General features: G+C 43.6%; 5 protein-coding genes and 1 pseudogene across 5 annotated transcripts; 2 read left to right on the plus strand and 4 right to left on the minus strand.

Annotated features, from left to right (window-relative positions):
- The first annotated feature begins 3,806 nt into the window (after positions 1 to 3,806).
- Positions 3,807 to 5,387, plus strand: LOC149435774 (E3 ubiquitin/ISG15 ligase TRIM25-like). The gene has a single exon (XM_089662444.1). The coding sequence runs from the start codon at positions 3,807 to 3,809 to the stop codon at positions 5,385 to 5,387; it is 1,581 nt and encodes a 526-aa protein (XP_089518570.1).
- A 1,622-nt stretch (positions 5,388 to 7,009) lies between these two features.
- Positions 7,010 to 29,301, minus strand: LOC149435775 (ketosamine-3-kinase-like). The gene is made up of 7 exons (XM_089662450.1): positions 28,657 to 29,301; positions 24,277 to 24,488; positions 15,780 to 15,931; positions 14,410 to 14,495; positions 11,573 to 11,649; positions 10,249 to 10,371; positions 7,010 to 9,397 (listed from the first exon to the last, which is right to left on the minus strand). The coding sequence occupies exons 1-7, from the start codon at positions 28,691 to 28,693 to the stop codon at positions 9,053 to 9,055; spliced, it is 1,032 nt and encodes a 343-aa protein (XP_089518576.1). The 5' UTR covers positions 28,694 to 29,301; the 3' UTR covers positions 7,010 to 9,052.
- Positions 25,069 to 25,186, plus strand: LOC149435776 (U2 spliceosomal RNA; annotated as a pseudogene).
- Positions 29,302 to 31,530: 2,229 nt separating the features above from the next.
- Positions 31,531 to 48,915, minus strand: LOC149435777 (ketosamine-3-kinase-like). Its single transcript, XM_089662451.1, has 6 exons — positions 48,756 to 48,915; positions 45,459 to 45,610; positions 43,657 to 43,748; positions 39,720 to 39,802; positions 36,730 to 36,852; positions 31,531 to 34,881 (listed from the first exon to the last, which is right to left on the minus strand). The coding sequence occupies exons 1-6, from the start codon at positions 48,894 to 48,896 to the stop codon at positions 34,543 to 34,545; spliced, it is 930 nt and encodes a 309-aa protein (XP_089518577.1). The 5' UTR covers positions 48,897 to 48,915; the 3' UTR covers positions 31,531 to 34,542.
- Positions 48,916 to 51,769: 2,854 nt separating this feature from the next.
- LOC149435778 (uncharacterized) lies at positions 51,770 to 64,689 on the minus strand. The gene is made up of 3 exons (XM_089662445.1): positions 63,840 to 64,689; positions 61,534 to 62,216; positions 51,770 to 54,320 (listed from the first exon to the last, which is right to left on the minus strand). Exons 1-3 carry the CDS (start codon positions 64,687 to 64,689, stop codon positions 52,668 to 52,670), a joined length of 3,186 nt encoding a protein of 1,061 aa, XP_089518571.1. The 3' UTR covers positions 51,770 to 52,667.
- A 4,816-nt stretch (positions 64,690 to 69,505) lies between these two features.
- On the minus strand, positions 69,506 to 71,472 carry LOC149435779 (E3 ubiquitin/ISG15 ligase TRIM25-like). Its single transcript, XM_089662452.1, has one exon. The coding sequence runs from the start codon at positions 71,440 to 71,442 to the stop codon at positions 69,868 to 69,870; it is 1,575 nt and encodes a 524-aa protein (XP_089518578.1). The 5' UTR covers positions 71,443 to 71,472; the 3' UTR covers positions 69,506 to 69,867.
- Between the last annotated feature and the right edge of the window lie 426 nt (positions 71,473 to 71,898).

The following is a 71,898-nucleotide window of genomic DNA, read 5'->3' on the forward strand; positions in this document are numbered from 1 at the left end:
TGGTATTTAGGTCATTGCGGTGTCGGTGTTCTGTGTGAACAAATTTCGGTACAGGTAAAAAAATGCCGACCAACCACCTTACAAACATCTTTTTCTGCACACAAATGTCCTGGGTTATTAAGAAAATTCGACCTCTTTGAATCTGATTCATTATAATATTTAAAAATCTAATTCTAGAGTCAAACTACTGAATTCACATTTTAGCGTTTCATGAATGCCTGAAAAATTGTTGTGCGCACTTCTATGTGCCGCACGCATAGGGTAGCCCGTGCATTTCAATGGGGTGCCCTACCTGCGGCAAAGTAGCTCGTACCCCTTTTTGAGCGTCACAATTTTTCACCAGGCGACTTGCGTCTGGTTTGCTGCGTTTGGGGTGCCATTAAGAATGAATGGCAACGCCAGCCTGACAAGCTGCGTTCATGAAAAGGTATAGTGTGAACACAGTCTCACTCGGGGTTCCCACATTTTTCCCACTGAAAATGTGCAAAGGGTTCACAGCATAGACCCAGAAATCAATAAAACCCTCACAGGGGGTCTAACACTCCCTCCTTCCTCAAAAGTGCATTTCTTAAAATAACAGGATGGTCACCAAATTCTGGATCTGTTTGGCACAAACTGCAACTTTCTGAATAATACAGAAAAGGAGTCAATACACGAGTGCATTTTATGAACTACAAATGACATTCATTCAAAGCAGTAAATCTGACGTCCAGCCTTCCCTCCAAACTTGCTGCTTTTCTGTATTAAATGGCTTCATCTGATTTCACTGCACACTGTGAGCTTTTTCAAGTCAGATAGAGCCCATCTCAGTTTGCTGGCTGGGGGACCATCCACCATCATCTTGCCCTTTCCTCCTCAGTCCCTGCCTGGAGCGGACTGACCATTCAGGAACTCGGGCACTGCCTAAGGGCCCAGGGTCAGTAGGGCGCCCCATAAAATGCCCCTGGTACCTTTTATAGGCTTTTTTTGAGTGTGCTTTGAGTGTGGGCAAGGACACAGGGGCCCCATGATCCCCTATTGCCTGGGGGCCCCATGAATTGTCAGTCCGCTCTTGGTCCCCGCCCCTTTCATTCACTGGATTTCAGTTCTTTCAACCATGGAGGCTCAGCTCAGTGTTACCAGGGCTGCTGTTAGAAACCATGGGGCCTTATACAGCCATCCTGACAGCCCCCCACCCAAAAAAAAAACACAGTTACTATGCTTCAGTTATGAATGAACACAGTGAGTGATCAGTACTGATCACTCATTATATTCATTCAGGAAAGGAAGGGTCTGGTAAATTAATTCGTAATTGTATTGAAAACCAATTAATCCGTTCCGGAGGTCAGAAAAAAGTTTTTAAAAAGTCTTATTTCTGTTCAAAACTCTTTATAAAGTGCACTTTAAAGGCATAAATACTGTACAGGGACATGATTAAAAAAAAATTGTAAATGCATTGAAAACCAATTAATCCGTTCGTATTGCGAAAAAAATTGTAAACCGAGGTATTATATTCAATGGATTTTCATCGTAAACCGAAAATTACGTTAACCGAGGTGTTCATAAACTGAGGTACGCCATATACATGAAAATTGATTAGTCCTCATGTACTGACGGTCGATCTCATTTCTTGAAGGCCTAAAATGCCAGGACAGTACAAATATCCCCCCCCCCCCAAATGATCCTTTTTCTGAAAGTAGACAGTCCAAGCTACTTAGTAAGAGGATCAGCAAATTTTTTTGAAGTTGTACATTTTTTGTCACAATTTTTTGGAAAATGAAGGAATTAAAAAACAATGTTTTTTTTTTCACAACTTTTTTTTTTTTTTTTAACATACTGTCACCAGTGCTGTACAGCGTCACCGTATGACTGGTGTGGCTGTACTCCAGGGACACTGACTGGTGACAGTATGTAAAAAAAAATAAAATGAAAAAATAAAAAAACGGAAAAAAAGTAACACATTTTATTCCTTTTTTATATTTATTATATATGTTTTTATATTTTTTTACATTCAAATTCTTTTTAACATTTTTTTCTCTTTTTTTAAATCATATTTTTTTAGTACTGCTGTACTTTGTAAATTAAACTTTTAAGATAAATTAAACTTTTAAATTAAACTTTGTTAATTAAATTTTAAGGCTCCATGCACACTAGCAGCAATTTTTTTTATCTAAAAAAAAGCTGGAAAAAATGCTGGGTAAAAACACTGGTAATAGTGTTTTTAGTAGTGTTTTAGAAGCGTTTAGGAGTGTTAGCATTTTATTAGCATTTTTACAGTACATATAGAAAACAAAAGCTAGAAAAAACCTGTTAGGAGCATTTAGTAGCGTTTAGTAGCATTTAAGAGTATTTAGGAGCATTCACGTTTTTTCTACTGGAAAACTCTATAAAAACTATTTTTTTCTGCTCCTAGATGCTGAAGCTCAAAAAACACTGGAAAAAATGCTGGTAATAGCGTTTGTAGTAGCGTTTACGAACGTTCGCATTTTTACAGTACATGTAAAAAAAAATGAGAAAAAACCTGTTATGAACATTTTTAGCATTTAAGAACATTTAGGAGCATTTAGCGTTGTTTTCTGCTCGAAAAATGCTCCAAAAACTATAAAAACAATTTTTTTTCTGCTCCTAGATGCTGATGCTCATAAAAAGCTGGAAAAAATGCTGGTTAAAAACATTGGTAATAGTAGTGTTTTAGTAGCGTTTAGGAGCATTTAGGAGCGAAAATAAAACTTTTACATTAAACTTTGTAAACTCCAATTTTCAGGATAAAACTTTGAAAATAAAAATTTTACATTAAACTTTGTAAACTCCAATTTTTAGGATAAAACTTTGAAAACAAAAATGTTACATTAAACTTTGTAAACTCCAATTTTTAGGATAAAACTTTGAAAATAAAAATGTTCCATTAAACTTTGTAAACTCCAATTTTTAGGATAAAACTTTGAAAATAAAAATGTTCCATTAAACTTTGTAAACTCCAATTTTTAGGATAAAACTTTGAAAATAAATAGTTCCATTAAACTTTGTAAACTCCAATTTTTAGGATAAAACTTTGCAAATAAAACTTTTACATTAAACTTTGTAAACTCCAATTTTTAGGATAAAACTTTGCAAACAAAAATTTTACATTAAACTTTGTAAACTCCAATTTTTAGGATAAAACTTTGAAAATAAAACTTTTACATTAAACTTTGTAAACTCCAATTTTTAGGATAAAACTTTGAAAATAAAAATGTTACATTAAACTTTGTAAACTCCAATTTTTAGGATAAAACTTTGAAAATAAAAATTTTAAAGTAAACTTTGTAAACTCCAATTTTTAGGATAAAACTTTGAAAATAAAACTTTTACATTAAACTTTGTAAACTCCAATTTTTAGGATAAAACTTTGAAAATAAAAATTTTAAAGTAAACTTTGTAAACTCCAATTTTTAGGATAAAACTTTGAAAATAAAACTTTTACATTAAACTTTGTAAACTCCAATTTTTAGGATAAAACTTTGAAAATAAAAATTTTACATTAAACTTTGTAAACTCTAATTTTTAAGTTTAACATTGTAAATAAAACTTTTAAGTTAAACTTTGAAAATTATATTTTTATTTTGTAAATTAAACTTTTCAGATAAACTTTGTATGATAAACTTAGAAGTCAAACTTTGTAAATTAAACTTTTAAAAGAAATGATACAAATGTGTCAACAGATTCTTTTTTTTTAAGTGTGCATAGGTCACCTGGTTAGAAAAAAAAAAAACACAAACAAATCCAGCCCTCGCTGGTTTTCAAAGCAGCTTTTTAACTGTCGCTTCTTCCGCCTCCTCATCATAACAATGGAGATCACTGGCTTGAGAGACAGACTGAGCTGCTCGATCTGCCTGAACATCTTTAATGTCCCGGTGACACTGAGCTGTGGGCACAACTTCTGCCAGGCATGCATTGCTCAGGCACTGGGGGCACAGGTTGCATCTGGAGTGTATTCCTGTCCAGAGTGCCGAACGTGGTTCCAGGACTGTCCGGTGCTCCAAGCCAACAGTAACCTCCAAAACATAGTGGAGATGTTCTACTCCCAACAGCCAGAAACTGAGAGATTTGCTGTTCTATGCACGTATTGTATAGATTCTCCTGTACCTGCTGTGAAAACATGTCTGCACTGTGAATGCTCTTTGTGCCACGACCACCTGAAAGTTCACAGCAAAGCAAAAGAGCATATCTTAACCGATCCCACCGCCTCCCTGGAGGATCGGAAATGCTTCATCCACAAAAAAAAACTGATGTTTTATTGTTACGATGATGCAAAATGTATCTGTGTCAACTGCTGCCCTGCCAAGAATGTGAAACACAAGGTAGAGCTGATTGATGAGGCATCTGAAAAGAAGAAGGGAAAACTGAAAAAGCTTCTGGACGTACTGGCCTCCAAGGAAGAGACCATTGATGGTCAAATCTGGAATTTTAAGAAAAACGTTAGAGAAAGGGAAGAAAAGGTCAGTGACTTAGCAGACAAGGCAACCGCTCTGTTTAGAAACATCAGGAGGAAACTGGAAAATCTGGAGAAAAGAGTCTTGACTGAGATCTTCAGAGGGGGTGAGGAGTTTTCCCAGTATATCTCTGGTCTGACCAAGAATCTGGAAATCAAGAAGGACGAGCTGTCCATGAGGAGACAGCACATCGAGGAGATGTGCATCATGACCGACCCAATAGCGTTCTTGCAGGATCAGAAGTTGGACTTTTCCATCCCCGAGCAACGGGATAAAAGTTTCCTAAGTGGACACCATAGCCAGCTTCTTGCCACAGGAAACCTGGATGAAGGTCTGATCTTGGAGACCATCCACTTAGGACTTTGTGGCATTGTAAGAGAAATTTCCTCAAGGGTCTCCTTCTTTGAAGCTTCAGACATTTTTCTGGATGTAAACACAGCAGCGCCTAACATGGTCGTGTCACAGGACAGGAAAACCGTTTTGGTGTCCCATACAGACCAGTGTTATCCAGAATCACCACAGAGGTTTGAGGACGGTCAAGTTTTAAGCTGCAGGAGTTTCTCCTCAGGACGGCACTACTTGGTGGTGGAGACCAGTGAACTGGGAGACTGGATGATGGGGCTGGCATATGCCTCCATTGAGAGGCATGGGGACCATTCCTGGCTGGGAGAAAATGCCAAGTCCTGGTGTCTAACTAAATATCAGAATCAGTACTCTGTGATACATGAGGGAGAAGAGTTCCCCATACCCCACCAGAGCCTGGGCCAGAGATTCAGGATCTATCTGGATTACGAAGGTGGGTGGCTGTCCTTTTATGAGCTGGGGGATTCAATGAGACACTTGTACACATTTGCCACCACCTTTACAGAGCCCCTCCATGCTGCATTCGGTGTTCTAGAGGACAAAGATGACTGCTGGCTGAGAATCAGAAGTTAGGACGTTTTGGATGATGGCTACAAAACACAAAAATGACATAACCATAGACAGTACTGGCACTAGCACTTGCATAGACTGCACAGGGACCCTCTGGGACATAAGGACCTATCTGTACTAGATGGGAGTTGGGACCCCTCTCACAGTCACCTAGGCCTGGACACTGACTTCTATCTACCTGTTATTGGATAGACAGTAGTTAAAGGTGGTGGTGGGGCTGGTCTTGCACAGGGGCCCCGTGGGGAACACCTGTTCCAATGAACATTTTATATAATTTTTAGGCACTTGCACCAGCCAGGTGTGGACTGACATGGGGCCCCAGGCAATAGGGGATCATGGGGCCCCTGTGTCTTCGCCCACACTCAAACCACACCCAAAAAAGCCTATGAAAGGTACCAGGGGCATCTCATGGGGCCCCCTACTGACCCCGGGCCCTGGGGCAGTGCCCGAGTGCCCGAATGGTCAGTCCACCCCTGAGTCCAGCCAACGGTATTTCAAATATAAAATGTTAAGCATTTTCTAAATGGGTTCAAACATACTGTATTTGTAATGGCTGACAAAACTAAGATAAGACAAAATAGAGGCATATATAATTTGTATAGAATATAATATGTACTGTAGTAATATAATATTAAAATAATAATCTATATAATAAAATATATTATTTTATTATATATAATACTATATTACATTTACTGTGTATATAATATTTTTTTTGCTCCCTAAATTATACTGAATATACTATATTTATATATACTTTAGTTTCTTAAAATCTATCTTTATATATATATATATATATATATATATATATATATATATATATATAATTATTACAGATATGTAATTTAATATTCTATATATTAAAGTAATATTTGACTGTATTCAGTATATATATAATATAAATATATATATATATATATATATATATATATATATATTATTTTTTATTTTTTTTTATGTCTTCAAATTATATTATTTATATATATATATATATATAATATAATTTGAAGAAATATATATATACATATATATATATATATATATATATATATATATATATATAGTTTATATTATTATATATACAAACAAAAAATAAATAAATATTTATATTCTCTCTCTCTCTGTCTATCTATATATATATAGTTAGGGACTTTCTAATGACCTCATCTTGGAATGTAATGTGGCGGCTCCCTTGGCCTGGGGCTTACGGGTGTATCAAGTGGAAAATAAAGATTTATTTGCATAAATTTCTCGCTGGCAGGTTTGTGCGGTATTATGGTCATTATGGTGTCGGTATTCTGTGTATGCAGATTTCGGTGCAGGTAAAAAAATGCCGACCAACCACCTTACAAATGTCTTGCTTCTGGCATTGTATTCAGATGTTCCTCTTCTCAGTAAAATTTCCTGGGTTATTAAGAAAATTCTATCTCTTTGAATGTGATTCATTTTAATATTTAGAGGTCTACTTCTAGATTTAAGCCACTGCATTCAAGCATATATTTATATATATATTTCAAGCATTTCTTTCTTTTAATTTTGATGATTATGGCTTACAGCTAGTAAAAAGCCAAAATTTAGTATCTCAGAAAATTAGAATATTTCAGAAGACCAATAAATAGAAAACATTTTTTTTGTTTTTTGAAAATTCTCTTTATTGACTTATAAAGTGGAGAATACAAAACAAAGCCTAATGAGCATACCCAGGCTTAATCAAATCACAAATAATAATAAAAAAAAAAAAAAAAAATAGGAAAAATAAAAGAATTTTTAATACAGAAATGTTGGCTTACTGAAAAGTATGTCCATGTCCAGTATAATGTGCGCTCAACACTTGGTCGGGGCTCCTTTTGCACGAATTACTGCATCAGTGCGGTGTGACATGGAGGAGATCAGCCTGTGGCCCTGCTGAGGTGTTCTGGAAGCCCAGGTTGCTTTGATAGTGGCCTCCAGCTCTTCTGCATTGTTGGGTCTGGTGCAGGGGTGGACTGACAACTCATGGAACCCCTGGGCAATAGGGGATGATGGGGCCCCTGTTTCCTAGCCCACACTCAAACCACACCCAAAAAAGCCTATTAAAGGTACCAGGGGCATCTCATGGGGCCCCCTACTGACCCCGGGCCCTCGGGTCTCTCATCTTCCTCTTGACTATGCCCCTCAGATTCTCTATGGGGTTTAGGTCAGCCGAGTTTATTGAGATGCCCCTGTATTTACCATAGTTTATAGACTATACCAGGGGCAGACTGACAACTCATGGGGCCCCCGGGCAAAAGGGGATCATGGGGCCCCTGTGTCCTTGCCCAAACTCAAAAAAGCCTATGAAAAAGGTACCAGGGGCATCTCTTGGGGCCCCCTACTGACCCCGGGCCCTCGGGCAGTCCGCCCCTAGTCTATACCTTTCACACAGACTAAATAATATACACTTTTTTGGGTTATTTTTATCCAAAAAATATAGCAGAATAAATTTTGTCTAAAATTATGAAGAAAGATTAATTAAAATTTTATAACAAAAATTTTATATAGCAAAATTTTCTATCAAAATATACGCAAATAATGTTTTTTTAATTTTCAGTCTTTTTTTTCATTTATATATAAAAAAAAATAAAATAAAACTCAGTGGTAATCAAATACCACCAAATGAAATCTCTATTTGTGTAAAAAAAAAAAAAGATACAAATTTCATCTGCGTACAGTGTTGCATGACTGCGCAATTGTCATTCAAAGTGCAACAGAGCTGAAAATTAGTCTGGACTGGAAGGTGTTGAAAGTTTCCGGACCTCAAGTGGTGAAACTTCAGAATTCATCTCCTGGTCCCTCCAATAATGGATTCATAGCATTGTCATAACGATACAAAGCAAACCTGGCCCAAAACATTCCCAAGGTACCCCGAGTGCTAAAGTGTTGGACCTTGCGGTGCCTGCAGGTACCTGTTTTAGTCTTCAAATCAATCCCTCTATCCCTATGGCTCCCCTTTGGATCTTGGTTTCAGGCTCTATATAAGCCCTTGAATTCTGCCCAAGTCAAGATTAAGCTCCACCCCTGCTTATGTTAAGCTCATGAAGTATGTTCTGCTGGATTGGCCCACATTAAAAGTGGAGCTATGGGCAAACTTTTAAAAAATGGCCTACTGCCTGTAACATTTTATTACCTGTTGGTCCTGCCAGTAGGTCCGGCCTTTTACCACTTCCTTTAATGGGGTGACAATGCTATCTGCTGTAGTGAAATTGCTCAGCACTGTTGTCACCCTGTGGACTGGTTGGTCTTAGATGGACATGTATTTTTGGCCCACTGATTTAACCATCTCCCAAAAGAGTTTCAATCAAAGCATGCCGCTGCTGGAGCTGCCGTTGTGCTTATATCCGCTCTCAAGTTTTCAGTTTTCAAGTCCTCGGTTGGTTTGGTGTCATAGCTGGTCGCATTTGAAGCACCAGAATCCAGATCTACATGGAGGCTTGGATAAAGTCCATTGGGCGAAACGCGTCTTTTTTTAAAAAAAATGCAATCGGTGATGAAACGTGGGGCCGGTGATGAAACGTGGGGCCGGTGATGAAACGTGGGGCCGGTGATGAAACGTGGGGCAGGTGATGAAACGTGGGGCCGGTGATGAAATGTGGGGCAGGTAAGGAAATGTTTTTCTTATTATTTATTGTACAATATTTGTGACGTTGTTTTTACAAAACCTGGAGGAGGCATCTCATGAGGTTCTCAGTGACTCCTCTGAATGCCAATCCAAAGTGGTTCCAATTATTCAAGGAGTGGAAGAGTTGGTACAGCCGATGCCGGACCTCGAAGCCAGGAGCCTGGGGAACTCTCCTGTGATAGGCTGAGTAAAAGTCGTCACACTGAGCCCCAAATATCTCCCCAATAGACAAGTCGCATTCGGAATGACCGTAAAAGGAACCTGGGTCAAAGAGAACCGGTCCATCCTCATCTTCTGCAGTATTGCCTTCCCATAGATCTCCGTGTAGGAGGGACGGGATGATTACCGTGTCTTTAAAGGCATTCTGAACTTTCACCTGAAGAGAGAGAAAATGTTATAGGACAGGAGAGTTATAGAGGAAGGAGCGGAGTCCTCCAGCAGAGCAGAGTATTTCAGGAGAGGAGAGTTATAGAGGAAGGAGCGGAGTCCTCCAGCAGAGCAGAGTATTTCAGGAGAGGAGTTATAGAGGAAGGAGCGGAGTCCTCCAGCAGAGCAGAGTATTTCAGGAGAGGAGAGTTATAGAGGAAGGAGCGGAGTCCTCCAGCAGAGCAGAGTATTTCAGGAGAGGAGTTATAGAGGAAGGAGCGGAGTCCTCCAGCAGAGCAGAGTATTAGAGTATTTCAGGAGAGAAGAGTTATAGAGGAAGGAGCGGAGTCCTCCAGCAGCGCAGAGTATTTCAGGAGAGGAGAGTTATAGAGGAAGGAGCGGAGTCCTCCAGCAGAGCAGAGTATTTCAGGAGAGGAGTTATAGAGGAAGGAGCGGAGTCCTCCAGCAGAGCAGAGTATTTCAGGAGAGGAGAGTTATAGAGGAAGGAGCGGAGTCCTCCAGCAGAGCAGAGTATTTCAGGAGAGGAGAGTTATGGAGGAAGGAGCGGAGTCCTCCAGCAGTGCAGAGTATTAGAATATTTCAGGAGAGGAGAGTTATAGAGGAAGGAGCGGAGTCCTCCAGCAGAGCAGAGTATTTCAGGAGAGGAGAGTTATAGAGGAAGGAGCGGAGTCCTCCAGCAGTGCAGAGTATTTCAGGAGAGGAGTTATAGAGGAAGGAGCGGAGTCCTCCAGCAGAGCAGAGTATTTCAGGAGAGGAGAGTTATGGAGGAAGGAGAGGAGTCCTCCAGCAGCGCAGGGTATTTCAGGAGAGGAGAGTTATTTATCTTTCCTATAAACTGACCTGTAGCTCTGACCAGAGCCCCAGCACTGTTCGGTCACCGTAGTCCTTCTCAATTAAGCTGAGCTGAGGCTGCAGACGTTGAGATGCGAAGAAAGTCGCCCAGTCCTCCTGCCACTCATTGACCTGAGAAGACAACAACGATACAAACAGGAGAGCAATGTGAGGATTTGCATATTTTAGGTACTTGTTTAGGTCTCACTTTGAAGGTTTACAACATCCGTTAGATTTTAAAGCTGAATTCCGGATACACAAATCATTCATTGAATTCTATTCCTCACCGGCCACGAGGGATATAAATCCACTGCCTGCTGACCTGTCAGAAATCCAGTGAGCTCCTAACTTGTTGAGGTGAACTGACTACAGAACACCCCCACCTTTCTTCATACTAGTGATGGGTCGAACACTATTCGGTTCACGGTCGAACATTCAAACCTACTGAAAGTTCGACCGCGAACTTCAAACCGGGACAATTCAGTATGTGGTCAGATCCCGCTCAGCTACTGAAATTCAGCATGAGTTCTATGATGACATCATGCGGTATTGTAGTAGTGATTCTTTAATGTTCCAGCTGTCAGTTGGGTTCCCCGCTGACAGCTGAATGTAAAAACAATTGCCGGCAATTCAAAGATTTAAAAAAAAACCACGTGGGGTCTCTCCCCCCCCCCCCCAATCATACCAAGCCCTTCGGGTCTGGTATGGATTTTGAGGGGAACCCCCCACGCCAAAAATGTAAAAAAAAATGGCGTGTGGGTCCCCCCAAAATCCATACCGGACCCTTATCAGAGCATGCTGGCAGGTCAGGAAAGGGGGGGACGAGCAATCACCGTTCCGTTGATGTCGTTGTCTCCCGTCGTCTGACAGCTGCATCAGGATGACGGTTCCTAAATAGTGTGATGATGTCACAAGGGGGCGGGGCCACCCTGACATCGTCATGCATTGTGATTGGCCAAAGCATTGCACTTGACTTGTGATGATGTCAGGACGCAGTGCATTGTGGGGCGTGGCTAACACACGAATGGCCAATGTTTGACTCAAACATAAAGCCCAACACTACTTCATCCCTACACAATAAGAGGGAGGTGTTCTGTAGTCTAGCTGAGGAGAACTGGGCAGAGCTGACATTACTGATGGAGATTTCAGAGCAAACAGAGGCAAGCCAAATCAACAAGTAAGGACCCGGATTTTTGTCCAAATACATTTTTTGTGCTTTCGGAAAAAGGGTCATGTGATACAAACCGCACCCCTCCCCCAGATCTATATCAGTTCTTTACAGTATATGTAACAAACGTTCCCACGTGTTCTTTGGTATAGTAAAGCCTCTGACCTGCGGAATATATCCACAACAGGTGGTGGTATGGAAGCCGAACCTCTCCACCGGCTGCAGGTCTGCAGAACATTTCCCTGATGGAGAAAAATACAAAAAAAGAAATCAAGATGGAGGAGGGCTCAACGTTGGAGTTTAATCTGCTCAAATGTTGTATTTACCTGCTTCCTCCTTTTCCTCCTCATCAACCAGCTAAACAAAATGAGAAATAAAACCCATTTTCAATACATGCCTTATTTTAGTGACATTAGCACTGGGTCCCTGTGTGTCTCTATGCAATGGAGGCAGATCATGACTAGTGGGAGGGTCTGGCAGAGTGCTGTACATAGCTTCCTAACATCACAGCACCCTGTCTCAGCACTCCTGTTGAGAATCCTCAGCCCCCTTGCAGGCTGTGGGCTGGTTTTGGGAGGAGTTGTGACAATATTAAAATGTCTTGATGGTTTGGTGTCAGTCGGGAAGAGTGGGCGTTCCAAGGCAAGCTGTATTTGCATGGTACCGCCCACATGTGATGCTGGGCATCCATGATTTAAAGAGCTAAAATCCAGTGAAAGAAAGGGGCGGGGCCAGAGACAGTCAGGTTGTGGAGGAAAGGGCTAGATCAGTGGTCGCCAAACTGTGGCCTGGGGGCCAAATTTTGCTCTTGGCTTGCCTTTGTCTGGCCCTTGGAGCACATCCACCAACTGACACCTTTGACGGGGCACTATTCCTCCCACTGACACCATCAATGGGGCATTATTCCTCCCACTGATACCAACGATGGGGCACTATTCCTCCCACTGACACCAATGATGGGGCACTATTCCTCCCACTGACACCAATGATGGGGCACTATTCCTCCCACTGACACCAATGATGGGGCATTATTCCTCCCACTGACACCAATGATGGGGCACTATTCCTCCCACTGACACCAATGATGGGGCACTATTCCTCCCACTGACACCAATGATGGGACGCTATTCCTCCCACTGATACCAATGATTGGGCACTATTCCTCCCACTGACACCAATGATGAGGCACTATTCCTCCCACTGACACCAATGATGAGGCACTATTCCTCCCACTGATACCAATGATGGGGCTGCAGCACTATTCCTCCCACTCACACCATCGATGGGGCATTATTCCTCCCACTGACACCAATGATGGGGCACTATTCCTCCCCATGATACCAATGATGGGGCTGCGGCACTATTCCTCCCATGGACACCAATGATGGGGCATTATTTTTCCCACTGACACCATCAATGGGGCATTATTCCTCCCACTGACACCATCAATGGAGCATTATTCCTTCCATTGACACCAATGATGGGGCACTATGTACTATTCTTCCCACTGACACCAATGATGGGACACTATTCCTCCCACTGACACCATCAATGGAGCATAATTCCTTCCATTGACACCAATGATGGGGCACTATGTACTATTCTTCCCAATGGCACCAATGATGGGGCACTATTCTTCCCACTGACACCAACGATGGGGCACTATTCCTCCCACTGACACCAATAATGGGGCACAATTCTTCCCACTGACACCAACGATGGGGCACTATTCCTCCCACTGACACCAACAATGGGACACTATTCCTCCCACTGACACCAATGATGGGGCACTATTCCTCCCACTGACACCAATGATGGGGCATTATTCCTCCCACTGACACCATCGATGGGGCATTATTCCTCCCACTGAAAGCATCGATGGGGCATTATTCCTCCCACTGACACCAATGATGGGGCACTATTCCTCCCCATGATACCAATGATGGGGCTGCGGCACTATTCCTCCCACGGACACCAATGATGGGGCATTATTCTTCCCACTGACACCATCGATGGGGCATTATTCCTCCCACTGACACCATCAATGGAGCATTATTCCTTCCACTGACACCAATGATGGGGCACTATGTACTATTCCTCCCACGGACACCAATGAAGGGGCACAATTCTTCCCAATGGCACCAATGATGGGGCACTATTCTTCCCACTGACACCAATGATGGGGCACTATTCCTCCTACTGACACCAATGATGGGGCACTATTCCTCCCACTGATACCAATGATGGGGCACTATTCCTCCCACTGACACCAATGATGGGGCATTATTCCTCCCACTGGTACCAATGATGGGACACTATTCCTCCCATTGACACCAATGATGGGGCACTATTCTTCCAATTGATACAAACAATGGGAATGCCTTCCATTCAAACAAATGATGATGCCCATTGATGCCAAAGCATTTTCTACTGCCACTGGTCACAGTCCAGCTCTCCTACCGACAGTAAACTGGCCCTTTGCTTAGAAAGAACCCTGGGCTATATGATGCTGGATGTCTTCCAGCCAGGAAATGAGGTGGAGTCTATCTGTCCTGGGAACACTACCCCTGCTGACTATTTATGGGCTTTCCCTCCACCTACTGGGCACACCTCCCCAGGGATTGGATGGAGTACCATACATTTTCAGGCTTCCTCCCACTATACTTCTAGGATCCTCTAGAAGACAGGGGGAAGCAGCAGGGCAGCAGCCCTAAATAATCAACCCCCAATCCACTGATTACAGAGGGGCCAAACTGATTACAGAGGGGCCAAACTGATTACAGAGGAGCCAAACTGATTACAGAGGGGCCAGACTGATTACAGAGGAGCCAAACTGATTACAGAGGGGCCAGACTGATTACAGAGGGGCCAGACTGATTACAGAGGAGCCAAACTAAATGTAGCCAACAGCCTGCCCCAAACTAGGAGGGGGTTACAATACGGGAAACTCAGATTTGGCAGGAGTAGAAAAGGAAATTGATGCTTTGATGAAACCTTCTTACCGATTGTCCCCCGCTGCGCCGTCTTCAGCAATCTCTGGTTGTGAAGGTGCAAATCTGCCAACTGCTCCCCCAGCTTCTCAGCAAATCTAAGACAGGGAAAAAGGAAAAAAAATCAGCAATTTACATCATCCTTAAGATTCCATTTACACTTGTGGGACAAGTCGCATCCCATGTTTCCCAATGAGTACCATTCGAATCCGTGCCACTTCAGCGGCTTGAAAATTGTTCCTGCACTACTTTGGTATGACTTTCAATGCTACTTTAGTCCAGTGAATGGAACGTCGGATCAAAGTCGCATCACTATATCCCCTCGCCCCAAAGTCGCACCACAAGTCTCCCCAAAGTCACACCACAAGTCACCCCAAAGTCACACCACAAGTCTCCGCAAAGTCGCACCACAAGTCGCCCCAAAGTCGCACCACAAGTCGCCCCAAAGTCGCATAGAACTTTGGAGACCCACTAATGTGAATAATAAATGGTTTCTGAGGCTCATGCATGTGGTCACCAGCAGCACACTTCTTGTTTAAGCACTTCCCGTCTGGACGCTGTATAAAAACGGCCAGACGGCGGAAGTGCAGGGACGGGTTGCCGTTCATAAACAATGCCCGCCATTTTGGATTGGGCGCGCTCCCTGGGAGCGCATGGCACTGCGACATATATATACTGCATGTTGAAATGCGTTTTGAAATATTTTTCAATCATTTTTCAATCATTTCAAATATACTGTATGTCTTAAAAAACTACAAATCTACATTTTTGGAATGCATTTACACATATATGTAAAAATAGATGTTAAAATGACTTTTTTATATGTTAAAAAAAATCTGAAGATTATATTTAAAAAATATATATTTTTAAAAATAGTTTTCATATATTTTGTAATATATAAAAAAAAGAATTTCATCATGTGTGTATATGTATGTATGTATATATATACATATATATATATATATATATACTGTATATACATATACACACATGATGAAATTCTTTTTTTTATATATTACAAAATATAGGAAAACTATTTTTAAAAATATATATTTTTTAAATATAATCTTCAGATTTTTTTTAACATATAAAAAAGTCATTTTAACATCTATTTTTACATATATGTGTAACTGCATTCCAAAAATGTAGATTTGTATTTTTAAAGACATACAGTATATTTGAAATGTATTTTTAATAATATTCTTCATATATTTTGTAATAAAAACACATTTCAACATGCAGTATATATATATTTCAAAATATATATTTTTATATATATATATATATATATATTTTGAAATATATTGAATATGGCCAAAATTATAGTATTTCAAATATATTTTTCTTCCATGTGGGTCATCATTAGACGATGCAATGCTTACTGGCTTATCGGTTTCATCTCCATGTGTTTCATAACGAGGAGAGCGCCCCCTGCTGGGAGCTCTGTTAAAGCCACGGGTTCAGGCACTCGCACAGTGCATGTTTTCCGGATCTCCTCCAAGCTTGCCACTTCCCCGCTGAACATAGTTTTGGCCTGAAAAAGTAAAAACAGAGAAAATAACAGTGTGTCTATAAAGAACCTCTGCTATTTGAAACATAAAAACTGCAGCTTACTAAAAAAAAGTGCTCTATCCGCCCTTTCTAATAAATCCCTATGAACAGGGGCAGCAAAACGGCTAAGTGGTTAGCACTTCTACCCTTGAGGAGTATCTCACCAAAACTGAAATTTCTATTGCAAGGGGGGGGGTGCCTGAAATTTGACTTTTACCTTCTGGTTAAATCACATAAGCAGGAAAGGACACTTGTGGGTGCGTTCTGTTCCCCCCATGGTTCCTCCGGGTTGTCATAATGCATTGAGTTTTGCCGAAAATTACAGCTGCTGCAGCCTGAAGAGGTGATTTTTAGTTGCATCAAATATGCTATATTATTATTTCTGTATTTCATTTTGTTATTTATTTTTCTACAGAAGTGGAGCCGCCCTTTAACCTCCTCCCACCCCACCATATAAGGAAATGACGGGAGGGCGGCGGTTCTCTCGTTCTGGGAGGACGTCATATGACGTCCTCCTATTCCAGCTGCGCATGCGCGCCCCTGAGTTGCGCACATCACAGCGATTGGTGGTGCACTGTGTCCCTGGGACACAGCGGATTACTGATCGCAGTAAAGAACCAATGGCGTAGGCTCTGTCATGTGATCAGTAGGCTCTGTGATGTGTCCAATCACAGCTGATCACATATAAATTAGAAATGCTGGTTATCAGCAGTCCTCTCCTCTCGCTGACAGCTCGTGAATAGAGGAGAGCCGGTAAGCGGCATTCCTCAGAGGGGACATCTACACTGATCATCAGGGCACTGATCATCAGTGTAGTCCCATCTGTGCCACCTGTCATTGCCCATCAATGCCATCTGTCAGTGCCCATTAATGCCAGATATCAGTGCCCATCAGTGCCCATCAATGCCACCTGTCAGTGCCCATTAATGTCAGATATCAGTGCCCATCAGTGCCCATCAATGCCACCTGTCAATGCCCATTAATGCCAGATATCAGTGTCCATCAGTGCCTATCAATGCCACCTGTCAGTGCCCATTAATGCCAGATATCAGTTCCCATCAGTGCCCATCAATGCCACCTGTCAGTGCCCATTATTGCCAGATATCAGTGCCCATCAGTGCACACCAATGCCACATATCAGTGTCCATCAGAGCTGCCTTTCAATGCCAACCATCAGTGCCAGTCAGTACCACCTATCAGTGCCCATCAGTGCTGCCTAACAGTTCCAATCAGTGCTGCCTAACAGTTCCAATTAGTGCCGCCTATCAGTGCCATATATTTGTGCTGCCTTTTGGTGCCCATCAGTGATGCCTGTCAATGCCCATCAGTACCTCTTCATCAGTGACGCCTATCAGTGCCATATATGAGTGCTGCATTTCGGTGCCCATCAGTGATGCCTGTCAATGCCCATCAGTACCTCCTCAACAGTGCCGCCTCTCAGTGCCTATCAGTGCAGCCTATCAGTGCCCATCACTGCAGCCTCATCAGCGCACATCAGTGAAAATTACTTATTTACAACATTTTATAACAGAAACTAATAAAAAAAAGGTTTTTTTTCAAAATTTTCAGTCTTTTTTAGTTTGTTTAGCAAACAATAAAAACCCCAAGGTGATTAAATACCACCAAAGGAAAGCTCTATCTGTCTCAAAAAAATGCTAAAAATGTTGTTTGGGTACAGTGTTGCATGACTGCTCAATTGTCATTCAAAGTGCAACAGCGCTGAAAGCTGGAGATTGGATTGGGCAGGAAGGGGGTGAAAGCACCTGGAAGGCAAGGGGGTTAAATAAAGGGCTGTAAAAATCACTAAATATAACCAGTTAGCATTTTTATTTTCTTTCTTAGCAACAGGAGAGACAGATTATTATCCAGTAGTGAACATCCTCATCAAATATGCGGTACCATGCAAACGTTTTAGGCAGGTGTGAAGAAATGCTGTGAAGTAAGAGTGCTTTCAAAAATATATCGTTTTATTGTTTATTTTTATCAATTTACAAAATTTACAGAATTCAAAGAGAGCAAACAGAAGAAAAATCTAAATCAAATCAATATTTGGTGTGATCACCCTCTGGCTTCAAACCGGCATCAATTCTAAAGGTGGGAACACACGATTAGAAAATCGACCGATCGGTCATCCGATGACCGGGAGGCATTCATTCGTTGGAATCGAGGCCCACATTAACCACTTCCATACCGGGCACTTTTACCCCCTTCCTGCCCAGGCCAATTTTCAGGTTTCAGCGCTCTCACACTTTGAATGACAATTGCGCGGTCATGCAACATTGTACCCAAACTAAAATTTTATCATTTTCTTCACACAACTAGTGTTTTCTTTTGGTGGTATTTAATCACCGCCGGGGTTTTTATTGTTTGCTAAATTAACAAAAAAAGACAGAAAATTTTGAAAAAAAACAAATTTTTTTTGTTTCTGTTATAAAAGTTTACAAATAAATAATTGTTCTTCATAAATTTAGGCCAAAATGTATTCTGCTACATGTCTTTGGTGAAAATAACCTAAATTAGGATGTATTATTTAGACTGTAGGGAAGTTATAGAGTTCACAAACTATGGGATATATCTGAAAATCGATTAATCCTGAAGTACTGACAGCCAATCTCATTTCTTGAGGTCCAAGAATGTCAGGACAGTACAGATATCCCCCAAATGTCAGAACAGTACAGATATCCCCCAAATGTCAGAACAGTACAGATATCCCCCAAATGTCAGGACAGGACAGATATCCCCCAAATGTCAGAACAGGACAGATATCCCCCAAATGTCAGAACAGTACAGATATCCCCCAAATGTCAGAACAGTACAGATATCCCCCAAATGTCAGGACAGGACAGATATCCCCCAAATGTCAGAACAGGACAGATATCCCCCAAATGTCAGAACAGTACAGATATCCCCCAAATGTCAGAACAGTACAAATATCCCCCAAATGTCAGAACAGTACAGATATCCCCCAAATGTCAGGACAGTACAGATATCACCCAAATGTCAGGACAGTACAGATATCCCTCCAAACGTCAGGACAGGACAGATATCCCCCGAATGTCAGAACAGTACAGATATCCCCCCAAATGTCAGGACAGTACAGATATCCCCCAAATGTCAGGACAGTACAGATATCCCTCCAAACGTCAGGACATGACAGATATCCCCCAAATGTCAGAACAGTACAGATATCCCCCCAAATGTCAGGACAGTACAGATATCCCCCAAATGTCAGGACAGTACAGATATCCCTCCAAACGTCAGGACAGGACAGATATCCCCCGAATGTCAGAACAGGACAGATATCCCCCAAATGTCAGGACAGGACAGATATCCCCCAAATGTCAGGACAGGACAGATATCCCCCAAATGTCAGAACAGGACAGATATCCCCCAAATGTCAGGACAGGACAGATATCCCCCAAATGTCAGAACAGGACAGATATCCCCCAAATGTCAGAAAAGGACAAATATCCCCCAAATGTCAGGACAGTACAGATATCCCCCAAATGTCAGGACAGTATAGATATCCTCCAAACGTCAGGACAGGACAGATATCCCCCAAATGTCAGGACAGTACAGATATCCTCCAAATGTCAGAACAGGACAGATATCCCCCAAATGTCAGAACAGGACAGATATCCTCCAAATGTCAGAACAGGACAGATATCCTCCAAATGTCAGGACAGGACAGATATCCCCCAAATGTCAGAACAGTACAGATATCCTCCAAATTTCAGGACAGTACAGATATCCCCCCAAATGTCAGAACAGTACAGATATCCCCCCAAATGTCAGAACAGGACAGGTATCCCCCCAAATGTCAGAACAGTACAGATATCCCCCAAATGTCAGGACAGTACAGATATCCCCCAAATGTCAGGACAGTACAGATATCCCCCAAATGTCAGAACAGGACAGATATCCCCCCCAAATGTCAGAACGGTACAGATATCCCGCCAAATGTCAGAACGGTACAGATATCCCCCAAATGTCAGTTTACAGCTGCATTTCTGAAATTGGAGTTGTAGATTTGGTCAGGATCAATGGTGTCCTCAATGCTGAGAAATACAGGCAGATACTTATACATCATGTCATACCATCAAAGAGGGGTGTGATTGGCCCCAAACATATTCTGCAGAACAACGACCCCAAACAGACAGCCAATGCCATTAAGAACTATCTTCAGTGTAAACAAGGTGACCTGAAAGTGATGGTTTGGCCCCCACAGAGTCCATGGAGTCTGTCTGGGATGACATGAAGATACAGAAGGATGTGAGGCAGTCTACATCCACAGGAGATCTGGGCTTAGTTATCCAAGATGTTTGGAACAACCTACCTGCCGAGTTCCTTCAAAACTCAAAGGGCAGTCAAAAGGCAAAGGGCAGTCACGATAAATATTAATTTGATTTGAATTTTTATTCTGTTCATTTACTTTCCATTTTGCTAATTGATAAAATTAAACTATGAACACTATGAGCATTCTTCATTTATAGCATTTTGCACACCTGTCTAAAACATTTGCATATGTCAGTGTATGTCAGAAGCCATCTCTTCTACCAGAACAGGAGCAGTGCAGGGAACCTCAATTTGCCTGATGGAAGTTATATTGTTTCTTCTCAAATCTATTCAGCTATGACAGACTAAGAAGAATTACATAGTTACATAGTTAGTCTGGCTGAAAAAACACAAAAGTCCATCCAGTTCAACCATTTAAAAAAAAAAAGGTTATAATCCTACACCCACAGTTGACCCAGAGGAAGGCAAAAAAACCCCAGCAAAGCATGATCCAATTTGCTCCTGCAGGGAAAAAAATTCCTTCCTGATCCCCCGAGAGGCAATCGGATATTCCCTGGATTAACTTTACCTATAAATGTTATATCCAGTTATATTCTGTGTATCCAAGAAAGAATCCAGGACTTTTTTTGAACCAATCCACTGAGCTGGCCACAACCAACTCTTGAGGGAGTCTATTCCACATTTTCACAGCTCTTACTGTGAAGAAACCTTTCCATGTTTGGAGATTAAATTTCTTTTCCTCCAGACGTAAAGAGCGCCCCCTTGTCCCCTGTGATGACCTCAGGGGGAATAACTCTACACCGAGTTCACTATATGAACCACTGATGTATTTATACATGGAGATCATATCCCCCCTTATGTATTATACATGGAGATCATATCCCCCTTATGTATTATACATGGAGATCATATCCCCCCTTATGTATTATACATGGAGATCATACCCCCCCTTGTGTATTATACATGGAGATCATATCCCCCCTTATGTATTATACATGGAGATCATATCCCCCTTATGTATTATACATGGAGATCATATCCCCCCTTATGTATTATACATGGAGATCATATCCCCCCTTATGTATTATACATGAAGATCATATCCCCCTTATGTATTATACATGGAGATCATATCCCCCCTTGTGTATTATACATGGAGATCATATCCCCCCTTATGTATTATACATGGTGATCATATCCTCCCTTATGTATTATACATGGTGATCATATCCCCCCTTATGTATTATACATGGAGATCATATCCCCCCCTTATGTATTATACATGGAGATCATATCCCCCCCTTATGTATTATACATGGTGATCATATCCCCCCTTATGTATTATACATGGAGATCATATCCCCCCCTTATGTATTATACATGGTGATCATATCCCCCCTTATTTATTATACATGGTGATCATATCCCCCCCTTATGTATTATACATGGAGATCATATCCCCCCCCCCCTTATGTATTATACATGGTGATCATATCCCCCCTTATGTATTATACATGGTGATCATATCCCCCCTTATGTATTATACATGGAGATCATATCCCCCCTTATGTATTATACATGGAGATCATATCCCCCCTTATGTATTATACATGAAGATCATATCCCCCCTTATGTATTATACATGGAGACCATACCCCCCCTTATGTATTATACATGGAGATCATATCCCCCCTTATGTATTATACATGGAGATCATATCCCCCCTCATGTATTATACATGGAGATCGCATCCCCCCTTATGTATTATACATGGAGATCATATCCCCCCCTTATGTATTATACATGGAGATCATATCCCCCCTTATGTATTATACATGGAGATCATATCCCCACCCCCTTATGTATTATACATGGAGATCATATCCCCCCTTATGTATTATACATGGAGATCATATCCCCCCTTATGTATTATACATGGTGATCATATCCCCCCCTTATGTATTATACATGGAGATCATATCCCCCCCTTATGTATTATACATGGAGATCATATCCCCCCTTATGTGTTATACATGGAGATCATATCCCCCCCTTATGTATTATACATGGAGATCATATCCCCCCTTATGTATTATACATGGAGACCATACCCCCCCCCCCCCCCCCCTTATGTACTATACATGTAGATCATATCCCCCCTTATGTATTATACATGTAGATCATATCCCCCCTTATGTGTTATACATGTAGATCATATCCCCCCTTATGTATTATACATGTAGATCATATCCCCCCCTTACGTATTGTACATGGAGATCATATCCCCCCTTATGTATTATACATGGAGATCATATCCCCCCTTATGTATTATACATGGAGATCATATCCCCCTTATGTATTATACATGGTGATCATATCCCCTCTTATGTATTATACATGGAGATCATATCCCCCTTATGTATTATACATGGAGATCATATCCCCCCTTATGTATTATACATGGAGATCATATCCCCCCTTATGTATTATACATGGAGATCATATCCCCCCTTATGTATTATACATGGAGATCATATTCCCCCCCCCCTTATGTGTTATACATGGAGATCATATCCCCCCTTATGTATTATACATGGAGATCATATCCCCCCTTATGTATTACACATGGAGATCATATCCCCCCTTATGTGTTATACATGGAGATCATATCCCCCCTTATGTGTTATACATGTAGATCATATCCCCCCTTATGTATTATACATGGAGATTATATCCCCCCTTATGTATTATACATGGAGATCATATCCCCCCTTATGTGTTATACATGGTGATCATATCCCCCTTATGTATTATACATGGTGATCATATCCCCCCTTATGTATTATACATGGAGATCATATCCCCCCTTATGTATTATACATGGTGATCATATTCCCCCTTATGTGTTATACATGTAGAGCATATCCCCTCTTATGTATTATACATGGAGATCATATCCCCCTTATGTATTATACATGTAGATCATATCCCCCCTTATGTATTATACATGTAGATCATATCCCCCCTTATGTATTATACACGGTGATCATATCCCCCCTTATGTATTATACATGGAGATCATATCCCCCTTATGTATTATACATGGAGATCATATCCCCCCCTTATGTATTATACATGGAGATCATACCCCCCTTATGTATTATACATGGAGATCATATCCCCCCTTATGTATTATACATGGAGATCATATCCCCCCCTTATGTATTATACATGGAGATCATATCCCCCTTATGTATTGTACATGGAGATCATATCCCCCCTTATGTATTACACATGGAGATCATATCCCCCCCTTATGTATTATACATGGAGATCATATCCCCCTTATGTATTATACATGGAGATCATATCCCCCCTTATGTATTATACATGGAGATCATATCCCCCCTTATGTATTATACATGGATATCATATCCCCCCTTATGTATTTATACATGGTGATCATATCCCCCCCTTATGTATTATACATGGAGATCATATCCCCCTTATGTATTGTACATGGAGATCATATCCCCCCTTATGTATTACACATGGAGATCATATCCCCCCCTTATGTATTATACATGGAGATCATATCCCCCTTATGTATTATACATGGAGATCATATCCCCCCTTATGTATTATACATGGAGATCATATCCCCCCTTATGTATTATACATGGATATCATATCCCCCTTATGTATTATACATGGAGATCATATCCCCCCTTATGTATTATACATGGAGATCATATCCCCCCTTATGTATTATACATGGAGATCATACCCCCCTTAATCTCCTCTTCTCAGTAGAGAATAAATTCAGTCCCTCTAATCTTTCCTCATAGCTGATCTCCTCTATGCCTCTTATCAGTTTGGTTGCCCTTCTCTGTACTTTCTCCAGTTCCCCAATGTTCTTTTTGTGAATTGGTGCCCAAAACTGAACTGCAGAATTGAACTGGTATGCTCATATATATAAGCACAAATCACCAAAGAGGAATGAATTAAAATATATAGAGACAAAATTATAACCTGCGTTCCACAGTTTATCTTCACAAATATCCTCCCGTGATCCGTATCGAAGTTCTGGGTTTGGCTTATACACCCTCCTAGGACGTGTCCCCGGGGGCTGACCTCCGAGGTTCTCAGAACCTTCTTCAGCTGTTCCTCTACTTCTTTGAACCTCTCAGCCCCTCCATTCAGTATAAACATTTCTGGAGATGGCGTCTGGTCATTCTGGCATCCTGTAGCAAACAGATCCATTTCTCACTCCAAAAATACATTCAAGACTTACTGGCACAACTCTTAGTGCAATGTAGTTTGTGTCTAGCAACCTGGAGACTGACAGGGGAAATACATGGAGGTTCATTGTTACGTCCATTGTGTTTGCCTACCAATGATAAGGTAGTGTTGAGCTTACAGAAAGAGAAACTGAAGGCAGAGAGGTTCATATATTGGAAGATGGATGGAAAGCTGATAAATAACAGAAGAGGAATAGAAAAAGATTGGAATTGTTTTGAGGGATACCAGGCATCCAACACTGCTGGTACTATGTACTTACTTATTGACTTGGGGGGGAGCACCCCCTCATTGTTATTAGAGGTATCTAGATTCCGATATGCCCCTTGTCCACAGACCCTCACAACCACTGGGACAAGGTTGTGGGAAAGAGGACCTTGCCCTCATCAACACAGGTACAAGATTCCCCCCATGTTGAGAGAAGGTGGCCAGATATACTGTACAGTACTTGAGGAGGTGGCCACTTTCTTAGCAACCACTGGCAGCAAGGAAGAACTTGTGTGTAGTAGTGATTTGGAAACATTGATTGCTTCTCGGCCTTTTGTCTAAGATCAAGTGTAGTATCTGTTCTTATCAGTGTCCAGCAGGGGTGCTCCACGGCCATTCTAGCTTTGCGGGGATGGCTGGTTGTATAGTACCCCTGCTGGAATGATGGGGGTCTGGATGGCTAGTACTGGCTGGAACAGAAAGCGTGGCGCCAAAGAGTAGTAGCTGGGGCCCGTGAGTAATTCTCCCGGGAAGACCAGAAGGACCCAGTTCCTCCTGATTTGAGTGGATCTACCTTGTCTGGCCAGGGGTCGGGAAGGCAGAAAGTCCGCAAACCAGTGCCCCCTGAGTAGTCACCTCAGGGGTGCCCTTAGTAACACCTGGGTGTGGGACCCCACAGTGTGAAAATGGCACATGGTCACTGCGTTTACCACTTTTCCTGCACAGTGCCCTCAGGACCAGGCCTTCTGGCTAAGTTCAGGGCAATTTTTGCTACAGGCCTCAGGGCCTGGTCTGTGCACTATTTGGCACGACCACTTTTTTATTTTTTATTTATTTAATTTATTCACCTCCCACGTTTTGTCACTTTTTCTTACTTATGTGTGTGTTTTCTCACAGGATGGAGGGTGTGGGTCCTCGGGCCTGCTCTGAAGTCTAGGGGGAGGATGTGTGGCCTTTTGGTTCCTTCCTCCCCTGTCCCTAGGGGGTTTTCTCTTCGGGAGAGCCCCCTGACCAAGTACTGGGTGGCTGGCTTCGGCTGGCCACAAGGAACGGTGGTCCGCCAGGCCTTTTGGCCAGGAGGACCAAATGGGAACCTCGTCCCTGTCAAGAGCTTCATGCCCCGGGGGATCAGGGTAGTGGCCCATCCCCTTCGGGGGAAGGACAAAGCAAACCCCTAAGTGCACTTTTTCGTGTGGTATTTTACACTTGCACTTTTTTTGTGATTCACTTACGGGTTTTTCGTTATCTGCACGTTTGCGGACTTAAAAAAAAAAAAGTGGTGGAAACATTGCAACTATACATGGTGTTTGGCTCCCAATGAAGAAGTAAAAAATTTGATGTTCACCAGAACAGCCGAAGTTCAGTTCAAACTTGTGTTTGGACCAAACTTTAAACTCATTCCTGATTTAAAAGTGTATTCAAAGCCCACTTTTTTTTTTAATACTGAAGGAGATGGACAGAAAGGTATGGAGAAGTCTGGGGCCTTAATAGACTAGGAGCATCTCTGGGCACAGAGTTTAAAATGCTGAAGAGGCTGATAGGACACCATGATGACCACTTCGGATCAAATCTAAGACTTATACAATCTTTTTTTTAACTGAGCTTGATTTAAGAATTTGAACAAAGAATGAATTGGTCTAAAAACTGCAATGTCACATTATAATGGCTAAATAATTATTAGATGGATTGAAAAATGGTATAATGCAAAGAATGTATCATCTCCATATCTCAACAGAGACCCAGAAGACTCAATAGAAGACCAGGGACTCTTAGTAGAAGACCCGGAACACTCAGTAGAAGACTCAGGTCACTTGGTAGAAGTCCCTGGACACTCAGTTGAAGAACCTAGTCACTAGGTAGAAGATCCTGGGATAACCTGGATGCTCAATAGAAGAACCTGGACGCTCGGTAGAAGACCCATGATCCTTGGTAGAAGACCATTGTCACTCAGTAAGAGAACTCGATAGGAGACCTAGGACACTTGGTAAAAGACCCAGGTAACTTAGTAGAAGACCTTAATAACTCAGTAGAAGACCCCGGAGACTGAGTAGAACACTCAGGGATACAACAGAGGACACTTGGTAGGTAACCCAGGTCACTCAGTAGAAGACAATGGGACTCAGTAGGAGACACAGGACACTCAGTAGAAGACCCAAGACAGTCAGTAGAAGATCCTGTTCACTTAGTAGAATACCTGCAGCATTCAGTTGAAGAAATGCGGTACATTCCCTAGGTGCTAGAGTCTAGAGAAGCCTCTGGGGGAAAGGAGCGAGAGAAAGGAGGCAAGGGAAAGAGAGGCAGAAGAGAGAGACACAGAGATGGAGAAATAAAGGAAGGAGAGAGAAAAAGAAAGAAGGAGAATAGAGGGAAAGACAGGAAGTGGGACAGAGAGAAGGAAGGAGAGAGGGATTAAGAGATGAATTCTTTGGTGTAGAAAGCATTGAGAAGGTCAGAGGAAAACCTGTCTGGCCAGAAGGATTACTGACCTGTCACCACAATAGGACTGTGAGAACTAGGCTGGCCATATACGCGTAGATTTTTGGACGAGAATATTCATAAGAAAAGTCATATGAAAATTCTTTGCACATTCGATGAATGCACGAATGCAGTTCGAAAATTGTCTTTTGCTTTTAAAATGAATGTAATTTTTGAATGATAACTACAGACACTGGCCGAAACTTGGTTTGATTGAGAGAGGTTTTCCTTCCTCCCTTTTCGAATTTTCCTGTCACTGCTGTTGAAAAGCGAACATCGATTTGACCCCACTAACGATTAGAAAATCAAACAAATATCCTCGAAACGAAAATTCTCGAACAAAAATGTATACGTGTATGGACAGCTTTAGGACGGGTTTGTCTTTTCTGAACTCCTAAGAAAGCTGCCTTGTGGTCTGTATCTTCAAATCTTTGAGAAATTAGGTTTCATCTAAGGATTAAAGTATTAGAACTGTTGTCAGGTTTTTATTGCTGTCCGTGTCCCCACTGGGGAGATTTACCCTCTCTCTATGATGGGAAATCTTAAATTTATATTTGTCACCAGGACCAGTGGTGTATTTAGGTTTTGTACTGCCCTAGGCAACACAAAAATTGTCTGCCTCCACGGACACCAACCAACACCATCCCCCCTTCCATGGAGAGAGCCTGACATTGACCAACAACAACCCTTCCCCCCACCTGGGAGAGCCGTCCACTACCCCCCGCGATAGAGAGGCACCCATCTTCACAGCTCCGGACATCCCCAAGAACAGGGGCGGACTGACCATTTGGAAACTCGGGCACTACCCGAGGGCCCGGGGTCAGTAGGGGGCCCCATGAGATGCCCCTGGTACGTTTTTCATAGGCTTTTTTGGGTTTGGGCAAGGATAAAGGGGCCCCATGATCCCCTATTGCCCAGGGGCCCCATGAGTTGTCAGTCCGCCCCTGCCCAAGAATGAAAGTCAGGCTCTAAATACACCATCAAGCAGCCTGCAGATGCCACCTGCTTCCCATGGCACGCATGTCCCTTCTTCCATCTCTTCTTCTGGGGGGAGGTGCTGCCCCCCTGAAAAATGCCACCCTGGGCAAGTGCCTTGTTTGCCTTGTGGTAAATACACCCCTGACCAGGACAGGAGGTGAGGGTAGCCTTCCAATGGGGACACCGTGTTCCAGAGGCAGCTAAGATTGGAGTTCCCTCTCACTTTGGAGAGATCGCCTGTTATGAATACAAGACAGGAAATGAGGGGGAAATCCTCTATAATGGGACGCACACAAGAAGAAAAAGTTGTGACCGGGTTCTAGCCCTTCCCATCTTTATTCAAAGCAACAAAGAAGGATTGGGCTATTGATATATTTTAATTAGAGGAACGCTGGAACATGCAACCTGCAAAAAACCTCCAAAGCAGTGAAAACTTTTTAAAGCACACCTTACCCGGTATCCACTGAACAAGGAACTGTCTGCTGTCCATCACCAGGTCCCTTGTATGTTGTAGTTGCTCTTATCTTCTCCTTTCATACTTTTTCCTCCACTGCCCAAAGGCGTAATTGTCTTTCTGGATTGGTGTCCTCATGATAAACAATACAGGAGGAGATATCAGTTTACAAATCTAGTACAGATTAACAGGGCAAATGATTATGTGCTAACCGAGTCTGAATGTCCTACAAAGCACATGAAGGAACTTGTCCTGAAACACAATGGAAGGCTGGACTGGGCGGAAAATGGGTCAAGCATGTGATTGCGTCATAGTAATGCACTTTGTGTGTGTTTTTCTTCCAGGTACTCATAGACATGAAGAATGCTAATGAGTCAAAGTTATAAGTCCTGCAGGGCAAATGGTAAAGATCTGTTTTACTTCTGCTGCAAGTTATGTTCAGGCTTTCCATAGACATAAGAGGGCAGTTGGGTATGGAGTCATTATCCAGCCTGTGTCAAAGATAACATAAATGTTCTACGCGGCCCAATCTATGTATTTATATGTATGACAAGTGGTGGGAAAGTAGCTGTCAAATGCTGTGAAAGCTGCTTTACTTGGGGGAAAGAACATGGACTGGATCAAGTTTTCTTAGGTATTCAATCAAAAACGGATCTACCTTGGTCTGGCCTGGGGCTGGGGACGCAAAAAGTCCGCAAACTCAGTGCCCCCTGGGGAAGACGCTCTCAGGGGTGTCACTAGTAACACTTGGGTGTGGGACCCCACGGTGTGAAAATGACACATGGCCACTGTTTTTCACTTCTTTTTGCACAGCGCCCTAAGAACCAGGCCTTTTGGCTAAGTTCAGGGCAATTTTTGCTACGGGCCTCAGGGCCTGGTCTGTGCACATTTCGGCACGGTACCATTTTTTTTATTTTACTTACTTTCCTTATTTAATTTATTACACTCCCACGTTTGTCACTTTTTGCTTTCTTATGTGTGTGCTTTCACGGATGGAGGGTGTGGGTCCTCGGGCCTACCCTGAAGTCTAGGGGGAGGATGTGTGGCCATACGGTTCCTTCCTCCCCTGATCCCTAGAGGGCTCTTCTTCGGGAGAGCCCCCTTGCCTAGTACTGAATGTCCGGCTTCGGCTTGGCATAGGGAACGGTGGTCCACCCGGCCTTTTGGTCAGGAGGACCAAGTGGGAACCTAGTCCCCGTCAGGAGCTTCGTGCCCCGGGGGATCAGGGACAGCGGTCCAAGCCCCTTTAGGGGTAGGACACAGCACACCCCTAAGTGCACGTTTTTCGTGTGGTGTGTTTGCACTTGCACTTTTTTGCGGACACTTACGGGTTTTTTCGATATAGTTGCACGTTTGCGGACTTAAAAAAAAAAATTCAATCAAAAACTCAGCCAGCAGTTATCAGCATGAACTAGAAATCCAAATGAGCCTTTCTCAGCCTTTCCAACACAGAGGAACCCTTGAAATAACTTTCTATTGTCAGGGAACCCCTGCTAAAAATTGTTATATCTACATTAGTGATGATCGGTGGAAAGTATACTCCTTACATTGGTGGTCAGTGGGAAGAATGTCCCTTACATTGGTGGTCAGTGGGAAGAATGTCCCTTACATTGGTGGTCAGTGGGAAGAATGTCCCTTACATTGGAGGTCAGTGGGAAGAATGCTCCTTACATTGGTGATCCGTGGGAATAATTTCCTTTACATTGGTGGTCAGTGGGAAAATTGTCCCTTACATTGGAGGTCAGTGGGAAGAATGTCCCTTACATTGGAGGTCAGTGGGAAGAATGCTCCTTACATTGGCGATCAGTGGGAAGAATGTCCCTTACATTGGTGGTCAGTGGGAAGAATGTCCCTTACATTGGGATCAGTGGAAAGAATGTCCCTTACATTGGTGATCAATGGGAAGAATGTCCCTTACATTGGAGGTCAGTGGGAAGAATGCTCCTTACATTGGTGATCAGTGGAAAGAATTTCCCTTACATTGGAGGTCAGTGGGAAGAATGCCCCTTACATTGGCGATCAGTGGGAAGAATGCTCCTTACATTGGTGGTCAGTGGGAAGAATGTCCCTTACATTGGTGGTCAGCGGGAAGAATGCTCCTTACATTGGTGTTCAGTGGAAAGAATGCTCCTTACATTGGTGGTCAGTGGGAAGAATGCCCCTTACATTGGTGATCAGCGGGAAGAATGCCCCTTACATTGGTGATCAGTGGGAAGAATGCTCCTTAAATTGGTGGTCAATAGGGAAAATCCTTCTTAAATTAGTGGTCAATGGTAAGAATGCTCCTTTCATTGGTGATCAGTGGGAAGAATGCCTCTAAATTGGTGGTCAGTGGGAAGAATGCTCCTTACATTGGCGGGCAGTGGGAAGAATGTCCCTTACATTGGTGGTCAGCGGGAAGAATGCTCCTGACATTGGTGATCAGTGGGAAGAATTTCCCTTACATTGGTGGTCAGTGGGAAAATTGTCCCTTACATTGGAGGTCAGTGGGAAGAATGTCCCTTACATTGGTGATCAGTGGGAAGAATGACACCCTTGCAGACATACAGCTGGTTCTGCCCAGTGGTGTTGGACCTGGAACTAAGCAGGCACCATCAGATGGGAGGATGGTTAGCCACAGCTCAAGGAACCCCTAGCCACCCCTGGAGGAAGCCTAGGGTTCCATGGAACCCTGGTTAAGAATGGCTGTTCTAGAGGGATCCCACACATATGGTACATGCATAGCTACATTGGTCCTAGCTTGATATCCATACCTGGGAAAAAACTGAAATAAGTGTCTTTATTGCCCACGGCTCCCAATCAGATCCCGGCTATCTTGTATGGTAATGATATCTGGACCCATAAAAGGAATAAAACAAAGGAAACTATTTGCATTCATTATAAGTGCTGTATAATTACAGGCAGTGAAGGTAAAACACTCATTGTGATCAGGATCCCCCCATACACTCTGCATTTTATAAAACAGTGGCTTCTGCTGTCATGGAAAGCTCTTCAGTCCACCATTTTATTCAGAGTCCGAAAATATTCTCTTTGTATTCCATACCTTTTATTATTTATTCTTCCATAGGAACTGGAACAGGAATCAAAAGTAACATTGTAACTGGTATAACTGATCCAGAAATCTTTAAACAATGTAGTACTACTAAGCGGCATCTCCATTTTCGGTCTGCAGGTACAATTCATCTCTACAATGGTGGACAGAGTTCAGTTATCCTCTGCAAACATAGAATGGCATGTTGTTGGTAGACAGGTTGTTCTAGATTCCTCATCCCCCTGCTCCTATTGCCCAGAATTTTCACAAGACCTTGAGGTCAATCCACATTCTGCATTAAAAAAATTGTCATCCCGAGCAACATTTGTAGGTTTACTGGACTGGAAACTTCATCTTCGGTAAGAAATTTAAAGGAAACCTTTTGCGCCAGGAGATGGGATTCAGGGGAGAGACTTTGTTAGGAGAGGAGACAAAGGGGGATTTTTTTTGGGGGGGGGGGGGTTAGTCAGGAAGGGGAAATCATAGAAAGGGATTTGAGCTGGGAGGGAGGCCTATAATAGTGCTGGGGGGGAGGGGGGGGGCTTTTGTGTTTTCTTTGGGGAGAATGTTGGATTGCAGAGGGAATATATACTTGGGGGGGGGGGTTGCTGACACGTGATGCTTACTTTGTCCCGGCACTGCTAATGACATTTTGTAATGAGGGGCGGACTGACCATTTGGAAACTCAGGCACTGCCCGAGGGCCCGGGGTCAGTAGGGGGCCCCATCAGATGCCCCTGGTGCCTTTTTCATAGGCTTTTTTGAGTTTGGGCAAGGACACAGGGTCCCCATGATCCCCTATTGCCCGGGGGCCCCATGAGTTGTCAGTCCGCCCCTGTTTGTAATAAAACCTTTCCAATTTCTTTACACACCTTATTTTAGACCCAGTGATGCCATTACTGGGCCTCTGTGCTCCTCTACACAATGCAGGCATATCGTGGCTGGTTGGAGGAGCTGGCAGGGAGCTATACATATCTTCCTGAAAACATCACAACACCTCACCTCAGTCCTCCTCTCAAGAGCCCTCAGCTCTGATGCAAGTATAATGTACAGCGCTGAGCAAACCTTTTAGCGCTATATAAATACTGTATAATAATAATAAAGTGTATTATAGTAGTGGCCGGGACTTTTTCAGCAGGAGCGTCGGAAAACGCAGTTCTGGCACCTCCAGCACCGGATGTGTGTAATGGCAAGGGGTGCTGGGGTGTGCTGGAGGGTCTATAGATGTTTGCCAGGAAGGAACATTAGGGGAGAGAGGATTTGTGCTAGGGGGTATTGATGGGGTAGACCGATGTTTGCTAGGAGGGGACATTAGGGGGTGGAGGATTTGTGCTAGGAGGGGAGGTGGGGGAGGGGGTTCTAGAAGTGGAAATTTGGCAGCTGAGATTTGCGCTAGAAAAGGAGATTTTCTATTTTATTGGGGGGGGGGCAAAGATTAGTGCTAGAAGATGGGATTTGCATTGAAAGGAGGGGGAATTTTTGCATTTTTGTTTGGAGAGAATTTTGGCTTTCAGAGGGAATTTATATTTGGGGGGGTGTATTTTTCATGGCACACAATGCCCACACATTGAGTTAGAGGTTGGCGCTCCAATAACTAATTTCAGACACAGTGGTGTAATCGCTGAGCCTCTGTATTTCTCTACGCAATGCAAGCAGATCATGGCTGTTGGGAGGGGCTGGCAGGGTACTGTACATAGCTTCATGAAAACATCTCAGCACCCTGCCTTAGTACTCCTCTCAACAGCCCTCAGCCCTGATGCAAGCAGAGGGCTGGCTCTTGGGAGGAGCTATGCAAATATAAAAAAAATCCCTTAAAGGGTGCAGGTAAGTCTGGAGTCATGGATGCCCCTAGACAGGGTACATTTGAATACTAATTGCCCTGGGTAATGCTTGTGATGCTGAGCCTCCATAATTAAAGGAACTGAAATTCATTGACTGAAAGGGGTGGAGCCTGGGACAATCAGGGTGAGGAGGAAAGACCTAGATAATACTGAAAGGAAATGAGGCGGAGCTCTATCTGATTTGCTGCAGCTTCTAATGTACATTGTGAGACTGCAGGGAAGGTTGGAGGTCAGATGCAGGGGCGGACTGACAACTCATGGGGCCCCCGGGCAATAGGGGATCATGGAGTTCCTGTGTCCTTGCCCAAACTCAAAAAAGCCTATGAAAAAGGTACCAGGGGCATCTCATGAGGCCCCCTACCAGGGGTGGACTGACAACTCATGGGGCCGCCGGGCAATAGGGGATCATGGGGCTCCTGTGTCCTTGCCCACACTCAAAGCACACCCAAAAAAGCATATAAAAAGGTACCAGGGGCATTTCATTGGGCCCCCTACTGACCCGGGGCCCTCGGGCAGTGCCCGAGTGCTCGAATGGTCAGTCCGCCCCTGCTCCCTACTGACCCCGGGTCCTCGGGCAGTGCCTGAGTTTCCAAATGGTCAGTCCGCCCCTGGTCAGCTGTAATGTGCCCTCATGATAAGATTTGGCTTGCTATCATGGAGAAATTGAAGATGAAATGCAAGGACCTCAAGGTAGCTGTTGATAGCTGTGGAAGAGCGCCCAACGATGGGTGAAATTTGACAACCAATACTTAGCAGAAGACAAGTGTCCCAATCAATGTCCTTACACTGCAGATGGGAAAAAGTCCAACAAATTTTAGCAGCCAATTAATATGTGAGGAACAATTAATTTTTTGTTCATCTTCAAGTATCTTCACACTGCAGGCCATTCCACATGGTGCCTTACGTTGGTCACTGGAAGCACAGTATGCATGAGTGATTCAAGGAAGGAGTGTTTCTCAAGCTATGGACCCTCGTTGTATCCTTCATGGACCTCCAAAGTCCCAAGCTGACGGCTCACTTCAGAAGACTCCTCATGGTGCTCAGGGACGATCCTCTGTAGCCGCTGCCAAAGTGGTTCCAGTGGTTCAGGTAGTGGAAGAGCTGGTACAGCTTCAGCCTCTTGTCGAAGCCCGGGCCTTTGGGCATCTTGGCATGGTAGGCCGAGTAGAAGGAAGACCCAAAACCCCCGAACATGCCCGCGATCGCCAGCTCAAATTCAGAATGGCCGTAGAATGAAGCGGGGTCAAATATCACAGGGCCACTGTCTATTTCCGCCACGTTTCCTCCCCAGAGATCCCCGTGAAGGAGAGATGGCACGATCTCAATGCCGGCAAATAGCTGAGGGATCTTCAACTGTAACGAGAAGACAAAGAAAATTAAAAAATATAGGAACATTCTCAATGGAGGAAATTCCTGTAGCTCATTCTAGACATACAGAAGCATTGCCATTGCTTATCCCCAAACTCATGGATCCTGCTCATAAGCAAGCATTGTGGGCAGGACAAAAACAGGCCTGGGCATTTTAGACTGAGCAGCCCATTTTTTTTTTAAACCAAATGACAAATAATGACAACTACCGGTTACTTAAGGTTACTGCACATTACCGCGCACTGACTGGTTGCTAGAGGTTACTGCACATCATTACCGCTCACTGACTGGTTGCTAGAGGTTACTGCACATCATTACCACTCACTGATTGGTTGCCAGAGGTTACTGCACATCATTACTGCTCACCGATTGGTTGCCAGAGGTTACTGCACATCATTACCACTCACTGACTGGTTGCCAGAGGGTACTGCACATCATTATTGCTCACTGAGTGGTTGCAAGAGGTTACTGCACATCAATACAGCTCACTCGTTGATAGAGGTTACTACACATCATTACTGCTCACTGGTTGCTACAGGTTACTGTTCATCACTACAGCTCACTGACTGGTTGCTAGAGGTTACTGCACATACAGAGGATAACAGAGGGTAAAGTGAAGGCAGCATGACAGCATCGAACATAAAGCTCTATATCAGCACACCAAAGAGAAACTCACAAATTGTCTTTTTTTCTAACATCAGTCTTGCACTCACTTTCTGTCCCAGGCTCGTGGTGTCTGCGGCAGGTGGTAGCAGTGACATCTATCCCTGACATCAGTCCATTGGGTCTCCTCCAGCTTCTCTGCCTTTATGGTAATGAGTCAGCTGACCTTTAGTTGCCACCCCCGGGCCCACAACTGCCGAACTGAATGGGAGGCTGCGGAAAAGCCGGATGAGCGGCGAGGGCTCAAGGAGCAACCCAGCTGCCACAACCACTTTGAGCCCCAAAGACATGCAGGCTGGCCTCCCCAGCCCATCGGGCAAGTGCCCAGAGTGCTCTATTGCCAGCTGAGAAGCAATGTACTGCAATGCGGTCTCCATTGCAATACATTGACTGGAGCCCAGAGGAGACATCAGGGGTCTTTTAGACCATGCATGTCTCAACAAAGAGAACCGGTCAGCTAAAAATCATCACATGGGGACAAATTTTTATTTCAGAAAAAAGTTTTACCCAAGAACATAACACCCCACCAAAAAAAATTTTGAACCCCCTTCACCTCCACATTTATGCACGTACGAACATAAACGCACACGTCAGGGCGCCTACACGTGAAAACGTCGATTGCGATACACGTTACATATCACCGTGCACACCAGAGTGGGAGCAATAACTCCAGCACCAACTCCTCCGTAGCACTAAACTGATGACCTGTAGGGGCTTTTGAAGTGTCACCTATAGAAAATATGGGGTACTAAAGTTTGTCGCCATTTCACAAGAGCACACAAATTTAGGGTTTGACATGTTACGTTCCTATTTACTCGGTACAACCTCATCTTTTATATGTTGCCAAAAAGTTGGGTAATTTATTGCGTTTGTTTGCCCTAAAATTCACTTTAGTGTGTTTTTTAATGAAAGTTTGCATTTCCTAGACATTTACGATAATATTGTGTGACTACCACTATTCTATTCTCTTTCTGCTTTCAGAAAATATCTAAAGTTTTGGGGGGTTTTGTGTAATCTTCAGGTCTAAAACTATTTTTTTTAAACGTGTGCAAAAAAAAAAAAATGCAAAAACGGCTCTGGCAGCAAAAGCGTTAAAAGAAAATCCCATCATAATCCACTTTACAAATCAAACAAAGATTGCTCACTAATGTTCTGTAATACATGACCTACCTGGAGCTGAGACCAGAGCTCCCTCGCCTCCCTGTCCCCAGAGGATTCCTCCAGGAGCTCCAGTTGAAGCTGCAGACGTTGCCGAGTATAGAATGTCACCCAATCGTCCTGCCAATCATTATTCTGTAAGAGAATAAATTAGGGTTCTAGTATAGAGGATAAAACGTGAGCACAGAAAACTCTGTGGGTTTTTGTCTTTAAAAGGGAAAATATCGAAGATAGATAGATATGGATCAATTGATAAATAGGTAGATTGATAGATGTGGACAGACAGACAGATAGATAGAAAGACAGACAGATGGACAAATGAATAGATGGATAGACAGATAGAATAGATATAAGAATCAATAGATAGATAGATATGGATCAATTGATAAATAGGTAGATTGAGATAATTTCTTCAGTGTTGTCACATGAAAAGATAGAATAAAATATTTACAGAAATGTGAGAGGTGTACTCACTTCTGGGAGATACTGTAGATAGATATGGATAGACAGACGGACAGACAGATAGATATGGATTAATTGATAAATAAGGATAGATAGATAGATAGATAGATAGATAGATGATAGATAGATAGATAGATAGATAGATAGATAGATAGATAGATAGATAGATAGATCCTCCTTCTCCTGGACCTCTCTGCGGCCTTCGACACAGTTGACCACCCCCTCCTTCTTAATAAACTACTCTCCCTTGGCATCGGAGATGCTGCTCTCTCCTGGTTCTCATCCTACCTATCCCGACGCTCCTTCAGTGTCACCTACAATGGTGCCACCTCCCCCTCCCTCCCCCTCTCTGTTGGGGTCCCCCAAGGCTCTGTCCTTGGACCCCTTCTCTTCTCCATCTACACCTCCTCCCTGGGCAAACTCATACAATCTCACGGCTTCAACTATCACCTCTATGCTGACGACACCCAAATCTACCTCTCCACCCCTCACCTCACCCCCACTATCTCCGCCCGCATCACTCACCTCCTAAATGACATCTCAGACTGGATGTCGCTACATTTCCTCAAGATTAACCTCTCCAAAACCGAGCTTCTCGTCTTTCCCCCTGCCCACACCCCCCCCCCCATCCTATCCATCATCACCAACAACTCCACTATCACTTCCGCCCCGCAAGCCAAAGTCCTTGGCGTCATTCTTGACGCGAACCTCTCCCTCCAACCGCATGTCAAATCACTCACAAACACATGCAGGCTCCATCTTCGCAACATTGCCAAGATCCGCTCCTTCCTCACCCCAGACACCACCAAACTTCTAGTACACTCCCTCATCATCTCACGCCTTGACTACTGCAACTCCCTCCTCACTGGCCTACCCAAGTGCAGGCTCTCCCCGCTCCAGACCATCCTGAACTCAGCTGCCAGACTCATCCACCTTACCACCCGCTCCACCTCTGCCACCCCCCTCTGCCTCTCCCTCCACTGGCTCCCGATTGCCCAACGTATCAAATTTAAACTCCTTACCCTGACCTACAAAGCCGTTCACAACACTGCCCCTGACTACCTCACCAATCTGATCACCAGGTACCACCCTACCCGTACCCTTCGCTCCTCACAGGACCTCCTTCTATCCTGCTCCCTGGTCTCCTCCTCCCATGCACGACTGCAGGACTTCTCCAGGTCCTCCCCCATCCTCTGGAACTCACTGCCCCAATCCATCAGACTGTCGCCTTCTCTATTCACATTCAGGCGCTCCCTCAAAACCCATCTCTTCAGGGAAGCCTACCCCACCCTCACCTAACGGCCATCCTCCCTCATTCCTCCTACCACTTCATCCCCCCCAGCCACTTCCTACTGTACCTTTACCCCCTCCCTCCTAGATTGTAAGCTCGTAAGAGTAGGGCCCTCTTACCCCTCGTACGCTGTCTGTCTTTGTTGTACTGTGCCATGTATTGTCCCCCCCTATTGTACAGCGCTGAGCAAACCCTTTGGCGCTATATAAACTCGTAGTAATAATAATAATAATAATAATAATAGATAGATAATAGATAGAGAGATAGATAATAGATAGATAGATAATAGATAGATAGATAGATAGATAGATAGATAGATAGATAGATAGATAGATAGATAGATAGATTAGATAATAAGAGAGGGAGACGAATAGGTAATTGATAGACAGAAAAAGTGAGGATAGAAAGAGAGGGAGAAATAAAGATTAATAGATAGAAAGAGAGTGAGATGAAGAAAGAGAAGGCGAGAGAGATATAAAGGGATATAAACAAATAGATAGCTAGAGATAGATAGATAATGAAAAAGGCAGAGAGCTTTGTACAAAAAAGCTAATAAATTGATAGACAACGAAAGAAAGAATGAGAGAGACATAGATAGATAGATAGATAGATAGATAGATAGATAGATAGATAGATAGATAGATAGATGATAGATAGATAGATAGATAGATAATAGATAGATAGATAATAGATAGATAGATATGGATCGATAGATAGATAGATAGATAGATAGATAGATAGATAGATAGATAGATAGAGAGAGAGAGAGAGAGAATCTCCCAGAAGTGAGTCCACCCCTCACATTTGTGTAAATATTTGATTCTATCTTTTCATGTGACAACACTGAAGAAATGACACTTTGCTACAATGTGACGTAGTCAGTGTACAGCTTGTATAACATGGAAATTTGCTGTCCCCTCAAAATAACTCAACACACCGCCATTAATGTATAACCCGCTGGCAATAAAAGTGAGTCCGCCCCTAAGTGACAAGGTCCAAAAATGCATTTCAAATATACTGTATGTCTGTTTTTTAAATATATTCTTCAGATTTTTTTTAACATATAAAATATGTAATTTTAACATATATTTTTACTTATATTTGTAAATGCATTCCAAAAATGGAGATTTGTATTTTTAAAGACATACAGTATATATAAATACATATATTTTGAAATATATTGCATATGGCCAAAATTGTAGTATTTCAAATATATTTTTCTTCCATGGTTCTCATATATCACTCTTACCGTAGGAATGTATCCACAGCATGTCGCGATATGGAAACCAAACTTGTCCACATACTGGAGCTCTGACTGTCCGGACCCTTTGCCTTAAGCAGAAAAAAAAAACCTCATATTCTGGATGAAGCAGTAGAGCAGAACTTCACCTTTAGGTTACTTTAACACTGATCCGTAGGAAAAACACTGAAAAAATTAGTTTGCAGTTTTGACACATTTTTACCATGTTTGCCGTGATTTTTTTTTTACAGGATATGTCTCAAAAACCGCACCAAAAACCCAATGCAGGTGCGTTTTTGCTGCATTTTCAATTGATTTTAATGAGGAGATGCATTTTTGGTGTGGTTTTTTTTGTTACCGCACCAAACCGGCACCAAAAATGCAGCAAGTAGGATTTAACCACTTGAGCCCCAGAGGATTTACCCCCCTTAATGACCAGGCCTTTTCTTGCTGTTTGGCGCTGCCCTAATTCAAATGATAATTGCGCGGTCATGCAATGCTGTACCCAAACAAAATTTACGTCCTTTTTTCACACAAATAGAGCTTTCTTTTGGTGGTATTTGATCACCTGTGCGCTTTTTATTTTTTGCGCTATAAACAAAAAAACCACAAAGAATTTGAAAAAAAACAATATTTTCTACTTTCAGCTATAAAAAATATATCGTAAACTCAAAGTTAGTCATAAATTTAAGCCAAAATGTATTCTGCTCCATGTTTTTGGTAAAAAAATCCCAATAAGTGTATATTGATTGCTTTGTGTGAAAGTTATAGCGTCTACAAACTATGGTATAGATACTGTAATTTATGCCTTTTTTTGCTATACAGCGCTGCACTAACTCAAATGATAATTGCGCGGTCATGCAATGCTGCACCCAAACGAAAATTACGTCCTTTTTTCACACAGATAGAGCTTTCTTTTGGTGGTATTTGTTCACCTGTGCGCTTTTTATTTTTTGCGCTATAAACAAAAAAACCACAAAAATTTTGAAAAAAAACAATATTTTCTACTTTCAGCTATAAAAAATATATTGTAAACTCAAAGTTAGTCATAAATTTAAGCCAAAATGTATTCTGCTACATGTTTTTGGTAAAAAACATCCCGTGCATTAGCGGGCAAACTGGCGCTATCTAGGAGGGGCGCTAACACTATCGGAAGTCACTAGTGACACTAATACAGTGATCAGTAAAAATCTGTTCACTGTAATCAATGACACTGGTGACAGGGCAGTGAAGGGGTTAACTGGGGGGGGGAGGGGGGCGATCAAAGGGTTAAATGGGATTTCTGGTGCACTAGCGGGCAAACTGGCGCTATCTGGGAGGGGCGCTAACACTATCGGAAGTCGCCAGCGACACTGATACAGTGATCAGTAAAAATTGGTTCACTGATCAGTGACACTGGTGACAGGGCAGTGAAGGGGTTAACTGGAGGGGGGGGTGATCAAGGGGTTAAACGGGATTACTGGTGTACTGGCGGGCAATCTGACGCTATCTGGGAGGGGTGCTAATACTATCGGAAGTCGCCAGCGACACTGATACAGTGATCAGTAAAAATCGGTTCACTGATCAGTGACACTGGTGAAAGGGCAGTGAAGGGTTAACTGGAGGGGGGGGGCGATCAGGGGGTTAAATGTGTCCTAGAGTGTTCTAACTGTAGTGTAGTGCTTGTGTACTCACTTTTTGGATGTCTTCTTCTCTGTCTGGAACGGAATGAGTCCAGGCAGAGAAGAATGACATCATATCCTGCCCTGTGTGTATGTCAACACAGGACAGGATAGGACAGGGAACGATCATGTGATTTCAGCCAGAAATCACTGGCTGAAATCTAATGATTGATCCCTCCTGGATCAAATAGTGTCACCCGCGGGTCGGCGGGAGCGCGCGCGCGCGCGCGCCCCCTGCCGGCGAAAGTGTCGGGAGCGCGGAACCCGTTTTTAAACGTGGTTTTGCGCTCCACTGCCGCCCTGCACACGTATATACACAGTGGCAGGGCGGCAAGCGGTTAACCTCCGTGGAGGTATTCCTGAGTGTAGCTCGGGGTAAAGTTTCAGCACCACAAGCGGTAACCCCGAGCTACACTCGGGAATACACTGCAGTGTTGCTCCGGGATCTCTTCTTCACTTACTGAAGGGGAAGAGCCTGTACACCTGTGCAAGACTGAAGAGGTGGAGCCGGTACACCTGTGCAAGACTGAAGAGGTGGAGCCGGTACACCTGTGCAAGACTGAAGGGGAGGAGCCAGTACACCTGTGCAAGACTGAAGAGGTGGAGCCGGTACACCCGTGCAAGACTGAAGAGGTGGAGCCGGTACACCTGTGCAAGACTGAAGGGGAGGAGCCAGTACACCTGTGCAAGACTGAAGAGGAGGAGCCGGTACACCTGTGCAAGACTGAAGAGGAGGAGCCGGTACACCTGTGCAAGACTGAAGGGGAGGAGCCTGTACACCTGTGCAAGACTGAAGAGGTGGAGCCGGTACACCTGTGCAAGACTGAAGGGGAGGAGCCAGTACACCTGTGCAAGACTGAAGAGGAGGAGCCGGTACACCTGTGCAAGACTGGAGGGGAGGAGCCGGTACACCTGCGCAAGACTGAAGGGGAGGAGCCGGTACACCTGTGCAAGACTGAAGGGGAGGAGCAGGTACACTTGTGCAAGACTGAAGGGGAGGAGCCGGTACACCTGTGCAAGACTGGAGGGGAGGAGCCGGTACACCTGTGCAAGACTGAAGAGGAGGAGCCGGTACACCTGTGCAAGACTGAAGAGGAGGAGCCGGTACACCTGTGCAAGACTGAAGGGGAGGAGCCGGTACACCTGTGCAAGACTGAAGAGGTGGAGCCGGTACACCTGTGCAAGACTGAAGGGGAGGAGCCAGTACACCTGTGCAAGACTGAAGAGGTGGAGCCGGTACACCTGTGCAAGACTGAAGAGGTGGAGCCGGTACACCTGTGCAAGACTGAAGGGGAGGAGCCAGTACACCTGTGCAAGACTGAAGAGGAGGAGCCGGTACACCTGTGCAAGACTGAAGAGGAGGAGCCGGTACACCTGTGCAAGACTGAAGGGGAGGAGCCTGTACACCTGTGCAAGACTGAAGAGGTGGAGCCGGTACACCTGTGCAAGACTGAAGGGGAGGAGCCAGTACACCTGTGCAAGACTGAAGAGGAGGAGCCGGTACACCTGTGCAAGACTGGAGGGGAGGAGCCGGTACACCTGCGCAAGACTGGAGGGGAGGAGCCGGTACACCTGTGCAAGACTGAAGGGGAGGAGCAGGTACACTTGTGCAAGACTGAAGGGGAGGAGCCGGTACACCTGTGCAGGACTGGAGGGGAGGAGCCGGTACACCTGTGCAAGACTGAAGGGGAGGAGCCGGTACACCTGTGCAAGACTGAAGGGGAGGAGCAGGTACACCTGTGCAAGACTGAAGGGGAGGAGCCAGTACACCTGTGCAAGACTGAAGGGGAGGAGCTGGAACACCTGTGCCAGACTGAAGGGGAGGAGCCGGCACACCTGTGCAAGAGTGGAGGGAGGATTTTTTAGGGTCTAATATGGGCCCAACGTGTGTTATCTCCCCCATCGCAGAACACTGTAGCTACTGAAAAACATGGGGGGGGTTTTGGAAGGGCCCTTACAGGGACAACAAGATGAAAAATGAGGAAAGCTGAAACAATTTTACAGTTGGACCAGATCCCGGGATTGCAGAAAAAAAGACATAAAAGTAGCAAAAAAAACCAGAAGGGATTTGACCCTCCTTCTGGGTTTTCTTTGCTCTCTTCCCATTTTTTCAGATTTTGCTTCACTTCCTGTCTCAGTGACACCCTGTCATTCCCTATCACGCCGGGTGTCACCAGAACAGGAAGTGAGTGGAGTGCGACGGGAACCAGGCTGCAATGTAATCCTTGTGTGGCAGAGTGCATGCAGGCAGACGAAGCCTCAGTTTGGACTGAACCTATAGTTACCCACAGTCCCGCTGTCTTGGGTCAGCTTGGCCCGCAGCCGCTGGTTATGGAGGTGGAGATCTGCCAGCTGCTCTCCCAGCTTTGCTGAATGTCTGAAAAAAAAAAATCATAGAGATGACCTCAAAGCAGATATAAAAGACACAAATGAATGCAGCTCTGTAATGAACGATCTGTCATCAGCCCGGGTTCACATACGTGTGGTGCTGTATATCGCATGTGATTCACACAGGAACCGCGCCGCATTCCTCTGCAGATCACATGCGATTTGTGTGCGGTGCGATCGGAGCCGTACATTTTGTATGGCTCAAATCGCACCGCGCCCGCACCAAAAACGTGCAGGACCCTTTTTTAGGTCTGCACTAGAATCGGATCGCATGGGTATTCCCACCTATGAGATCTGATTCTGCACATCGCACTGATTTCGGGGTGTTAATTTAACCACTTCCAGTCCGGACACTTTCACCCCCTTCCAGGCCAATTTTCAGCTTTCTGTGCCGTCGCACTTTGAATGACAATTGTGCGGTCATGCAACACTGTACCCATATGAATTTTTTTAGCATTTTTTTTGAGACAGATAAAACTCTATTTTGGTGGTATTTATTCACCACTGGGATTTTTATAAATGAAAATGTCCAAAAATTTTTGAAAAAAAGTGTTTTTCTTATAAAATTTTGCAAATAAATAATCTTTCTTCATAAATCTTGGCCAAAATTTATTCCGTTATCTTTTTAGTAAAAAAAATAAATAACCCAAATTAGTTTATAACCAAAAATTATAAATTTTTTTATATTATCATTTGTTGTGTTTTTTTTATTAACATACTGTCACCCTAGCAGTACAGTGTCACCATGGTGACACTGCACTACCTGTGGGGGGTGATGAAGATTTTTTTTTTTTTTACACTGATCGATTTTACAGCCTTTGTGAGTGTAAAAGCAATAATTTCTCCTTCTCTCTGGCTGCATTCTTGCAGCCATTGAGAAATACTGTGAGAGCTGTGATTGGTCACAGCTTGTCACATGGTACAAGGCTGTTGTGAATAGCCCTGTACCATGTGATCTCTGTGATCATTCACAGATTTCACACGTAGTAAGCAATGATGTCAGAAATGACATCTTGCTTACTACTGTTCATGTGATCAGTGATTGGTCCCATACAGTGACCGGATCGCAGTGCCGCGCGCTCCCAGGGAGCGTGCACAATCCAAAATGGCGGGCGCCGTTTATGAACGGCAACCCGCCCCTGCACTGCCACCGTCCAGCAATTTATATACAGCGGCCGGACGGCAAGTGGTTAACATACCCGCAGCGGTTCGCACGAACAGGGTGTGAATCTGATGCGGTTCGGAGTGTGAACCCGGGATAAAAGTTTTTTTAAATTAAAAAAAAACTGAATTTGATCCGGTATCTGTCTCTGTACAGCACAGCTGACGTAGAGATGAGCTCATCACTGTACTGCTTCTCCTTACACTGTCCAGTCACAGGATGGAGCTGGGCCCAGGAAGACCTGGGCTCAAAGGAAGTGGGTGGAATGTTGCTGGACAACCAACTGAGGACATCTTGTGGCATAAAAAATGTACTGCGGGGGATTTCTCTGAACTGAATATTGAAGCAGAAATTGTTTTATTTTCTTTTTTTGGGGCTATTGTTTTTTATCTTGTTATAGTCATAGTTACAATGTATGTATTCAAATACTTTTTGTTACAGGGAGTGATATTATGTATCAGAATGAAATGTAATATAACTTATAGCTTTTGCAACATCTTCCTGTAGCAAAAAAAAAAAAAAAGCATCTGGTTTTACCTGTTCAGACTTTTGAAGTCCATATGTTCCATCACTAGCAGAGCGCCCCCTGATGGCTGGTCTATAACTTTAATGGGTTTGGGGACCCGGATGGTTCCTGTCTGCAGGATAGCTTGCAGGCTCGCCATCTCTCCCTCGAACATCTTCCTTGCCTATGAGAAGACGTATGGGGGGGGGGTCTCCAGTCATTCACAAATAGGACCGTTTTCAATACAAAACAAGTTTAGAAAGTCTGGAAAGAATTTCAGTACCAAGAGGGTCCCCAGCACACTGCCAAGCTGGCCAGCAATCTGCGGCTGAGCCGTCCCCAAGAGCTTACAGTCCACTGCCAGTGATTGGGAGCCAGTAGGCCAAACTTCCGATGACATCAGCACTGTGCAGGCAATAGTATGCCGCGGGATCAGGGGCCCCTACCACTAGGATCAGGGCCCCCGACTACTGGCCTTGTAATGTAATGTACTCTGTCCCATGTAATGTGCTCTGTTCCATGTAATGTGCTCTGTCCCATGTAATGTGCTCTGTCCCATGTAATGTGCTCTGTGTTCTGTCCCATGTCATGTGCCCTGTCTCATGTCATGTGCTCTGTGCCATGTAATGTGCTCTGTTCCATGTAATGTGCTCTGTCCCATGTAATGTGCTCTGTCCCATGTAATGTGCCCGGCCCCATGTAATGTGCTCTGTGTTCTGTCCCATGTCATGTGCCCTGTCTCATGTCATGTGCTCTGTGCCATGTAATGTGCTCTGTTCCATGTAATGTGCTCTGTTCCATGTAATGTGCTCTGTCCCATGTAATGTGCCCGGCCCCATGTAATGTGCTCTGTGTTCTGTCCCATGTCATGTGCCCTGTCTCATGTCATGTGCTCTGTGCCATGTAATGTGCTCTGTGCCATGTAATGTGCTCTGTGCCATGTAATGTGCCCAACAGTCTGTACCATGTGATGTGCTCTGTCCCATTTAATGTGCTCTGTGTTCTGTTATATGTAACGTGCCCTGTCCCATATAATGTGTCCTGTCCCATGTAATGTGCTGTGTTGTCACATGTACCGTGCTCTGTCCCCTGTAACGTGCTCTGTCCCCTGTAACGTGCCCTGTCCCCTGTAACGTGCTCTGTCCCCTGTAACGTGCTCTGTCCCCTGTAACGTGCCCTGTCCCCTGTAACGTGCTCTGTCCCATGTAACGTGCCCTGTCCCCTGTAACGTGCCCTGTCCCCTGTAACGTGCCCTGTCCCCTGTAACGTGCTCTGTGCCATGTAACGTGCTCTGTTGCCTGTAACGTGCCCTGTCCCCTGTAACGTGCTCTGTTGCCTGTAACGTGCCCTGTCCCCTGTAACGTGCTCTGTGCCATGTAACGTGCTCTGTCCCATGTAACGTGCTCTGTGCCATGTAACGTGCCCTGTCCCATGTAACGTGCTCTGTGCCATGTAACGTTCTCTGTCCCATGTAACGTGCTCTGTCCCATGTAACGTGCTCTGTCCCATGTAACGTGCTCTGTGCCCTGTAACGTGCTCTGTCCCATGTAACGTGCTCTGTCCCATGTAACGTGCTCTGTCCCATGTAACGTGCTCTGTGCCCTGCTCCCACATAATGAGCCCTGCTTCCCCCCATGTAGTGTTCCCTCCTGAGCCCCTGTAGCCTGCCCTGCCCCCCCCAGCCTATCTCAGGTTGGACCCAGAATGGAGGACCTCTGCAGAACAGGAGCCCACGTGTCACATACAGAGGTACATATTAATATTCTTTTATTTAATGCTATTTCTAACAACAATTATCAGCCGCTCTCTGATCACGCCAACGTTCCATGAGCTGCAGATGTGAACATTGTTTCCGGGGTTCCCCCGAGATCTAAAACATTTTTCCAGGGGTTCCTTGCAGGTAAAGAGGCTGAGAAACACTCCATTATGGCATTCATCTTGCTCGGCGCAGCTCACTTTGCACTTCTGGGTGGGGCACGTGTGCACCCGCACCGCCCTATCCGCACCGCCATTGGCGGCTACGGATGTCAATCACCGGGTCCCGGCCAGAGATTCCCCACCGGCACCCGGAGATCGCAGAGTAAGGCCGGCCATACATGGGTCAAAATTTGACTGATTTTTCATCCAAATAATTGTCCGATTTTCGCTGTTAGTGGGTCAATGGCACCGGCTGAATTTCGTGGTTCCTCCCCTTTTTGGTGACATGTTGGAAAATTTGTGAAAAACTACCGATTTTCAACTCAATGATGGTCAAATCGTACGATCGTTTTTCCGAAAATAATATGTGCATGAGCTGTGACCTGGAAGGAACATAAGTTTCGCCTGTTATATGGGGTGAACTTTATGACTTGGTCGGCCGATTTTCAAAATCATTGATGGCGCCATCGGATTATTGAGCGAACGACTTTTTGGATTTTCGGACAAAAAATCATTCAAAATTCAGACCATGTATGGCCTGCATAACACTGACAGGGGAGAAAAGTGTGTGTAAACAACACAGGTGTCTCTCCTACCAGCAAGGACATTCTGCTGTGTATCTCTCTGCACAGCGATACAAAGCAGCATGTCTCCCTAGTAAAACAGCACACAGTTAACCCTTTGATTGCCCCTCATGTTAACCCCTTCCTGCTCAGTGTCATTAGTACAGTGTCAGTGCTTTTTATTAGCACTGATCACTGTATTGGTGTCTCTGCAGATGTCAGTGACACCAAGTTAGTTTCCCCCCCAGTGTCAGAATGCCCGCCGCAATCCCACTATAAGTCGCTGATCGCCGCCATTACCAGTAAAAAAAAAGTCCCAGTCTATATACCGCCATTTGTAAACGCTATAACTTTCACGTAAACCAATTCATTTACACGTATTGCGGGTTTTTTTAGCAAAGACATGGAGCAGAATATATTTTGGCCTAAATTTAGGACGAAATTTGATTTTTTACATTTTTTACTGGACATGTTTTATAGCAAAAAGTGAAAAAATTTTGCAAAATTGTCGCACAAAAAAAGAAAAAAACGCGCAGGCAATCAAATACCACCGAAAGAAAGCTGGCTTCATGGGGAGAAAAAAAAAGGGATGTAAATTTCATTTGGGTGCAGAGTTGCATGACCGCGCAATTGTCAGTTAAAGTAACGCAGCCCCGTAACGCAAAAAATGGCCTGGTCAGGAAGGGGGGAATCCTCTGGAGGGCGAGGGGGTTAAATAGACCCCCAGTGACCCCACTGAGGACGAAACATAATCATCACGTGAAGACGGAGGATGATCACATGACACAACAAAGCCATCAATAATTAGCGATGACTGTCAGAACAACCAATAGTAACAGAGCGTGGCACCTCAGCCTTGCTGTTGGTCTTGACATAGAGGCGGCCCAGGTCGGTGTCATAGCTCTGGCCCTGACTGATGCAGCCTCCTCCCGAGTGACCAGACACCTTCACCTGGGAGCAGTTCAGCTCCTTCTTCAGCAGAGCCTCCATGTTAGCTAAAGGCAGTGACGTGCAGGGAAGGGCGGAAGTGATGTCACCAAGAGGGCAGAAGGGCGGAAGGGATGCTTCACTGGCCTGCGCACCCGAGGCTCCATCTTAACTGAGGGCAGTGCAGGAAATTAGCAGAGATGTAGGGCTTAGTGTACACTGAGTGGTAGCGGTGATTGGAGAGATTCGTTATTGGACTCATTTCATTCAGTTAGTTAAATTCGTTTAATTCGGAATTCGTTTTGTTTTGACCTCATTAGAAGTTTCCAATGGATTTGAAAATAATTCTAACGTTACAATCCCTAATCCACAATCCATGTTTTCACAGTGCCTTTGTTGATCGCTACTCACGTCACCAGAGCACAGCTCACAAGTATTTTAGTCTTTTCTAATCTATTCTATTCTTTTCTATTCTATTTTAATGTATTCTGTTCCAATTCAAATTCATTCTATTCAAAATTCGAATTTCGGAAGGCAGTTATATTCTTTCTATTTTATTCTATTGTTTTTCTGTACTATTCTATTCTATTGTTTGATTCTCTATTCTAATCTTTTCTATTCTTTTCTATTCTATTCTTTGATTCTCTATTCTAATCTTTTCTATTCTATTCTAATGGATTTTTTTCTTTTCTATTCCTTTCTTTTCTATTCTATTTTGTTCTGTTTTACTTTAATATTTTCTACTGAATTCTGTTCTATTCTTTTATTTTCTATTCTGTTCTTTTTTCCTCTATTCTTTTCTATTTCTTTTCTGTTCTATTTTATTCTATTCTTATTTTCAAACTCGAAGTGGTTTTCGCAATCTTTTCTATTCTATTCTAATTGATTCTATTATTTTCTATTCTGTTCTTTGATTTTCTATTCTGTTCTTTGAAGGTGGTAGTTCATTGAAGCTTCCTGTCAGTATATCTGCTTGGCCATACATCCCATACAGCCCCGTACTCCCCATACATCCCAGTACACCTCATACATCCCCATACACCCAGTACATCCCGTACACCCCGTACATCCTATACATCCCCGTACATCCCATACATCCCTGTACATCCTGTACACCCCGTACATCACGTACACTCCATACACCCCGTACATCCCATACACCCCATACATCCCCGTACATCCCGTACAACCCATACATCCCGTACATCCCATACACCCCGTACATCCCCGTACATCCCGTACAACCCATACATCCCGTACAATCCATACATCCCGTACATCCCATACACCCCGTACATCCCCGTACATCCCGTACAACCCATACATCCCGTACATCCCATACATCCCCGTACATCCCGTACACCCCGTACATCCCATACATCCTATACACCCTGTACATCCCATACATCCCATACATCCCGTACACCCCATACATCCCATACATCCCGTACATCTTGTACACCCCATATACCTCATTCATCCCCATACACCCCGTACATCACGTACACTTCATACATCCCAGTACACCCCTTACATCCCAGTACACCCCATACATCCCAATACACCCCTTACATCCCCGTACACCCCATACATCCCAGTACACCCCATACATCCCAATACACCCCTTACATCCCCGTACACCCCATACATCCCAGTACACCCCATACATCCCAGTACACCTTGTACATCCCGTACACCCCATACATCCCAGTACACCCCATACATCCCAGTACACCTTGTACATCCCATACACCCCATACATCCCCATACACACCGTACACTCCGTACATCCCATACATCCCCGTACATCCCATACATCCCATACACCCCATACATCTCATACACCCCATACATCCCGTACATCCCGTACATCCCGTACACCCCATACACCTCATTCATCCCCATACACCCCGTACATCCTGTACACCCCATACATCCCGTACACTCCATACATCCTGTAAACCCCATACATCCCGTACACCTTGTACATCCCATACATCCCGTTCATCCCCGTACACCCCATACATCCCATACACCCCATACATCCCATACATCCTATACATCCCGTACACCCCATACATCTCATACACCTCGTACATCCCATACACCCCATACACCCCGTACACCCCGTACATCCCATACATCCCGTACACCTCATACATCCTGTACACCCCATACATCCCATACACCCCATACATCCTGTACGTCCCATACACCCCATACATCCCGTACACCCCATACATCCCATAAATCTCGTACATCCCGTACACCCCATACACCCCGTACATCCCATACACCCCATACATCCCATACATCCCCATACATCAAGTACACCCTGTACATCCCATACACCCCATACACCCCGTACATCCCATATGGCAAGCAGATATTCTGATAGGTCTGCAGGAAACCTGCATGGCATCAACGATCTACTGATCCCTCGTGCAATGCTTTACAGGCTCCTTTGGACAAAAATAATGAATACACATTTTTTTTACCTGCAAAAAACTGTGCATTTATTATTTTTGTCCAAAAGGTGAAACTTGTCCTTAAAAAAAATATATTGTATATATATACTATATTATTAATTTATTTATTTTACTTCCTGTTGCAAAACATATCCAATAAAAAAAAAATCAAAAAATCTAATCTCTTCATGAATTTAGGCCAAAATGTATTCCGCTCCGAAAAAAAAAATCCCAATCAGTGTATGTGAATTGGTTTGTGTGAAAGTTATAGCGTCTACACCCCATGGGATAGATACTGGAATTTACGCAGCTATTATGCTATAACGGTAATGGCGGTGATCAGTGACTTTTAGTGGGACTGTGATAGTGTGGTGGGCAATGTGGCACTAACAGATACTGGTTGGGAGGGACTTTAATTGACATCGCTATTGAGAGTAAAACAGTGATCACATATAATGGGGACACAGATTCCAAGGTGTACAGTTAACATTTTTATTGGAAGTAACAGAAGCAGAACCACAAGATCAGATTTATATATCTCACATTATTTTAGATAAGGAAAAGGCCCAGTTCACACTACAAATACGCACTCTGGATGCATTCCGGATACGTTTTTGCTTACAGCTTACACCACACGCAGCTCCGATGCAGCTTTTATGCAGTTTGCTACGTTCCAGTATGGTTCTGTGCAGAAAAAAATGCTGCATGTCCTATTATTTTTTCTGCACCAGAAACTGACTGGAACTTACTGCACTGGTGTGAACCAGGGCCTTTGGAATACATGGAAAACACTGTGCATGCATTTTTGATGCAGAAAAAAAGCGCACTGAACTGCGTCTAGTATGAACTAGCCCTATGGGTAGGTTCACACCACATGCAGTCCTGCATGTTTTTTTTTCTGCATTAAAAATGCATGAATAGTAGGGTATATGGCAGGGGTGGACTGACAACTCATGGGGCCCCAGGGCAATAGGGGATCATGGGGCCCCTGGGCAATAGGGGATCATGGGGCCCCTGTTTCCTAGCCCACACTCAAACCACACCCAAAAAAGCCTATGAAAGGTACCAGGGGCATCTCATGGGGCCCTCTACTGACCCCGGGCCCTCGGGCAGTGCCCGAATTCTCAAATGGTCAGTCCGCCCCTGGTATATGGTTTCCAATGCCATAATTCACACCAGTGTGATTCCAGTGCATTCCAGTTCCAGAAAAAAAAGTAGAACATGCTGCATTTTTTCTGCACTGAACTGTACTGGAATGCCATAAAACACATTCAGAATGCACCAGAATGCACATGTCCCTATTTACATTGCAGGATAAAAGCACGGTTTGGGTGATATTTATGACACCTTTGGTAATGCCCGTGTATCAGCTTGTTATGCGAACCCAGGCCTTGCCTCCCATTACATAGAGCACAGCATGAAGGGGCTCAGTAAAGGTGGTGGTGAAGGTGTACAAATGTCTGATCGGGTCACCCAGCTCATAAAAGGACAGTTGGCCGGCCTCGTAATCCAGACACACCCGGAATTTCCGGCCTGAGATTTTGCGATCTAGCGGGAAGTCTCTACCCTGGTGTCTCACAGCATAATTACCATGAAACGTGCGCAAACACCAGGACTTGTCATTGTCTCCGATGGCTGATTCGACACCTTCCCTCCGAATGCTGGGATAAGTCATGCCAAACCTCCAACCTCCTGGTTCACTGGTCAGAACGTCCCAATGGTATCTACCGGAGCTGAAACTTTGCTTGGTTAGAGCTTGGCACTTCTGAAATCTCATGGGCGTCTCTGGGCGATCTTCCTCTTGCTTGGTTTGAATGGCGCCTTTCAAGTCATCTGAGATTTTCACGTTATTGGCCGCTGAGGCCACATCCAGGAGGAGGCCCGAGGCTTCTTGAGAGTGAAGTCTTCCCTTTACAACAGTAACAATGTCAGATAGGCCTACAAGTAACGTCTCTGAGATGCTATCTTTGTCCAGATTACCTTCATCATGGACCTGTTGATTCTTTCTCTCTCCATCCTCCAGATCTTCTTCTTCGTCATAGTCAACGAGATGCTCTTCTAAGACTGTTATTGGATCATTCTTGGTACATAGCTCCTCAATATATTGCACGTTTCTACACAGCTTGGCCTTCTCTGTTTCCATCTGCTGGATCTGACCAGAGACCAACATCATAGTCTTCTCTTCATGTTCGGAGATCTCACTCAGGACTCTCGTTTTGAGATCTCCCAGCTGCCTCGTGATGTCTTTGAACAAGGCAGAGGCCCTCTTCATTTCACCGGCTGTTTTTCCTTGGACCTCCCGCTTGCGTTCTTGAAGTTTCTCAAGTCTTTTCTTCATTTCCTCTTTTTTTGAGGTCAACTTCTCCAAGATATTCCTTAGCGTTGTCTTCTTCTTCTCCGATGCGTCGTCTATCAGTTCCACCTGGTGTCCCCTGTGTTGCCCGGTACAGCATGTAGCGCAGATACAGACAGAGTCATCGGTACAATAATATTTAAAGATCTCTTTGTGGATGGAGCATTTTTTGGCCTTCAGGCAACCGGAAGGCTCTGACAAGGTATGTTCTGGTGCCTTGCTATGGATTGTAAGGTGGGTGTTGCACAGCAAAGCATCGCAGTGCAGGCAGGATTTAACAGCAGGTACCTGAGCATCAGTGCAGTACGTGCAGAACATTGGAAGATCCTCTTCAGCTGGCTGAGCAGACAAGAAACATTCTGCAATGTTACGGAGGGTTATGTTTCTGTACAGAGCAGAACGATCCAGGAACTCATCTCTGCAGCTCGGGCAAACGTAAACCCCTGACCTCTCCTGAGTATCCAACACGAGATCAATGCAGACCTGGCAGAAGTTGTGTCCACATCTCAGCGTGACGGGATCTGTATAAACCTCGAGGCAGATGGAACAGTACAGCTCTTCTCTCCATTCTGAAGACGCCATTTTTGTTGTAATGGAGTAAGAACGAAAGTGAAAGTTCGATCTCTTCCCTAAAAAAAACCCAGCATCATCCAGAGCTCCGGACGTCTTCTAAGTTAACTCTTTCCTCTGTTAGCAGCTGGTATAGGGAATCGTGTGGACGGCAGTGTAGCCTACAAGTGTATGGTGAACCCTGAATGTCTGATGAAAGGTGCGTCATAGAAAGGAGCAATTTTCATGCCATTAACATGGTGTACAGATGGACTGCTCTAATTAAATCGTCCTCTCCGCTCCTCGCAAGACCTCCTGTGTTCTAACTCCATTGTCTCCTCCTCCCACGCTTGTCTCCAGGACTTCGCCAGAGCCTCCCTCATCCTCTGGAACTCTCTATCCCAATTTATCAGACTATCGTCTACTCTGCTCACTTTTAGGCAATCTCTGAAAACATCTCTCTTCAGGGAAGCCTATCCTGCCCTCAGCTAATAATGGAATCTTCTATTCCTCCTACCAGTCCATCCCCCACAGTTATTACCTTTTGTGCCACCAGCCCCTCCCTCTTAGATTGTAAGCTCCCAGGATCAGGGCCCTCCTATCCCTCTTGTATTGAACTGTATTGTTGCTGTATTGTCTCCCGTTATATTGTAAAGCGCTGAGCAAACTGTTGGCGCTAAAACGTACTGTCCGCTCCTCACGAGACCTCCTACTCTCTAGTTCCCTGGTCTCCTCCACCCATGCAATTCTCCAGGACTTCTCCAGGGCTTCCCCCATCCTCTGGAACTCCCTACGCCAATCCATCAGACTATCACCTACTCTCCTCACCTTTAGGCGCACCCTGAAAAGCCATCTCTTCAGGAAAGCCTACCCCACTCTCAGCTAACTGCCGATCTCCTCCACTCTTCCTACCACTCCATCCCCCACAGCTATCTCCTCCTGTGCCACCATCCCCTCCCTCCTAGATTGTAAGCTCCAAGGAGCAGGGCCCTCGAACCCCTTGTGTATTGTATTGTTACTGTATTGTCTCCCATTATAATGTACAGCGCTGAGCAAACTGTTGGCGCGATATAAATCCTGTATAATAATAATATTATTCCATTCTATTATATGCTAATCTTTTCTATTCTATTCTATTCTTTACTATTATATTCCTTTATTTTCTATTCTATTTTATTCTGTTCTTTTATTTTCTATTCTATTCTGTTCTTTTTTACTCTTTTCTTTTTGACATTCGAATTTCGGAAGATGACTATATTCTTTCCTGTATAATAATAATAATAATTAACTACTTCATGTCCTTAGGCTGTTTTAACCACTCGCCCTCCGGAAGATTTACCCCCCTTCATGACCATCCCATTTTTTAGCTTCGACGTAAATGGTGACAATGGGGATGTCAGTGACACCAAATCAGTTCCCCCCCCCTCCAGTGTCAGAATGCCCTCCGCGCTCCCGCTATAAGTCGTTGATCACCACCATTACTAGTAGAAAAACAAAAAAACATTTACTTTACACGTATTGGGATTTTATTTTTCAGCAAACACGCGGAGCAGAATACATTTTGGCCTATATTTATGAGGAAATTTTATTTCTTTAATTTTTTTACTGGATATGTTTAATAGCAAAAAGTAAAAAAATATTGTTTTTTTTCTCATAATTGTCGGGCTTTTTTTTTTTATAGTGCAAAACATTAAAACCGCAGAGGTGATCAAATACCAATGAAAGAAAGCTCAATTCGTGGGGAAAAAATGAAAAAATTTCATTCGGTGCAGCGTTGCATGACCGCGCAATTGTCAGTTAAAGTAACGCAGCGCTGTAAAGCAAAAAATGGCCTGGTCAGGAAGGGAGGGGGTGGGGAATCCTTGGGAGGGCGAAGGGTTAAACACCTTTCAGCAGACATGTAGAGTTACTCAAATATTTAGAAGTTTTTTTTTTCTCTGATAGCTCCATTTGAAAGACATAATTGGTGACACCTTATATGTACAGTATTACATACAGGCAGCACAGTGGTTAGCACTTCTGCCAGTCAGCACTTTGGTCATTGCGTTTGAATCCCACCCATGACACCACCTGCCTGGAGTTTGCGTGTTCTCCCTGTGCCTGTGTGGGTTTCCTCCGGGTACACCAGTTTCCTCCCACACTCCAAAGACATGCTGGTAGGTGAACTGCCTCCTGTCTAAATTGGCCCTAGTATGTGTATGTATGAATGTGAGTTAGGGACCTTAGATTGTACGCCCCTTGAGGGTTAGGGACCTTAGATTGTACGCCCCTTGAGGGTTAGGGACTGATGTGAATGTACAATATATATGTAAAGTGCTGTGTAAATTGATGGCGCTATATAAGTACCTGAAATAAATAAATAACCCAAACTTGCCAATATTCCTCACAAGAAACATAAAACAAAAAATACAATAGCCCCATGACATGCTACCATATGCACAAGATAGCAATAAAAAGAGAAAAAGGACATATAGGCAACATAAATAATAGGTTTGCTAAAATAATAGTTTATTTTCATTATCTAACAGATGTATTTAAATTGTATCATTAGTAACGAATGTCAACAATATTAATCTATAGAACAGCCAACATTTTACATAGAAAATCTGGACATGGATTAGGCCCACCCACAGTCTAGAGCTTTGTACTATCAGCAGATGGATTGGGGACAGTAGAAGAATGAGAGGATCAGAGAAGACAGGATCAAACAGCCTTTTTACACAATGCGGAGGATTAACCCCTTAGGTTCCACAGTGAGCATAACAAGCATGCTTTACTGCATCTACAGACTGGTTTTAGGCCCCTTTCACACCGGCGTTCTGTTTTTTTAATCAGTTCAGTCATGTGTTTTCCAAGAAAAAATGGATCAGTCCACATCAGTTTTTCATCCGTTTACATCCATTTACATCCGTTTACATCCGTTTTCATCCGTTTACATCCATTTACATCTGTTTACATCCGTTTTCATCCGCTAATCTATAGAAATATATAGGTGTTCGTTTTTCATCCGTAATACGGACATACGGAACGCCCGTGTGAAAGGGGCCTTACTGTTGTGGGTTTAGTAACACTTTAATCATTCTTTTTTTTATATAGAGTTCACTATTAAAGCTGAACTCTAGTCAATATAGGAGACACAAATGAATGCAGTTCTGAATCCATTGATGAACCCGTAAATGAGTAGGTACCTTCCCACGTGGAAGAAAAATATATTTTAAATATATTTTAAAAATATTCTTCCCAAATATATTGACATATATTTGAAATAATAAAATTTTGGCCATATTCAATATATTTAAAAAAAAAAAAAAAATATATATATATATATATATATATATATATATATATATTGTAAGCTCTAACGAGCAGGCCCCTCTGTTTCCTCTTGTACCAAATTGTATTGTAACTGTGATGTCTGCCCTCATTTTGTAAAGCGCTGAGCAAACTGTTGGCGTTATATAAATCCTGTATAATAATAATAATACAATTATATATATATATATACACTGTATGTTGAAATGCATTATATATATATTAAAAAATATAGAAAAATAATTTTTAAAAATACATTTTCAAATACATGTCTTTGAAAATACATAAATACATTTATTCTACATTTTTGGAATGCATTTACGAATATATGTAAAAATGTATGTTAAAAAGACTTTTTTATATGTTAAAAAAATTCTGAAGAATATATTTAAAAAAAAGAAAAAAATATATATTTAAATTTACATTTTTTAGAATACATGTTAAAATATATTAGCGTAGGCCATTATATTGTAAATATATGTCACATATATAATTTTTTTTCTAAATATATTGGAAATATATTTCTCTTCCATGTGGGTTCATTTGACTTAGTGTCATTGTCTTACAGTCTACAGTATAGCAGAGCCCAGAGAGGGAATGGAAGAAACAGCACAAGGATCAGGTGTGCTCAGGGGTGGACTGACCATTTGGAAACGCGGGCACTGCCCAAGGGCCCAGGGTCAGTAGGGGGCCCTATGAGATGCCCCTGGTACCTTTTTCATAGGCTTTTTTGAGTTTGTGCAAGGACACAGGGGCCCCATGATTCCCTATTGCCCGGGGGCCCCATGAGTTGTCAGTCCGCCCCTGGGTGTGCTAGAAGAAACATGGTCACAGAAGGAGAGAGCAGAGTGCCAGAGAGATGAGCTCATCAGCATCTTGCTTCTTCTTCCACTGTCCAGGCACAGGGTGACGATGGGACCTGTAAGTGAAAGTGAAATTGCAGAAGAGAAAGATCAGGTTCTCCTCCTTTCTAGACAAGCCTGTGTTTTTTGGCAGAGCTCTCTAAATCTGCGAATTGGATGGACTGAAACAAAAACCCTTTGGCATGCAAAGCAGCTCTCATGTATTGTAAATCGCTGAGCAAACTGTTGGCGCTATATAAATCCTGTATAATAATAATAATGTACTATATGTAATTCATCTGCATAGTCAGCTGTTTGTTCAGCTATAAAATAACAATTTTGAAAAAGGGATAGCCCTAATTTTTCATAAAATTAATGAAGACTTTTTTTAATAAGTAAAGGCTACCTGTTTTTAAATATATGTTTGCAAAGTTAAAGCTGTTGATACCATTTAAAGTAGAATTAATTGCAAAACATTTTATTTTTTCATTCTGGATAGAGTAAAGGAGGGTTATAAAATCAAGAACACGGGGACATGATCTTAAACATGTTTGGGACAAGCATAGATCTATACTCAGACAAGAAAAGTTAACAAAAAAAACCCTAAAAAAACAAATGCAAAAAAAAAACCCACAAAAAAAAACAACAAACAAACCCCCGCCCCCCCAAAAAATAATTAAAAAACCACACCAAAAAAGGGCAGACTCGATGGACCGCAGTCTTTTTCTGTCATCAGTTTTCTATGTTTCTATGTTAAACTATCTGGAGGAAAGTTCAAAAATAATCTCAGAAAGTACTATTTTACTGAAAGAGTAGTTGATGCTTGGGATAAACTGCCAGCAGAGGTAGTGAGCCGGTCAACAGCAAATAGCTTCAAACATGCCTGGGACAAGAATAGGTCTATACTCAGACAAAAAAAGTTACGGAAAAAAAAACCTAAAAAAAAATGCAAAAAATACAAAAACAAACAACCCCCCCCCCCCCAAAAAAAAAAAACAGACACACACACACACAAAGGGCAATCTCGATGGACCACAGCCTTTTTCTGTCATCACTTTCTATTTTAAAATACCTGGAGGAAAGTTCAAAACTAATCTCAGAAGTTACTATTTTACTGTAAATAGTTTCAGGGACAGGCATAGAGCTATACTCAGGAAAAAAAAGCTAACAAAAAAAACCTAAAAAAAACAAAAACAAAAAAAACACAAAACAAAAAAAAAACAACCCCCCCAAACAAAAAAAAAACACACAAACAGAAAGGGCAGACTCGATGGGCCGCGGTCTTTTTCTGTCATTGCTTTTCTCTGTTAAACTACCTGGAGGAAAGTTCAAAACTAATCTCAGAAAGTACTATTTTACTGAAAGAGTAGTTGATGCTCGGAATACATTTCCAGCAGAGGTAGTGAGCCGGTCAACAGTAAATAGCTTCAAACATGCCTGGGACAAACACAGGTCTATACTCAGACAAAAAAGCTAACAAAAAAAAAACCTAAAAAAAAAATGCAAAAAAAACAAAAACAAAAAACAAACAAACCCCCCCCCCCAAAAAAAAACCAAACAAACAAAACAAAACCACACACACACACACACATAAAGGGCAATCTGGATGGACCACAGTCTTTTTCTGTCATAGGTCTATACGCAGACAAAAAAAATTAACAAAAAAAACCCTAAAAAAAAACAAAAACAAAAAACACACAAACACCCCCCCCAAAAAAAAAAAAACACACACACTCAAAAAGGGCAGACTCGATGGACTGCGGTCTTTTTCTGTCATTGCTTTTCTATGTTAAACTACCTGGAGGAAAGTTCAAAACTAATCTCAGAAAGTACTATTTTACTGAAAGAGTAGTTGATGCTTGGAATAAATTTCCAGCAGAGGTAGTGAGCCGGTCAACAGCAAATAGCTTCAAACATGCCTGGGACAAGAATAGGTCTATACTCAGACAAAAAAGCTAACAAAAAAAAAAACCTAAAAAAAAATGCAAAAAAAACAAACACAAAAAACCAACAAACACCCCCCCCCCAAAAAAAACCAAACAAACAAAAACCACAAACACACACACATAAAGGGCAATCTGGATGGACCACAGTCTTTTTCTGTCATAGGTCTATGCTCTGACAAAAAAAGCTAACAAAAAAAAAACCTAAAAAAAAATGCAAAAAAAACAAAAACAAAAAACAAACACCCCCCCCAAAAAAAAACAAAAAAACAAACAAACAAAAACCACAAACACACACACAATAAGGGCAATCTGGATGGACCACAGTCTTTTTCTGTCATAGGTCTATACTCAGACAAAAAAAGGTAACAAAAAAAAAAACCTAAAACAAAATGCAAAAAAAACAAAATCAAAAAACAAACAAACACCCCCCCCCCAAAAAAAAACCCCAAACAAACAAAAACCACAAACACACACACAAAAAGGGCAATCTGGATGGACCACAGTCTTTTTCTGTCATAGGTCTATACTCAGACAAAAAAAGGTAACAAAAAAAAAAACCTAAAACAAAATGCAAAAAAAACAAAATCAAAAAACAAACAAACACCCCCCCCCCAAAAAAAAAACCCCAAACAAACAAAAACCACAAACACACACACATAAAGGGCAATCTGGATGGACCACAGTCTTTTTCTGTCATAGGTCTATGCTCAGACAAAAAAGTTAAAAAAGCTAACAGAAAAAACAAACAAATAAAAAAAAAAACTAAATAACGACAGACTGGATGGACCATTTGGTCTTGCTCTGCCGTCACTTTTCTATATTTCTAACCCCTGTCAGGTTTTTTTTTGTCATCTGTTTCCCATTGAGGAGATTTTCCTTCACTTCCTGTCTCATAGCCAAAACAGGAATAGGGAGGAAATCCCTCCACAGTGAGGGAACCTCGAATTGTCACCAGAACTATTGTCCCCATTGGAAGATTTCACCTCTATTCCTGTTTTGGGGACAACCCAATATGTGGGATTTTCTTTCACTCGGTGACAATAGTGAAAGGACAAAAACAGAGGGTAAATTTCCCGAATGGGGACACAGCAATAAAAAACCTAACAGTTGTTCTTACCCTTCTCCACTCTAATCAGAATTAAAAATATGAACAAAGTTTTGTCTTTAGTTATACTTTCCTCGTATTTATTATTCCTAGCTGAGAATCCGTATCCATACGTTACTATATACACACAGAGCTATGTGAAGGGCCTCGGTGAAGGTGGCCTTGAAGGTGTGTAGATGTTTGATCGGGTCACTTAGCTCATAAAAGGACAAGCGCCCAGCCCCATGATCTAGATACACTCGGATTCTTTGTCCCTGGCCAAAACCTCCCGACAACTGGATTTCCTTACCATTATGTCTTGCTAGATAGGTGTAGCCTGCTCTACGTATACCCCAAGACTTGTTGTTGGAACCAAGCCATGATTTTAGCCCCTGCCGATCTATACTGCTGTAGGCCATCCCTATTATCCAGTAGTCTGACCTCTGAGTGTCAACTTCCCAGTAACACGGTCCCCAACCTAAACTCTCCAAGCTCAAGACCTGATCACTCTGCTTGAAGCTCTGAGGACTGTTATAGCAATTCATATTCTGGTTCTTGGAAACAGATTTGCAGTCGTTTGATAACAGTACATTGGAAGACGCTGTATTTGCATCCAATGTTATATTGGTTGCTTCGCATATCTGGAGATGTTTCCTGATATCAGTCATAATATCACAGAATCCTATGTGTAAAGCTTCTGAAACCAGGCCTTCATCTAATTTTCCAGCAGAAGAAATGTTATCATCTGTTATTTCAGCCTCGTGCTTTTCTTCCTCATCCATGTTGGTTTCACATGCTTGTAGGACACTTAAAGGATCAGTCATTTCACATACAGTTGCAAGAAAAAGTATGTGAACCCCTTGGGATTACGTGGAGTTTTGCATGAATTGGGCATAAAATGTGCTCTGAACGTCATCTAAGTCACAACAATAGAAGAACACAGTCTGCTGAACATAATACTACACAAACATTAGATGTTGCCATGGTTTAATTGCACATAACATGTAAACATTCACAGTGCAGGGAGGAAAAAGTATGTGAACCTTTGGACTTAATAAATGGTTGACCCTCCTTTAGCAGCAATAACCTCAACCAAACGTTTCCTGTAGTTGCAGATCAGACCTGCACAACGATCTGGAGTCATTTTGGACCACTCCTCTTCACAAAACTGTTTCAGTGTAGCAATATTCTTGGGATGTCTGGTGTGAATCGCTCTCTTAAGGTCATGCCACAGCATTTCAATCGGGTTGAGGTCAGGACTCTGACTGGGCCACTCCAGAAGGCGTATTCTGTGCTGTTGCAGCCATTGTTTTGTTGAATTACTTGTATGCTTTGGCTCATTGTCCTGTTGCATCACCCATCCTCTGCGGAGCTTCAGTTGGCGGACAGATGGTCGTACGTTTTCCTGCAAAATGTCTTGATAAACTCTGGAATTCATTTTCCCATCAATGACAACAATCCGTCCAGGCCCTGAGGCAGCAAAGCAGCCCCAAACCATGATGCTCCCTCCGCCATGTTTTACAGTGGGGATGAGGTTTTGATGTTGGTGTGCTGTGCCTTTTTTTCTCCACACATAGTGTTGTGTGTTCTTCCCAAACAACTCAATCTTGGTTTCATCTGTCCACAGTATATTTTGCCAGTAGTGCTGTGGAACATCCAGGAGCTCTTTTGCAAACTTCAAACGTGCTGCAATATTCTTTTTGGACAGCAATGGCTTCCTCCGTGGTGTCCTCCCATGTACTCCATTCTTGTTTAATGTTTTCCTTATTGTAGATGTGTCAACAAAAATGTTAGCATGTGCCAGAGATTTCTGTAGGTCTTTAGCTGACACTCTGGGATTCTTCGTTGCCTCATGCAGCATTCTGCGCTGTGCTCTTGCAGTCATTTTTACAGGACGACAACGCCTAGGGAGAGTAGCAACAGTGCTAAACTTTCTCCATTTGTAGACAGTCTATCTTACCGTGGACACATGAACATCAAGGCTTTTGGAGATACTTTTGTAACCCTTTCCAGCTTCATGCAAGTCAACAATTCTTGATCGTAGGTCTTCTGAGAGCTCTTTTCTGCGAGGCATGGTTCACATCAGACAGTGCTTCTTGAAACCAGTAAACCCAAAACTGGTGTGTGTTTTTTAAGGGCAGGACAGCTGTCAGCAACACATCCAATATCATCAGACTGATTGGAGTCAAGGTTGGCTCACTCCTGGCTCCAATTAGCTCTGGGAGAAGTCATTAAGCTAGGGTCTCACATACTTTTTCCTCCCTGCACTGTGAATGTTTACATGTTATGTGCAATTAAACCATGGCAACATCTAATGTTTGTGTAGTATTATGTTCAGCAGACTGTGTTCTTCTATTGTTGTGACTTAGATGACGTTCAGAGCACATTTTATGCCCAATTCATGCAAAACTCCACGTAATCCCAAGGGGTTCACATACTTTTTCTTGCAACTGTAGCTCCTCGGTATTAGCAATTTCCTTGGTGAGGTCTTCCCGGTCTTCTTCCAGCTTCTGGATCAAACGAGAGACTGATTTTAATGCTTTGTTTTCCTGTGTGGAGATCTGACTCAAGGCTTTCTTCTCTAATTCATCCAACTGTTCCCGGATGTTCTTCAGAAGGTTGGTGACTTTCCCTCTAATGTTAGCTGCCGTTTCTGGCACCATTGTCTTGCTCGTCTGTAGAATTTGAAGTCTTTCTCCAGTTTTAGCCTTGCTCAAGATCAGTTTCTCTAGGGCTTCCTTCAAGGTCACTTTCATTTCGGCAGCAGCCTCTGGTAGAACCTGTACTTGGTGGCCTTTGTGGTCTCCAACCAAGGAGCAAGATGCACATATGCAGACGTTATCATCAGAGCAGAAATATTTGAGGATCTCATTGTGGACAGAACATTTTCTGTTTTCCAAGGAGGTGGTAGGGTCTGATAGGATGTGTTCCGATGACTTGCTGTGGACTCTTACATGATTATCGCACATTGAAGCTTCACAAAGCACACAGGTTTTAACATCCGGTACTTGAGAATGAATACAATAAGTGCAGAGGATCCCAGTCTCCTCTTGCTTCGGCTGGGTAGACAAAAAGTGATCCGCTATGTGCCGGAGTGATATGTTTTCCTGCACAGACGGTTCCCCTTGAAATCGTTTTGTACATCTGGGACATTTGTAAGCTCTAGAAGACTTCTTAGCTTCTAACAAACTCGTAATACAGACCCGGCAGAAGCTGTGTCCACATCTCAGCGCTACAGGATCTCTGTATATGTTCAGACAGATGGAACAATTCAGCTCATCTAGAAGTGCAACAGTATCCATTGCTGACAGCGGGGGAAATGAGACTATCTGTGGGGGAAATGAGACTATCTGTGGGGGATATGAGACTATCTGTGGGGGAAATGAGACTATCTGTGGGGGATATGAGACTATCTGTGGGGGATATGAGACTATCTGTGGGGGAAATGAGACTATCTGTGGGGGATATGAGACTATCTGTGGGGGAAATGAGACTATCTGTGGGGGAAATGAGACTATCTGTGGGGGAAATGAGACTATCTGTGGGGGATATGAGACTATCTGTGGGGGAAATGAGACTATCTGTGGGGGAAATGAGACTATCTGTGTGGGATACGAGACTCTCTGTGAAAATGCTTCTCTTTATCTTTTGTACAGGGTGTGTATCAATTACCATGAAAATGTACTTCTGAACTTTTTATGTGAGCTATTGATTAACCGCATAGTCCTTGAGCTACAGGATAAACAGACACACCAAGCAGAATTCAAAATTGACTCTCTTTGGATTTATAGTCTGGGTCTCTGCATACATCTGTGGTGGAAAAATGTCTATAAAAATACCAATTTTATCTTTTGTAAAGGGCATGTATCAATCACCATAAAAAAACTGGATTTCTGAGACGTTCATGTGAGCTATTGATTAGCCATATAGTCCTTGAACTACAGAAATACACAAAGCAGAATACAAAATTGTTTGTCTTGGGATGTACAGTCATGGCCAAAAATCTTGTCCCCCCCTACATTTCTGTCAGATAATGCACCACTTGGCCCAGAAAATTGTTGCAATTCCAAACAATTTCTTTGGTTTGTATTGGTATGACACAAAAAAGAGGAGAAAGAAAAAGCAAAATTGGATACATTCCATGCAAAACCCCAAAAATGGACTGGACAAAATGATTGGCACCTTCTCAAGATTGTAAGAAATAATCGCATACCAAGCTTGTGATACTCCTGTCATTTCTCATTAACCTCTTGGCGCCGGTCGCACGCAAATGTGCGGCCCCCCGAAGTCTGGGCCTGACGCCGAGCGGTTGCGCATTCGCGTGCAATTAAGAAAAACATATGTACTGAGAGCGAGCGCACAGGGTGAATTACACATAATAGGGATATGGGGTGCTGAGACAGGGGTCTCCCCACCTCTCCAAAGTGAGCTGGGTTCCATGGGCCCCCCACCCAAAGTGACTCCCGTCACAGGTGGTCAGATACAGTGTAGTTCTGCATTAAGCAGTTCGTTCTCTTTCAGACTTGAGGCTTTGGGGTGGTAAAATTGAGCGGCTGAGCTGTGGTTTTACTGCTGCCCGCCCAAACTGTCCTAATACAGCCAGATGAGGCTGTACAGATGCCGCGGCCGCTGAGCTTTGCAGCCATGGCATTTTTAACACAGGTGGGTGTGCTGCCTGTCAAACACACCCATTGAGTTTAATGGGGCTGCACCGCTACTGCATGCAATGCACATGATTGTGGCGCAGTGGTGCAGCATTATAGGGTTAAATCTGGAGACGGTGAAGAGGCATTAAAACTGACCTGATTCCCACATCCGCTGTGTCATTGTACTCTGGTGGCAGAGAGACTTCCCCACCCTGAGAATACACAGATCAGCACTGCCGTCTATAGCCAGCAGCGCTGGTTAAGAGAAACATTTCCAACATGGCGGTTGTACAGAAGTCAATCAGTAGGCTTTTTTTTATTTATTATATTTTTTTATTAATTTCATATTACAAAGCCCAACATTATACCCAGGGCCACGGATAAGGGGGTACCACCAGTCCTCCTGTATGGGGCCCAGGCCAGCAGCGGGCCCCAGGCAGATGGGTGAATTGGATGTGGGCAGGGAGGATGATCAGCATGGCGGGGGAGAGGGCAGTTTTTGGAACCGATCCCCTGTATGGCTCTCTCTGCAGCAGCTGAATTCTGGCTTCTCTCCTCCTCTCTGGTGTCAGCTGCTGCAGAGAGAGCCATACAGGGGATCGGTTCCAATAAATCCCCCCACTGCACCCATCTCCCTCCCTGTGCACCATACATTTGCCCAGGCCCCCCTGTGTGCCCCCACACATACAGTGCTGCCAGCTTCCCTCCTTTTGTTGCCACGGCACTAGGACAATAGGATCCTTCAGGATGGAGAGTGGGGGAAAGTTCCAGTAAATATGTCACAAGACATTTCTTTTCCTGAATGAACACAATGAGCGATCAGTACCAATCACTCACTGTGTTCATTCATAACTGAAGTATAGTAAACTGTGTTTTTTGGGGACCCGTCAGGTTGGCTGTATAGGGCCCTGTAGTTTCTAACAGCAGCCCTGATTATACCAATCAATACAAACACAATTTTTCAATACATACTTTACCTATTCCCAGCCCCCCATATACCCTCCCCCCTCCTCCAATGTACCTTGATCGGTAGGTTGACCTCTGTACAACCACAGTGCCCATACATGGATCAAAATATGGGCAGTCCCTGATAAATTTTGATCCATCTATGGGCAGATTAACTCGGAACTGTCCAAGTTCTCATACACAGCAGGTGCAACACTAGTCTAAGCCCTGATTCACACTGATGCGATGCAAATTTGCATTTTCTCTGTGATCAGAATCGCACCCCGTTCATGCGAGCCGCTGTGGGTGTGTATGTTAAGTTAACAACACCCCGAAAGTGGTCCGCAAAACACGGTGCGATGTGCAGAATCGGATCACAGAGGTGAGAATACCCATGCAATCCGATTCTAGTGCGGACCCAAAAAAGGGTCCTGCGCGTTTTTGGTGTGGGTGTGGTGCGAATAGAGCCATACAAAATGTACGACTCGGATAGCACCGCACACAAATCACATGCGATGTGCAGGAATGCGGCGCGGTTCCTGTGAGAATGACATGCAATGTGGAGGAATGTGGCGCGGTTCCTGTGCGAATCACATGCGATGTGCAGGAATGCGGCGCGGTTCCTGTGCCAATCACATGCGATGTGCAGGAATGCGGTGCGGTTCCTTGCAAATCACAAGCGATGTGCAGGAATGCGGCGAGGTTCCTTGCGAATCACAAGCGATGTGCAGGAATGCAGCGCGGTTCCTTGCGAATCACAAGCGATGTGCAGGAATGCGGCGTGGTTCCTGTGCGAATCACATGCGATGTGCAGGAATGCGGCGCGGTTCCTGTGCCGATCACATGCGATGTGCAGGAATGCGGTACGGTTCCTGTGCGGAACACATGCGATGTGCAGGAATGCGGCGCGGTTCTTGTGCGAATCACATGCGATGTGCAGGAATGCGTCGCGGTTCCTGTGCCGATCACATGCGATGTGTAGGAATGCAGCGCGGTTCTTGTGCGAATCACATGCGATGTGCAAGAATGCGGCACGGTTCCTGTGCGAATCACATGCGATGTGCAGGAATGCGTCGCGGTTCCTGTGCGGAACACATGCGATGTGCAGGAATGCAGTGCAGTTCCTGTGCAAATCACATGCAATGTGCAGGGATGCAGTGCGGTTCCTGTGTGAATCACATGCGATGTGCAGGGATGCGGTCCGGTTCCTGTGCAAATCACATGCAATGTGCAGGAATGCGGTGCGGTTCCTGTGTGAATCACATGCGATATACCGCTCCGCACATACTGTATGTGAACCCGGGCTAAATGTAGAATCCCTGCTAGAATTTTTGGGGCACCCAGTACTGAAAGTTCCTGGTATGAGTGCAGCGCTCAGATGTGAGACTCTTCGTTGCCTCACCACCCGACTCCATGATTTCCAAGCCATTGAATGAGTCCCTGTCCTTGTGGAACCGGAAGACACGTCATGGTGCACCCTCTGAACCTAACTGCCATTAAAGTGGAATTTCACTCAAAAAGAACCCCTGTTTCACTCCCTCCCCCCAGCCTGTTACAGGTTTTTGTTGGGGGGGGGGGGGAGCACCAATTTTTATGGATACCCCTTCCCAATTCTGCATTCCTCCCATAGGCGAGGATGAGTCCCTAGCCAACAGAACATTATCAGCAAAACAAATGTCACACACCCGCAACCTAACGTGGTATTAAAGTGTTACTGACCCCCCCACAGTACAATCAGTCTGTAGATGCAGTACAGCATGCTTGTTATACTCACTGTGGGACCTAAGGGGTTAATCCTCCTAGATTGTAAGCTCGAAAGAGCAGGGCCCTCGAACCCCTCGTGTATTGTATTGTTACTGCATTGTCTCATGTTCTGTCCCCCACAGGGGCGGACTGACCACTTGGAAACTCGGGCACTGCCCGAGGGCCCGGGGTCAGTAGGGGGCCCCATGAAATGCCCCTGATACCTTTTTCATAGGCTTTTTTGAGTTTGGGCAAGGACACAGGGGCCCCATGATCCCCTGTTGCCCGGGGGCCCCATGAGTTGTCAGTCCGCCCCTGGTCCCCCACTATAATGTACAGCGCTGAGCAAACCTTTTAGCGCTATATAAATACTGTATAATAATAATAGTAGTAAACAAGATGTCGCTTCTGACATCATTGCTTACTACGTGTGAAATCTGTGAATGATCACAGAGATCACATGGTACAGGGCTATTCACAACAGCCTTGTACCATGTGACAAGCTGTGACCAATCACAGGTCACACAGCATTTCTCAATGACTGCAAGAATGCAGCCAGAGAGAAGGAGAAATGATTGCTTTTACAGCCTTTTTGGGTGTAAAAGCAATCAGTGTAAAAAAAAAAATCTTAATCACCTCCCACAAGTAGTACAGTGTCACCAAACCCCCCCCCCCCCCAAAAAAAAATAATAATATAAAAAAAAAATAAATTTAATTTTTGGTTATAAACTAATTTGGGTTTTTTTTTTACTAAAAAAGATAGCTGAATACATTTTGGTCAAGATTTATGAAGAAAGATTATTTATTTGCAACATTTTATGAAAAACAAGAAAAACACTTTTTTTTTCAAAATGTTTGGACGTTTTCATTCATATAGCAAAAAAATAAAAATCCCAGTGGTGAATAAATACCACCAAAATAAAGTTTTATCTGTCTCAAAAAAATGCTAAAAATGTCATACGGGTACAGTGTTGCATGACCGCGCAATTGTCATTCAAAGTGTGATAGTGCTGAAAGATGAAAATTGGCCTGGACAGGAAGGGGTTGAAAGTGTCCGGACTGGAAGGGGGTGAAAGTGTCCGGACTGGAAGGGGGGGAAAGTGTCCGGACATGAAGTGGTTAAATAAACCCCTTTTTTTAACTGGTCTAACTTTTGATCCTTAACCACTCATCCCATATGTAGAATGCAGGGTAGAGGGGCTCGGTGAAGGTGGTGGTGAAGGTGTATAAGGGTCTGACGGTATCCCCGAGCTCATAAAAGGACAAAGTCCCGGCCTTGTAATCCAGAAAGATCACTAATCTCTGGGAGGAAACATTTTCAGGTACTTGGATAGTTTTACCATCGTGCATCACGGAGTATTTTTTATTCGTTTTGCACAAACACCAGGACTTGTTATTGTTCCCAATGTAGGACTGCTCCCCTTTCCTCTCTACGCTGGCGTAGGCCACCCCTATCATCCAATTTCCCATCTTACTGTTCTCCACCTCCCAGAAATACCGCCCCGATGAAAAGCTCTTTATGCTCAAAACCTGACAATCCTCAAATCTCTCCGGTGAATCTGGGTGTTCTTGGTTTTTCGAATAATACGCCCTTTTCAGGTCATCATCTATTTGGACAAATTTGGCAACTGTGTTGACATCCAGCAATAGGTCCACAGCCTCCTCCATGTGGATCTCCTTCTTTAAGCGTGATACCATATTAGTTAAACCCGAATGCAGAGTTAGTGAGACCAGATTCTTATCGAGATCACCAACATGGCAGAGAAGGTTACCGTCCTTCTTTGCGTTCTGATGTTCTACTACCTCGGGACCAGAGAGGTCACACATTTCCGACTCTTCTTCCTTTAGGAACGCTAGTGAATCGTTGGTGTTGCACAGTTCCTCAATGTGGAACATCTTCTTGGACAGCTCATCCTTCTTGATTGTCAACTGCTCGATCTTTTCGGAGATGGACAGTGATATCTGTCCTCCTTGCCTGCTAATCTCAGACAAGGCTTTCTTCTCCAGGTCATCCATCTGTTTTCTGAGGTCTCTGAAAAGGGTGGTGATCCTCTCGGTTTCACCAGTCAGTTTTCTCTGAACTTTTTTGTTGTGTCTCTGAAAGGTTTGGACTTCTTTCTCAGCTTGCTCTCTCTTTGAAGCCAGTTCCTCTAGAATGGTCCTCAGTTTCTTCTTTTTCTTCTCAGATGCGTCCTCCATGGGTTCCACCTTGTGTCCCCTGTGTTCTCCAACCAAGCAGCAGGTGACACAGATGCAAGTAGAGTCCTCGGTGCAGTAATACTCCAGGACTTTCTTGTGGTTGGAGCATTTTCTGTTCTCCAGGGACGTGGTGGGATCCACTAAGACATGTTCTGTTGACTTCCTGTGCTTTTTCAAGTGCTTGCCGCACAGAGAAGCTTCGCACAGCAGACAGGTCTTCACAGCAGGAACAGGAGAGTCGCAATAAGTACAGCAGACCCCGGTCTCCTCCTGAACTGGCTGAGCGGTGAGAAAACACTCAGCTACGTTACGAAGGGTTATGTTTCTGTACATAGCCGATCGATCCTTAATCTTTTCCCTGCAGTCCGGACAGGAATAGCCTCCAGACGCCTGCTGCTTATCCAGTGCACAATTAATGCAGACCTGGCAGAAGTTGTGTCCACATCTAAGTGTTACAGGATCCCTATAAACGTCCAGACAGATGGAACAGTTCAGCCCTTCTCTCACATCGGCAGACGCCATTGTAATCACAGAGTAACAAGGAAAGTGAAACCTGAATCACTCCCAGGAAATGCAACTCCGAGCTCCTCACTGCCGGAAATGGGGCTGGTTTTTAACTCTTCTGATGTTGACCTGTAGGAGGTATAGATGTTGGGTTGCTTTTATGTTTAGGCTGTATCCAAAAGGTCTGCTCTTGGTGCAGCTTCTGAAGTTTTTTTTGTTTCCCATTCATGGCAAGTTTTTGTGTTTGTCTTTGTAAAGTTTCCAATTCGTTCTGGATTTGCTTAATGTTGGTAGGGTCCAATGATGTTAGGGTTTCAAACAAAGACTGCTTTTGTATCCTGATAGTTACCCTTTTTCCATACAGTTTGTGAATGAGGTTATTCCTTAATCTCTCGCTGATATCTTCTTTCTCGCTTTATAACTCTTCTGCTGAAAGCGTAACTCATGACTTTCCCCGATTTGGAGAAGACATGT

Source organism: Staurois parvus, unplaced genomic scaffold (assembly GCF_062004578.1).
Source record: "Staurois parvus isolate SC_StPar_1 unplaced genomic scaffold, SC_StPar_1.0 ptg001477l, whole genome shotgun sequence".
NCBI lineage: Eukaryota > Metazoa > Chordata > Amphibia > Anura > Ranidae > Staurois > Staurois parvus.

Bases quoted from the DNA above. Each gene is read 5' to 3' on its own strand.
- LOC149435774 (XM_089662444.1), top strand. From the start codon at position 3,807: ATGGAGATCACTGGCTTGAGAGACAGACTGAGCTGCTCGATCTGCCTG.
- LOC149435777 (XM_089662451.1), bottom strand. From the start codon at position 48,896: ATGGAGGCTCTGCTGAAGAAGGAGCTGAACTGCTCCCAGGTGAAGGTG. The intron at 45,611-48,755 runs GTGCCACGCTCT...GTCTTCTCATAG, and splicing joins AGACCAACAGCAAGGCTGAG to GCAAGGAAGATGTTCGAGGG. The intron at 34,882-36,729 runs GTAGGTCATGTA...TTCTCGTTACAG, and splicing joins AGCTCTGGTCTCAGCTCCAG to TTGAAGATCCCTCAGCTATT.
- LOC149435778 (XM_089662445.1), bottom strand. From the start codon at position 64,689: ATGGATACTGTTGCACTTCTAGATGAGCTGAATTGTTCCATCTGTCTG. The intron at 62,217-63,839 runs AGTTGCAAGAAA...TTGCAACTGTAT, and splicing joins TGCTAATACCGAGGAGCTAC to GTGAAATGACTGATCCTTTA. The intron at 54,321-61,533 runs GTATATAGTAAC...TTAACTTAGAAG, and splicing joins CCCTTCACATAGCTCTGTGT to ACGTCCGGAGCTCTGGATGA.
- LOC149435779 (XM_089662452.1), bottom strand. From the start codon at position 71,442: ATGGCGTCTGCCGATGTGAGAGAAGGGCTGAACTGTTCCATCTGTCTG.
- LOC149435775 (XM_089662450.1), bottom strand. From the start codon at position 28,693: ATGGACAGCAGACAGTTCCTTGTTCAGTGGATACCGG. The intron at 14,496-15,779 runs GTAAGCATTGCA...TCCCTGTCTTAG, and splicing joins GAGATGAAACCGATAAGCCA to ATTTGCTGAGAAGCTGGGGG. The intron at 9,398-10,248 runs GTCAGTTTATAG...CTCTCTCTTCAG, and splicing joins GGCTCTGGTCAGAGCTACAG to GTGAAAGTTCAGAATGCCTT.